The sequence below is a fragment of the Ceratotherium simum genome, chromosome 31 (genome assembly GCF_057802395.1).
Source record: "Ceratotherium simum simum isolate JZ-2026a chromosome 31, ASM5780239v1, whole genome shotgun sequence".
Lineage (NCBI taxonomy): Eukaryota > Metazoa > Chordata > Mammalia > Perissodactyla > Rhinocerotidae > Ceratotherium > Ceratotherium simum.
This window is the reverse complement of record NC_141930.1, coordinates 3,522,156-3,592,043: the sequence shown is the minus strand read 5'-3', so window position 1 is coordinate 3,592,043 and position 69,888 is coordinate 3,522,156. Positions and strand designations below refer to the sequence as shown.

The 69,888-nt window shown below is 41.1% G+C and overlaps 1 protein-coding gene across 1 annotated transcript; it reads left to right on the top strand.

The window, feature by feature from the left end:
* Positions 1-19,939: 19,939 nt before the first annotated feature.
* CA13 (carbonic anhydrase 13) lies at positions 19,940-48,791 on the top strand. The gene is made up of 7 exons (XM_087420375.1): positions 19,940-20,107; positions 23,813-24,010; positions 28,177-28,295; positions 34,236-34,331; positions 35,931-35,993; positions 36,526-36,681; positions 46,526-48,791. Exons 1-7 carry the CDS (start codon positions 20,071-20,073, stop codon positions 46,643-46,645), a joined length of 789 nt encoding a protein of 262 aa, XP_087276501.1. The 5' UTR covers positions 19,940-20,070; the 3' UTR covers positions 46,646-48,791.
* Positions 48,792-69,888: the final 21,097 nt, after the last annotated feature.

Below are 69,888 nucleotides of genomic sequence, written 5' to 3'. Positions count from 1 at the left end.
TGACCCTCTCCTAAGTAAGGTGGAATTCCTCCTGCCTGACTGCCTTTGAACAAGGACATTGGCTTTTTCCTGCGCTCAGACTCAAACTGAAACATTGGCTCTTCCTGGATGTTGAGCCTGCCAGCCTGCAGATTGGCCCTACACCGTTGGCTCTCTTGAGTCTCCAGCTTGCTGACTCATCCTGCAGATCTTGGAACTCCTCAATTTCCATAATTGTGTGAGTCAATTCCTTATAATATATCTCTTTTTTTTTAAATTTTTTAATTTTATTTTTTTCCCCCAGAGCCCCAGTAGATAGTTGTATGCACATCCTTCTAGTTGCTGTATGTGGGACGCAGCCTCAGCATGGCCGGACAAGTGGTGCGTCGTTGCATGCCCGGGATCTGAACCCGTGCCGCCAGCAGCGGAGCGCGTGCACTTAACCGCCACGCCATGGGGCCGGCCCTATAATATATCTCTTTTATATATATGTAGAATATATAAATATATGTATAAAATTTATAAATACACACACACACACACACAGTGTGTGGTTCTGTTCCTCTGGAGAAACCTTACTAATACAATTGGGCATAGAAAGAAGAACCCAAGGAGGTTCTTCAGAGGATGGGTGGGTAGCAAATGGGAGCTGTCTGCATGCTCAGGAACGGATTTTCCCTCTGACAGAAGGAAATTCTAGAACATGTTGGCATGCTGATGGCCACGATGAGGAGGGAGTGGAGCTGGTGACATGGGTTATGAAGGATACAATGGTACGTGTTAGAGAGAGTGGGTGGTTTTGCTAGGTGTGTAGGACTAGGGCATCAAGCCCTCAGTGGTGAAATGGTGGTTATTGGGTAGGGAACTTCTTGGAGTGAGGGTCTATCAGGCCTCGCTGGGTAGTGAGACGGGGATATGGATATTGCTCTTGATAGAACAGACTGTCCTTTCCTAGAGGACAGAAGAGGGCAGATAAATCGTATAAGTGTTGGTGACAGAATGCCTGTTAGCACCCCTAATTGCTCTCTGTCATTATATTTCAAAGAGTTGACAGCAATAAAGTGACATTGACTTAGTCATTCCAAGCCAATGAACAATTAACTAAATTCTTTGACAACTGAATTATTTTGGCCTGATCTAGTGTCTATACAACTTCATTTTGTTTTAAATAATCTTAGCTCTCTCCTTTTCTCTTTCACACTTCATCTACTTTTATAATATACTCAGATAAGATACAAAACAGTATAAAATAGGGTGTGGATAAATTTTTATTAGAAAACGGTATGAGATTAAACAAAAGAACAACAATGGAGAAGGTAGGGTTTTAGCAATGTGTTCTTGTCTGACAATACAAGACAAAACGTTTGGCTCTAGTTTACGAAAGTTATAATCTGAGAAATGACTTGAGAGGTGATTCACCAAGGTTACCCTTTCAATTATGGTCTGCACAGTCTTGTCCTAGGTCACTTGAACAAGTCCTTTAGCCCCTTTGGGGCTCGAAGCAATCTCCTTGGGAGACTGCGTTATGTGATTCTAATCTTGAGATAACCTTAGGAATGGGAAATCAAAGAAATGAAAACCCCATATAGTATCAGCTCCATAAAAATCAACACTCTCCACAAGATATCAAAAGATAAGATAGTCCCGTGGTTAATAAGTCCCAACTGCGCAAACCACAAGACTTGATGAATGAAAGCAGGAGGCACAAACTGGAGAGGACCTTGGACTTGGGACTCTGCAGCCTGGGGCTCTGTCCCCCACTGTGTGGCTTGCCTCTGTAGGTAACTGAAGAACCTTGCTCATCTCAGTTCCCTGCTCAGTAAAAGTCAGATGATAACAGTCACTTGGGTTCACATTTGGAGTTTCTAAAAAGGATCCTTGAATAAATGTTATCTCAGAGAAAGAGTGTGTGTATATGCCCTACTAAAATAATATTAATCCCTACTTTGATATTTCCTGAATAGGTTACTATCCTTCATTCAATATTTTTATGGCTGGAGTTATAACTTACAAGTGCTGCTCGTAACATCCAGTGTCTGAGTCACTGAGGAGAAGACCCGACGTAAGCATGCTTTTGGCAAAGGAAACTTGACCTGGGTCTAATTGGTTCAAGAGTGAAGCGCAAATGATGACCAGGCCTCGGTCAGCATCCGGGGTTCTCTGGTCAGTATTAACCTTCCTCTACTTGTTTACACCTGATGGTTGTGAACCCAGAGGCAGAGGCTCTTTGTTAAGGAGAAAACCCACACATGGTTATAAAAGGTTAATTAGCGAGTGATGGGGTTCATTGATTTGAGGAAGTAGAAAGTTTTTGTCTCCTGAAATTTTTTTGAAAAAATTTAAAACCTACAAAAACATTGTGAGAATAGTATGATGAGCACCCAAACATCCTCAGCTAGATTCACCAATCATTGTCTAAGACATCTGAGAACATCAGCTGCAGACATTGAGGTACTTCAGCCCAGTTGCCTTATCATTCATCTCCTAAAGTATTCCCAGTACCATCGTCACACCCATGAAAATGAACATCAACTCAATAATATCACCCATATGCTGTCTGTATTGACATTTCTCCAATGGCCCCCCAAGCATCTCCTACAGCTTTTTCTTTCTTCCCAATCTAGGATCTAATCGAGGGTCCCACATTGCATTTGGTTGTTACGTATCTTTTGTCTCAACCGTAGACTGTGTGAATAGCTTATTCCCCAATAACCTTTCATCTAGAAGTTTAGCACCCATTAGTGATCCTCGCCGGAACCAGATATTATATTGGCCATGAAAAAATGGTTGTTTTAAAATTCTATCATTTCATCTGTATTTAGCAGCTGGCATTCTCTCATAAGGAAGCATTCTCTCTCTTTCTCTCTCTCTCTGTATCATGGTGGACTCATGGATATTTTGGGGGGAGGAGGTTATAATCTATTACTATCATTATTCTTTTTGGCAGACAAATTGTCCCAAATTTGACAGTGGGTCCTCCTACCTGCCAAATCCTGTGTGGAGTGTGTGTGTGTGTGTGTGTGTGTGTGTGTATTTTACATGACCCCATTAGTTTTTTGTGGGTTTATTTTGTTCTTTTTTTAACACAAAAAATCTTTATTTTTTTAGAGTAATTTTAGATTCACAGCAAAATTGAGAGGAAGGTACAGAGAGTTCCCATATATCCTTCTCTCGCACATAGGCATAGCTTCCGCTATTATCAACATACTCCACCAGAGAGTACATTTGTTACAAGTGATGAACCTACATTGACACATCATCATCAGCCAAAGTCCATGGTTTATTTCAGGGTTCACTCTTGGTATTTTCCATTCTATGGGTTTGAACAAACGTATAATGGCATGTACCCATCATTACAGTATCATACAGAGTATTTTTACTGCACTAGAAATCCTCTCTGCTCTGCCTATCCAGCTGCCTGCCCAACCCCTCGGCAACTATGGATCTTTTTACTGTCTCTATAGTTTTGCCATTTCCAGAATGTCATACAGGTGGAATCATGCAGTGTGTAGTCTTTTCAGATGGGCTTCTTTCACTTACCAATATGCATTTAAGGTTCCTCCATGTCTTTTCATGCCTTGATAGCTCACTTCTCTTTTTAGTACTGAATAATATTCAGTTGTCTGGATGTACCATAGTTTAATTATCCATTCACCTACTGGAGGACATTTTGGTTGCTTCCAAGTTTAGGCAATTATGAAGAATGCTGCTATAAACACCCATGTGCAGGTTTTTGTGTGGACATAAGTTTTCAACTCATTAGGGTAAATACTGTGGAAATTAATAAAAGAAACCTTAACTAAATTGGAGTCAGGAAGACCTGTAAAGGCAGCTTTCATGCCCTATCATAAGTCATCAATTACTCCGAACAGGAAGAGAGGAACTTGCATCTCTGAGAGGAAGTACAACAATTTTACTACCGAAGGAAGATTTCTCTTCCCCCCTGGCAACAGCCCAGCCAATGAGAAAGGCTGTAGCTCAGCCAATGAGAAACACTGCACTGCAGCCCAGCCAATGAGAAATGCCACAGCTCAGCCAATGAGAAATGCCACAGCTCAGCCAATGAGAAGTGTTGCCACACTGAACTGTTACTTTCTGCCAATGGACTTTCCTTTAGAACAGCCCATCCCTTCTCCCCCTTTTTGTCTATAAATGCAGCTCCCCTTCTTTGTTGGTTGGATTTGCCTATGGTTTCCCATAGCATTTGCACATCCCAAATGGCAATTCTTTTGGCTATCACCAAATAAACTCGTTTTGAGGATAAAAATCACTGGTGAACTTGCTTTTTAAGTGGAACTTGCTTTTTAAGTGTTACGAAAGTGGGATCCAAAGGAGGTAACCCCTGAGAAACAGTGACCCCTGGAATCAAGTGAGGTACTCGCACCAAGCCTCTTGTGCTCATCACTTCTGTGAGTTGCTGCCTGCTTTCAGTTTGGTAAGTCTCCTCTCGGATTCCAAGCTTCACTCTCCTTGCCTTTTGAGCTCTCTAAATTTATTTGGGATCAGGAGAGGATTTGTCCTCTTGGGGAGGGACTTTGTCTTCTCGGATGAAGGCTCTATCCTTGGGTTCAAGATTTCATCCTTGGTGAGTACTCAAGTTACCGAGCAATGGGCTCACTCTGCTCACCATGATCAGAGTCAATTAATCACAACAAGTTAGGGATTGAGAAGGAAGTTTTAATTTGATTAGCCGGCATAACCAGGAAGATGGTAGACAAATGTCTCAAAAAACCATCTTCAAGGATTACAGAATCTTGAGGCAGTTATATAGGGAAAATGGGCAGTAAGGAGGGGGGTCCAGGGATGTTGGTCTCCAGGCATGATGGGCTCCAGGCATCACCTTGTTCCATTCTTCTGTCAGCTGTGATGGATACCTTGCAGGTGTGTTTCCAGCCTGTAGTCAGCCTGTTCCTAGAAAGAAACTCATAGAACAAAGTTTTTAATTTATCAAACTATTGGGGAGTACATGCATAAGTGGAGGCCATAAATCAGGAGAGCATGTAAATTTTTAGAGTATGTGCAGAGCAGTGAGTAGTCACACAGAAGAGAGGCTGGGGCCATTGGGTTTAACAAGATGGCCTCACTTATGCTCACTTACAATTTTCCCCCCATCAGTAGCAACCCATAATCTCCCCCCAAAAGGGGGAGACAGGGTGTCATACTTCCTCTAGCTACTTCGTATTGAATCAGGATGTCGCAGGGGGACCATAGCATGGAAAAGAGCTACTTTTCTTTTGACCCCAATAAATAGAACTATGAGAAGAAGGGCTAGATAGAAGAAATTAAAGTTTTCTTTAAAGACATATTTTAGCTCTCCAGGGGGTTCTGCCACCCACTTTCCCCTTGATACAGGTGGGATACTTTCCTGTGATTTTGGGGCTGCCTTCATCCAGGAGTGATGTATCCAGGGTTTCACACCTGCAAGTTTTACAGATGAATGAGTGGTGAGAAGAATCTTAAGGGGGCCCGTCCATTTGGGTGACAACTGGTTTTCGGGTCCCTGGTCTCTCCAAGTTTTCAGCAAAACATGATCACCAGGTCAGAAGGCATGTGGAGGGACGTCAGATGGATATGCAGACCTATGAGAAACAAACTCACGGACAGAAGTTAATACAGAGCTTAATGATTTAACATGATTAGTAATCATAACATTCCTTAAAATGTCCAGAGATTCAGTCTCGGGGTATGATGCCTGAAAGAGTCTCCCATGTAGAATTTCAAAAGGACTCAATTTAAGTCCACTTCGGGGAGATACTCTAACCCGTAGCAGGGCAAGAGGCAGTGTCTTATCCCAAGTTAGTTGTGTTTCCTGACAGATTTTGGCAATGGTTTTCTTTAAGGTGTGATTCATTTTTTTTTTCCATCTTTCCAGTTGATTGATGTCTCCAAGCTGAATACAGTATTCATCAGATGTCTAAGCTCCTGGACACTTGTTGGGTTATTTGGGAGACAAAAGCTGGTCTGTTATCACTCTGTAAGGTATGAGGCAGACCAAACCTAGGGATGATTTTTTTTAGCAACATGTGAGTGACATCTGATGCTTTCTCAGTCCAAGTGGGAAAGGCTTCTACCCACCCGGTGAGGGTGTCCACAAACACTAACAAAAACCTGAAATTCTCAGTTGCCTGGAGCATCTGGGTAAAGTCTATTTGTCTGTCTTCAGTAGGCCAATTTTCTTTATGTTGGGTGCCCATATGTGGGGGACCAGAAGTAGTCTTGGAGTTGTTCTTTGCACATATTATGTAATTTTGGTCACCTGTTGTATAGTCTTTTGTAGGTGGGGCCCTATGATGTACTTCTGGACCCACTGAATTCTCCCTCTGGTGGCCAAGGCAATGCAATGATAGTTACCTGGGCAGGCTCATTAATAGCACCAAGCAGTTTTAAGATTTTAGGGCCATGTCTGATTTCCTTTTCTCCTGCTCTTAAGAGTCCCCTTTCCTTCCAGATTGTCCCATTAGCATGAACTACAGCAAAGGCATAAGGGGAATCTGTGTATATATTTACTCTTTTCCCTCGAGTTAGACATAGAGCCCGAGTGAAGGCAATGATTTTTGCCTTTTGAGCCAATGTCCCTGTGGGTAGGCCTTTAGCCTCTAAAGTCTCTTTTAAAGTTATGACTGTGTACCCCACGCATCTTACCTTGATCCATGAAGCTGTTCCCATCTGTGAGAGTTCCAAGTCTGGTTCTTCCAGTGGACAGTCCCACAAATCAGGTTGGCTAGAACACACTGTCTCCATAATTGTAAGCCATCATGTTCTAAGGCTTCTGATGTCTTATTAGGGAGCAAGGTCGCTGGGTTTAGGGAGGATGATATTTGCATCCATACCTTTGGTTTGTCCAAAAGGATGGCCTGGTATTTGTCCATCCATCCTGAAGTGAGCCAGTATCCCCCTTTTTGTTCCAATAATGTTAGTACTTGATGTGGTACATATACCGTGCTGGGTTGGCCCAGGGTGAATTTTTCAGCTTCCTGCAGGATGTCACAGGCAGCAGCTATTGCCCTGAGGCAGGAGGCCCAGCTCTTTGACAGTCTGATCCAATTGTTTGGAAAAATAAGCCACTGGCTTGGGGGTCATGCCCAGTTTTTGAGTTAAAACCCCCAAGCTTATTCCCTGCCTTTCATATAGGCTGAAGGGCTTGGCCACATTAGGAAGCCCCAAGGCTGATTGGCTGAAGTTAACTTTGTCTTAATGGTGTCAAAGGCTAGCTGACACTCCTTTGTCCATTCTGGTGGCTCCCGGTCTAGCCTTGTTAGAGCCTCATAGTGGGGTTTTACTATGAGACCACAGTTAGGAATCCAGATCCGACAGAAACCAGCCATGTCCAAGAACCCTTGTAGCTGTTGCAGGGTGATGGCAGGGCTCAGGTGTGCTCTAGCCCTTTTGTTATTCTGGCAGCAGTTCCCTCTGGCCTTTTGATAATGTAAACCCTAAGTATGTAACTTTTTGTTTGCAGCTCTGTGCTTTCTTTTGTGAGACCTTTACCCAAGTGGCGCCAAATGATTTAAGGTCTTTATTGTGTTGGCCAGACACTGCTCATAAGTGGGGCTCACCATCAGCGAGTCATCCACATACTGTAACAGCGATCCTTCCTGTAATTGTAAGTGGCTCAAGTCTTTAGCTAGGGCCTCCTCAAATAGCATAGGGGCGTTTTTGAAGCCCTGGGGGAGCACTGTCCAACAATATTGTTGAGTGGCCTGAGTAAAGGCAAAGAGTTGCTGTGATTCTTCAGCGAGCGATATGCAGAAGAATGCATCCTCTAAGTCCAAAACTGAAAAACAGCCGTATTCACCAGGAATGTTGGTGAGCAAGGTGTAAGGGCTGGGCACCGCAGGGGTGCAGGTCCTGAACCACCTCATTCATGGCAGGAAGGTCCTGAACAAACCAGTATTCCTCTGAATTGGGTTTTTTTTTTGACCGGGAGAATAGGAGTATTATATGGCGACTGGCCAGGTCTGATTAATTCTGCCACCATGAATTTCTGCAGCACTGGCTGAATGCCCTTCTGAGCCTCCTGTTTTAGTAGATATTGTTTCAGGGTGGCTTTATCTTTTGGGTTTTCAAGGGTATACGTATTCACTGGACATTCCTTGCTTTCCTAGGCTTCCTGTCTACCCACACGTTCAGTCTTACCTCCTTGAGAATCTCCGGTGGCAGTGGGTCCAGCGGTGGTGTTTGAACACCCCACAGGGCCATCTGGAACTGTAAGATTTGTTCCAGCAGCACTTGCACCTCTAGCTGGCCTGGAGCAAAAGTCACTTGAGCATTCAGTTTACATAGAAAGTTTCATCCCAGGAGGAGAACAGGGCATTCAGGCATATAAAATTTTTCCAATTAAAAAGATATGAGGTGGAGAAAGGACAGTGCATCCAAATGAAGCCAGCAAGTTGCCCTTGTCCATTTATGCTTCTGGGATATTGTCGCAGTGGAAATTGCCCTGCTCCGGGAAGGGCCCCCTGACAGAATTATGTCCCTTGCCGGGTCCGAGAAGGAGAGAGTCCCTTCTCTCTTAGGCCTGGCAGTCCTTCAGGCATTTTCCCCTGGACCAGCAGTGGGCCTGGGAAAAAAGGGAGGTAGAGGAGGAGGGACTCCTCAGTCCATTGTCCTCCCTCCCTGATCTAGATACCGCAGCATAAAGGCTTAAACACGGGGAATTTTATTTTCCTTTCCTTCCTTCTTGTAGGACGATTCTAGCTGCAATGTCATATCATAATCGAGTGACCTGTTTGGGGACCACTTTTCTCCTGAGCCCAGTGTATACTGGGGCCAGGCTACATTACAGTAAAAGATCATCCTTTTCTTTGCCATAGGCTCATGATTGAAATCAGCCCAATTGGCCAGCATACATCCTAGTGGCCCTTTTTTTGGAATGGATGGACACATACTGTAACAGCCATGGTGCCCATGGCGATAAAGTTTGTGTCTGACAATTAATGGACCGGGGAGAGGGTGCAGGGCTTGACTCCAGGCATCGAGATAACTTTGGGACTTATCCAAATCCCACTCCGCCCAAGTGTACAGTTCTCACACCAGTGCTAAACAAGCCAAAGAGGCAAGAGGGAAGATCTAATTTCCCAATGCCGGTGTAGGAGGTCTGGTGCCTGGCAGAAAGTTTCTATTTTGCAGGAAGTCCAAGTCCAACTTACTTTAAGCCCAAACCTAACTTCCACACAATGACAGCAAAGAAGGTGCCAGACCAGACAGACAAAGAGGGGGAAAAGATGGTCGGGCTGTGCTCTCACGGCGTCCTCCCAAGGGTTAACACGCAAACAGCAGTGCCTGCATTGAGTCATACAATTCCAGCTTGACACTTGACAGAGAAGGTCACAAACTTCATGGTCCCACAGATGATGTAACAGACACTGGGAGTACGCTGTGGGATTCTGACACAAAGAAAAACTGGCACACAGACTAGTGGAACATATACACACTCAGGAGAACAGACTATACAGGTATGTACACCACAGAAAAACCAGAGACTAGTCTTCCAGATAATATACTAGGCAGTCTGCACTTTCCTTTATCCCTAAACCTTGGCACCTAAACCAGATGGACTTTGGCCTACCCAAAGCCCCCAGACAAGGAAAAAGGAATATAGTACCGGGGAGGTGTACTCTGGATGACTCACCTAGCCGCAGACGCAAGCTTATTAGCATATGATATAGTCCTTTGTTTCCCAATCACTAAAGCGTTGGAGGCAATCAGCAAGTGAAGAAGCCACAAGGGGAATTTTCTGGGTAGAAAAAGCCAGGGAAGCTGGGAAGCTGGGAAGCTGCAGGGAAAATCCCCAAACAGCTTCCTCCAAGTTGACTAGCCATGGGCAGAGGCTATGGTCCCATCTGGGTCCCCAGAATTTGTTACTGAGCAGTGGGCTCACTGTGCTCGCCAGGATCAGAGCCAATTAATCACAATGAGTTAGGGATAGAGAAAGGAAGTTTTAATTTGATTAGCCAGCATAACCAGGAAGATGGCAGACTAAAATCTCCAAAAACCATCTTCAAAGATTACAGAATCTTGATGCAGTTATATAGGGAAAATGGGCAGTGAGGAGAGGGCCCAGGGATGTTGGTCTCCAGGCATGATGGGCTCCGGGCATCACATTGTTCATTCTTCTGTCAGCTGTGATGGATACCTTGTAGATGTGTTTCCCACCTGTGGTCAGCCTGTTCCTGGAGAGAAACTCACAGAACAAAGTTTTTAATTTATCAAGCTATCAGGGAGTACATACGTAAGTGGAGGCCATAAATCAGGAGAGCGTGTGAATTTTTTAGAGTATGTGCAGAGCAGTGAGTAGTCACACAGAGGATGGGCTGGGACCATTTGGTGTAACAAGATGGCCTCACTTATGCTCACTTACACTCAGTTATTTTCTAAAAGTAGCACAGTTCCTTTTGGGGGTTGGGCTTGCTGAGAATCCAGGAGTTTTTCTTTGGTTTTCAGATTCCTTTGGGAATCAGGCTGGGAATCTGGCAACTTTGTTTTGTTTTTAGATTCCATTGGTTATCAGGGCTAGGACTCTAGCAACTTTCTTGGGTTTTCAGAGTAAATTTCAGAAGTAGGATTCCAGTCATCTAAATGTTCTAAGGGAAACTTTCCTTCCGGGACCCTGGCTGGGTTTATGTTTGAGAACTTTGGGCCCCCCACATGCGTATTTTTAACTAAGTGAGCCAAAGAGACCAAAAGTAGTCTGGAATTGCAATGGCCATTATGGGCAACTTTCCATCTCCCCAAACTAGCTTTACTTAAAACCAAATTAGAAGACCATGGCTCTAAAATTAAGTAAAACAAATGGTACGTTTATTTTAATTGGTACCTAGAGGCTTCTAAACTAGCACAAAACTCTAAAATTGCCTCACTGCAAGATACTATGTCTAAATTAACCAAAACAATGAAAAAACAGGGAGAACAAAATGGCTTCTGAAGCTTCATGTTCCCTCTACTTCCTCTCTGTCTCAGCTGCCATCTTGCTTGTCTTTCCTGACTCATTTATCTCAGACTCCACCCCGGCAGCCGTCTTGTCCTCAGGCTCCGCCCCCAACGCCATCTTCCTCTTTCCCTTCTGCACCATCCCCACCTTCTCTGTACCCTCCCCCTCCCCACTCTAATCCTCTTGTCAAACGTCCTTTCTCCTCTGAACCCACCCTCGCCCCTCCTTCTTTTGAACCTGTTAGAACCTGGTCTTTTTAAATTAAACCCTCTGAGGATCCAAACAAATCTCAGATCTCTTATGTTCAATGGACTAAAGCTGAATTGTGAGCCATTGATAAGGATTTTCCAAAGGCAACTGAGGACTCCCATAGATTAGCTGATGAGTTTAATATATTCAGACCTACTGGCTGGGGTTTTCAGACTTATAGAAGCTAGTTCACATGCTTGATGGGGAAGGCCAGGCCCAGCATTGGATGAAACTTGCCTGATGGGAACATCTTGAAAAGGATTTAGAAAAAAAATGCTAACTTTTGGCAAGAATCTAGAACACTTGCTGGAAAACTCCACCAAGCCATCCCAGTAGCCTTTCCCAAGCCTGTTTTTGGAACAAAATTCAGGCTTGTGTGCAAAAGCCTGATGAACCTGTTCATAACTATTTTAATTGACTTCAGCTCACTTCCAAAGATAACTCTGCCCTCCCATGAAAGCTAAATCCACTCGGGTAGCTTTTAATTTTATGTTTAATGGGCTGAACCAGGATCTTTCCCTCTTAGTGAAGAGCAGCTGGATGGAAGGGGAGATCATGTCCACTCCAGATTTGGTCAGTTTGGCAAATTAGCTCACTCACTCTCTAGAGGATTTACCTAGAAAAAAGACCACAAAAATCCTAAATTTTCAACTCCAACAAATGGAGGCCTCTGGATGGAACCAGAAACTTCCCAGTCTCTGTCATTTCTGTAAAAAGCCAGGGTATTGTAAAAGTGAGTGCTGCAAGCTAAAAAACTCCAGGGGTCTCATTCCCCCAGCCGGTCCTTCCAATGTCCTTCCAGTCCCCAGTGATGGGGTTCCGCAGAACAACAGGGGCTTTTCCCAACCCTTTCCCTTAATCAGCTCTGGGAAATCACTCTCCAGATTGAGGATGAATCTTTCCCTGGACTTACTGATACCAGTGCTATGCTCTCAGTGCTCAACCCCACTGTTATTAACTAGCCCCCTCCTCGGAGTACTGAAACAGCTCAGACAGTGGAGTCTCAGACAAACCCCAACAGGCCCCTGTCTCTACACCTATTCCTTTCTGTTTAGGCCTCTGGTGGACACTCACTCTTCCCCTGAGTTTCTCCCCTCTCATTCCTCTATTAAGACAAGATTTCCCAGAGAAAGGGGGAAATGATTCTAGAATTTCATAGCAGCAGCAATAGTAGCAACCAAAATGGTCAACTAGGTGAATTAAAAGACCCTTCAACATCTTTTATTTGCTCCATCACTGATGACATTAAAGCTATTTTAAGAACGTTAGCTATTTGTCCCTATTTGATCAGCTGCCACCCTCCTTATGGGCACAGTATGCAACCGACATTGGCAGAATCCACAGCACATCTACCAAAATTCAAATAGGTCCTTCAAAACATTTCCCTCAAATTTATCAATGCCCTATAAATAAAAAAACCCTCCAGGGTATTGGCCAGTAATAGAAGATTATAAGGCCCAAGGCCTCATTATTCCCTGTACTAGTTCCTGTAATACTCTCATTTTACCTGTAAGAAAACCCAATGATCAGGCCGGCCCTGTGGCCTAGTGGTTAAGTTTGGCACTCTTTGCTTTGGTGGCCCGGGTTTGCAGGTTCACATCCCAGGCGTGGACCTACACCATTTGTCAGCCACGCTGCGGCAGTGACTCACACACAAAATAGAGAAAGATTGGCACAGATGTTAGCTCAGGGCTAATCTTCCTCAGCAAAAAAAGAGATAAAAAGAAAACCCAATGACCAAGGATGAAGATTCATCCAGGACCTCCAAGCGATAAATAACATTGTCATCCCTCAGCACCCAGTTGTTCCTAACCCTCATGTGCTGCTGGCGTGTATCCCAACTGAAAGTAAATTCTTTACTGTGATTGACCTGTGCAGCATGTTCTTCAGTGTCACAGGTGATGAGGACAGCCAGTTCCTCTTCATTTTCACTGGGGAAGGAAAAAAAATCCACACAGACAGTGATGCCTCAGGGCTTTACTGAAAGTCCTTACTTTTCACAGGTCTTGAACGCTGATCAGGATGATGTACAGTCTCCTAGAGGTTCTGCTTTGCTGCAGTGTGGAGACGATTGGCTTCTTTGTTCCCTGTCTCAGGCCTCCTCACAGGGAGACAGCATCCACTTAGATTTATAGTTCTAAAGGGACACAAGGTCACCAAGGAGAAACTTCAGTTTGTCCAAACCCAAGTTTGGTATTTGGGGCACTTATTATCTGAACAAAGGCTACATCCAGATCCAGACAGGCCTCCTGGTGTCCTGAGCTTCCCAAAACCCCAAACTAAGTGTCAGCTATGAGGTTTTCTCAGGCTGGCTGGCTACTGCTGAAATTGAATTCCAAATTTTTCTCTTATGGCCAAATCCTTGTATGTGTTACTAAAAGACAATAGCCCTGACCTGATCTTGCGGGGAGAACAGGACAACATAGCCTTTAAAACTTTAAAGAAGGGCTTAATAAACCCCTCTGCCCTTGGGCATCCAAACGACCAGCTTCCCTTTTTCCTTTTTGTGTATGAGAAGGAAGGGAGTGCCCTTGGGGTACTCACTCAGAAACTTGAGGACCACTGTCAACCCATAGCGTACTATAGCCAGCAACTGGACCCTGTAGTGCAAGGAGACCCTCCCTACCTTAGAGCCATACCCGCCTCCACTTTTTTGGTTAAAGCCATCAAGGAAACAGGTGTGGGATCCCCTTTAACCATTTTTGGACCCCATGCAGTGGAAGCCCTCCTAAATTCTCACCACACACCATGTCGTTCAGCCAGCCGTCTCACCTCTGATGAGATCCTCTGACTGCTCCTCAAATAACTCTTTCTCACTGCAATAACCTTAACCCTGCCACCTTTCTCCCCTCTGCTACCAATGAAGTTCTTCATGACTGCTTAACACCGACAGACCACTTCCTGACCCGTTGTGACTACCTACAAGAAACTCCTCTGATGAACACCAGTGTCTCACAGTTTACTGATGGGTCTTATTTAAAGGATGACATTGGTAAATATTGTGCTGGATATGCAGTATCAATGCCTTTTGATGTAATTGAAGTGACACCTTTGCCCTTGGTTACTATGGCCCAACAAGGTGAATTGTGTGCACTTACACAAGCCTGTACCCCAACCAAGGGCAAGCCCGCCACGTTTATACTGGTCAGAGGTACGCTTCTGGAGCAGCCCATGACTTTGGGATGTTGTGAAAGCAACATGGGTTCCTTACCTCCAGTGGAGATAAAATCAAAAACAGTCCTTATGTTCAGGAACTATTGCATGTGGTCCTCTCACCTGCTACTTTAGCTATTGTTATGATTTTAGGGCATTCTAAACTTGACTCTCTGGATGTTAGAGGCAATCACCTTCCTGACACTTCTGCAAAGACTGCTGCTCTTAAAGGAGCAAATAGTAGTCAAACCTCTGTCGTGGTCCACAGGGATGCTTCTCCTAATGATAGCTTGGAAAAACTGGCTAGAGAAGGCCAACAATTGGCCTCAGAAAAGGAAAAACAAGATTTGAAGTTCAACAATTGCTGGTTTGACAAAAAGAGGAAGCTCTGGTTTGCGCCATATAAGAACATAGTTCTACCAGAGACTCTAAAATTCCTCTTAGTAACCACTGTACATGCCTTGAACCATTCGTCTTCAGATAAAATGGTAACCTTTATGCACCAATACTGGTGGGGAAATATTAATAAAGCTGCAAAAAGTGCCTATTTCACTTGCCCTACCTGGCCAAAATATGATTCAGAGAAACCTGTTCACACAGCTCCTGGACACTTTAAATTGCCCAATGGACCGTTCAAACTTTGGCAAGTGGATTTTATATAACTCCTCCCATCTCATGGATGTAAATATGTGTTGGTCATGGTCTATATATTTTCTTACTGGACTAAAGCTTGCCTTTGTAGACAGGCTACTGCTTCTTCTGTGGCTAAAATTCTGTTAGAAAAGACTATCCCTTGAACTTCATATTGAGCAGGGAACTCACTTCACAGATTGAATACTTCAACAGGAGCCTGTGCTCTCTGGCTGATTTTGCTGCACTTTCACTGTGCTTATCATCCTCAATCCTCTGGGCTAGTTGAATGTCCTAATGGCATTACTAAGCCTCAATTAGCAAAGTCCATGGAAACCCTCCAGATACCCTGGCCAGAAGAGCTGCTGTTAGTCCTCCTAAATCTCCCATCTACCCCTTTTGGAACTCATAAACTTTCACCCTTTGAAATAATCACAGGTCACCCAATGTACTTGGCACCTGCTTCTCTTGACCCTCATTTGGTAAAGGGAGGCATACTTCAATATCTTAAAGGCCTAATTGCTTCTGTTAAAAATAACCACACTTTGGTAGAGCAACTTTTTCACAATGAGCTCTCAGGAGACGAAGACCTCAAACACCACACTTTACAACCTAGAGATTTTATTTACTGGAAAAGACACCTCCAAATGGACACTCTCCAGCCTCTCTAGAAGGGCCCCTATCAGGTACTGCTAACTAACCCTTGTGCCACCCAACTCCAGGGAGTGGACTCTTGGATCCACGTGTCACACCCAAAGAAGGCACCAAACCCCATGGACCTGCATTCTGTCAGGGGATCTGAAGATAAAACTCACCAGGATTTGAAGGAACCAATGTCTGAGGCAGACAGCTTTCCCAAGATGACTGGACGAGGCCTGTATACCCTCTTCCCACTGTTGTTTTTTAGGTTATTTTCTCCCTGTCTTTCCTGAAAGGACAACGCCCTTGTCCGCATTTCCCAATCTCTTGCTAAATAAGATGGAAACTTCTCTGATTGCTGGATTGGCCATCAGAAACTTCTGTCTGTTCAAGACAGTAATGAGCCCTTAGTTCATCCTATAAGTAATTTCACTAGGATTCTGGATGCTGTTGTTTGTCTAAATTGCTCTGCTGGCCCATTTTATGGAGCCAGGGTGCTAAGCCCACCTGACTCATTCCTTGCTTTAATTTAACCCAGCCTTGGGAGGGGAAAACAAGATCTTTTGAATATTTGTATGAAGAACTTTCTGGGACCATCAATGTAAGTTGAATCATTTGTATATTTCTTAACATGTATTTAGGGAACCTCTGGGTATGTAACAACATAGTGTCTGAGCCTTGGTTATTTAATGCTAGAGCCCCATGCAGATGAACAAGTCTAGAGATGATATCCCTTATGCAGGAGCCTTATGTACACCCCAGGTTATGTCGTCATCTGTGGAGGTTTCAATAATGACATTTATGGTTGGGCAACTCACGGCCTTGACCGCTGGAGAATCCAAGGACAGTGTGCCCTTGCCATATTCACTATCCTGTTCTCTCTGCATAACCAGAGACCTCTCATTGGTTTCTTCCATTGCATCTCCATAGTTGCTCTAAACGAGAACTTCCAGGAGGTATACATGACTCTGGGTTTGCCTCTGTGGGAAGAACTTTCTTCCCACGAATCAGAGTGTGTGCCAATGAACAAATGATCAGAAATCTCTCCCTGACTCTGGAAGAGTTGGCCAACTCCACAGCCAAAGCAATTTCAGCTCAGCAATGGTCGCTTAACTCATTGGTCAAGGTAGTTTTGGATAATCATGTAGCCATAGGTTATCTACTCACCAAGCAAGAAGGTGTCTATGCAGTGGTGAAGACCTCCTATTGCACATGCATAAATGCCTCTGAGGAAATAGAAACCCAATTACATAAGATGAGAGAGCAAGCACATTGGCTACAACAAATTACACCTAACAATCCACTGTCTTTCGATTTGTTCAGCTGGTACCTTCAGGTCTGCTCTCCTGGTTTAGAACCATCCTGCAAACTGGTTTATAGTATTGCTCTTAGTCTTACTCTGTATGCTTATTGTAGAATTTTGTACCTATTGCCTGTCAAACCTCTATAGAAAGGACATGCCCAATAAGGTGATGCTGGCTCAGCACTTTGAGATGATCTCCAATGTCTACAACCTTAGAGAAATATAGACTTTACATGGGAAGTGCCTCAGAGTTCTCCCTCCTAACCTTCCTCATTACTCAAGTGTGGCCTAAATGGTTTCCAACTGCTATGCACTTTCCCTCCAACATGAGACAACAGCCACCAGGAAAGGTCCTTCCTGGCATTGAGGGAAGAAACACCGTGCACAGAAAATCAGACTGTTGATCAGCGATGCTTTCAGAGAAAGATCTTGATCAAAAGGGAAAAATGTAGGGGCTGGCCTGGTGGTGTAGTGGTTAAGTTCGCATGCTCCACATCAGTGGCCCAGGGTTCATGGGTTTAGATCCTGGGTGAGGACTGATGCACTCCTTATCAAGCCATGCTGTGATGGCATCCCATATAAAGTAGAGGAAGATGGGCACCGATGTTAGCTCAGGGACAATCTTCCTGAAGCAAAAAGAGGAAGATTGGCAACAGATGTTAGCTCAGGGCCAATCTTCCTCACCAAAAAAAAAAAAAAAGGTGGGGGGCATAAGAAAATTAATCAAAGAAACCTTAACTAAATTGGAGTTGGGAAGGCCTGCAGGGGGAGCTCTCACACCCTATCACACATCATCAATTACTCAGAACAGGAAGAGATCTATCCTTGCATCTCTGACAGGAAGTTCAACTACTTTACTACTGAAGGAAGATTTCTCACCCCACCCAGCAACAGCCCAGCCAATGAGAAACACCACAGCTCAGCCCGTGAGAAGCCACTGTGGCCCCAAACTGTTGCTTTCCCGGAATGGACTTTCATTTAGAACAGCCCCTTCCCACTCCCCCCATTTTTTCTATAAAAGCAACTCCCTTTCTTCTCGTGATTTGCCTATGGTTTGCCATACCATGCACATCCTGAGTTGCAATTCTTTTGGCTATTCCCAAATAAACTCATTTTGAGGGTAAAATAACTGATGAATTTGCTTTTCAAGTTGACGATACCAAGTAGTGTATCATAGCTGGATCATATGGTAAGAGTAGGTTTAGTTTGGTAAGACACTGCCAAACTGTCTTCTAAAGTGGCTGCACCATTTTGCATTCCTACCAGCAATGATGAGAATCCCTGTTGCTCCACAGCCTCGCCAGCATTTGGTGTTGTCAGTATTCTGGATTTTCACCAGGTCTAATAGGTGTGTAGTGGTATCTCATTGTTGCCTTAATTTGCATTTCCCTGAGGACATTTGATGTGGAGCATGTTTTATACACTTATTTGCAATCTGTATATCTTCTTTAGTGAGGTGTCTGGTAAGATCTTTGGCTCATTTTTTAATCAGGTTGTTTTCTACTTGTTGAGTTTTAAGAGTTTTTTGTATATTTTGGATAATTATTGTCTTTTGTGATGAAAGTGAATATAGATCAGACCTTACTCTTAAAAGTTTGGCTCCTATTATATTGCCATAAATGAACCCTATTGTGCCAGAGAATATGGCATCTTGCATCTTTCTCCTAGATGCAAGAGGAGCATGATTTTTACTGTATTTAATGCTGTATGAAAACCTTTTTCTCCTGTTGTATTCCAACCTCATTAAGAACTACAGGTACAGGGTGAACTATGGGGTATTTAGTTCAGGTCTAAAGAAGAATAGTTCAAATTGATCTTTATTTAGCAGTCCCTAAACAATGCAGTGGTTACGAAAAGAGGTACCTCCTGGGACTTGCAATTACCACATTCTGCAGCTGCCGTGTGGATGGCAAGAGAAAATGAAAGATGATATTTAAACAGCTACACTTACGTCTTTTACGGAAGGCTCATGCCCATTAAGAAGGTCTTTGCATTACTTTGTTATTACACAGCTCAATTGGAAATTTCAAATTGACCCAACTCACACCCTTAGGCAGCTGGGACAGTAATTATAATCCTGGGGAGTCAAACAGTTCTATTTCTCACTTGGAGCCCAGAACACCTACTACTCCAAGACAGAAATTCAAGTCAGTTCAGCCTTCAGTCCTAGGGAGCCCAGAACACCTACTACTCCAAGACGGAAATTCAAGGTTCTGCGGTCAGTTCAGCCTTCAGTCCTAGGGCAGCAAGCCTTCCACGCGGCCAGGAAAAGGGCCTGAACACCCTCCTCCCTGCCGGGTCAAAAAGACAGCAGAACCTCGGGACCAAGTATCAATAACCGAGTTTGGTTCCCTCAGTCCCCAGGCCACAGGCCTGCAGAGGGTGAGAGGCAGAGGAAGTGACCAGGATGAACAGGCCATGGAGTTGGCCTCTGGCAGAGATCTCTGAGATCTGCATTCCTCTTGGAGAGGGACCTCCTGCCCCTCTTAGCTGGGTGACCTGGGGCGGTTACTTAGCTTCTCTTAAGCCTCATTTCCTCTCCTCCCAACACTGGGGCACTTATAGTATCTTCTTCAAAGGAACGTTGTGAGGATCTAATGGAAAAATGTGGGTAAACCTCTTAGCTAAGACCCTGGTCCTTGGTAAGCCCTTAATAAATACCAGCGAAATGATTTTGTGTGGCTATTTCCATCGTCATCATTGGTCTGTATTTGTAATCACCACCACCGCTGGCAGCACAGGCCTCTCCACATTTCCACCAGCATCCCCACTCCCAGCCAGGCGGCTGCAGCCCCGGTGACTCATTTACTCCCGGGACAGCCCTCTAGGCGACACTCTCCTCTCCAGGGTGACTGCTTCTCAGAAGGCAGGAAACCCCCCTGGAAACTTCTCTCTCTCGTTCCCTCCTCCCTTCCTGCCTCTGGGTCAAGCCCAAGCTCTCTCCCTGAGTTCAAACCGGGCGCGCGAGGGCCGGGCGCGCCGGGACTCAGCTCCGCCCGCCCCGCGCCCTCCTCGCGCGCCCCCCGCCCGCCGCCGCCCCCTGGCGGACGAGGCCAGAGCGCCCCGGCCGGGCTGCCGGGGCTGCCACTTCTGTCCCCGCCCTGGGCGCCACCGCCGCCCGCGCTCGGGCTCCCTCGCTCCTCTGGCTGCCCGGCCACGTCCTCCTCTGCCTGCCACCCGAGGGACCATGTCCGCGCTCAGCTGGGGATACGGCGAGCACAACGGTGAGCGCCTGCTGGGTGGAGGGGGCTCCGGCGCGAGGCGGGGATGGGGGCGTACGGGGTGGAGCCGGGTGGGGTGGGCGTTGGGGGGGGCCCGATGCCCGGTCGGCCGACCACACCGCTGGTCCCGCGCCTGGAGAAGCTTTCCGGTTCCTCTTTAAACCAGCGCGCTCCCGGAGCCCGGTGCAGGAAGCGGAGGGACGGCTCAGTGCAGTGTAGACAGGGAAAGCGGGTTTGGGAGGGTTCAGCTGATAGTGGGGTGAGAGCTGGCGTGGGCTAGCCCTGCAAAGATGCCCCAGACCCCGAAATCTTCACCTGTGTCCGTTCGCTTTCATTTGAAAAGCCCAGGACCTTTCCTAGTAATCACTGCTTATCAATGAAGGGCACCGAGATTAGAAGTCCGATGACACAGTTTAAGGAATTGAGGACAAGTTCAGTCTTTTAAGCTCATTATTCACTTAGGGGCAACAAATCATGGAAAATATTTGAAAACATATTTAAGAAACTTGAGTACCTTGAATTGCAACAATGAAGATTGACGTTGTCTTCTTGGCAGCCAGAGTACTGCCAATTTCTTCATAGCTGTTACTGTAAAATTCCCGCAGCGATTTGCAGCTGGTTCACTGGGGCTCCTGCTTTAGTGAGACTTCAGGTTCTTCCTGGGAAATGAAGTTATATTTCGGGCCACTTCACTCTTTCTCCCTGTCCTTCCACACTCATCCTTGCAGAGGTTGAGGGTTAGCAAAGGATTATTGAAATTTTAACACATTGGTAAAAATGTATTCAGGAATGATAGTAATAATAAGATGTATACTTTTATTCTTGCATATGCTAAACTATCAAAAGTAAACCATTTTTCTGATTTTTGCATTAAACTGAACTGATTATTTAAAATAACTGCAAAGGGACACGAAGAAAGCCTTACAGTGAATCACTGTCAAAATCAAAATAATAATAGTAATATTTTCCTTGGATTAACATGCCTATTATTGAACAGTACTACATGGTCGAATTTTATAGAAAGTTTACTTTTACAAAGAGACAGAAAAGTTTCATTTCTCATTGTAGCCTTTTTGAGGTTATGATTAACCTGCCAGTTTAAAAATCGCAGTTGGTAAAATTTAGAACTTTAATAATGAAAGGTATAATTTAGGTGGATTTCTTTTTGACTGAGACTATAATTATAATCTTACATTTTGCTAATTTCCAATTTATGTTTGGGGAAAAAAAATTCCACGAACAAATTTCTTTTAATTTCCCTCTCTCCTGGAATAATTTTTGGTAGTTATTTGATAGTTACTGGGTGTCAGCAGTGCCTTCACTATGGTTAGGAAGAAGGGTATTTTCAATCAATGAGTATTGATTACCCTTTAATGTGTTAGAAAGTATTGGCTTCAATGAAGCTTATCTTCAGAAATTTTAAAAATCCATCTTAGAAAAGCAATTAACAAGGAGCGATTTTGTATTTCTGCTGAGAATTGTAGGGACATTCCCTTCTTTTAGACGCAATAGCTTTCTGAGGACCACATCTTTAAGTAGATAAACCTTGGCAAAATCCTATTGGAAATGTTTTGTAACCTGACTGGACAAGTTTTATTACTTGTTTTCTATTTAGACTGGCAAAAGCAGTGAATGAGCAGATAAAAGGAATCTTAAACTGGGAATAGTAGCAATGCTAAAATGGAACATCAAGAGACGAGGTATTGGAAGGGGGTACCATCTTCACAAACAACTTATTACTTCTTCCACTAAACTTTGATAGTTTTATTGGTTTAATTTAGGAAATATGACAGTCTTTGAAAACTACATATTACTATGGATATCCAAAAGTTCCTGAATCAATGGAAGAACCACCATCTATCTCTACTTAAGAACTACGTTTAAATGGGTTTAAAGTTGGATGTTTTGGAAAATTTTAAAAAGAGGCAGGGAAATGAACCTACCATACTGGTTAATAGATAATGTTGAGTAATTGATGCAAAGTGGTATTATTTCTATTTTATTTTGGTTTGCCTCTGCTTTTACAAATAGTTCTGGTTATAAAGGACTGGACACAGGAGAGTAAAGGAATTAGGAGGAGAAAGAAACTCTTTTCCCATTGGAAAAAAGTCAACAACATGTCGTAACACTTGCATTGCATATTTGAAATGGAATTCTCTTTAGGTTAAGTCATACTTGGTGGCAGTGAAATAGAAAACATTTTTCACGTAAAAAAAAAACGACTAGATTGTATATAGAAAGAGAAAGGCAAATGAGAGTAGTTAATGAATAAGGAAATGTAATGCCTTTGCTGTAATAGTTTGTAAGCAAGCCTTTTGATGTTCAAGTTGCTTTGAAGTCGATTCAAGGCAGAACAGCTTTTAAGTTATGTGTACGATTATGTATTCACGCTGTGACTTTTTGTACCTGAAGCCTATGGGGAGGAAAGAATTTATGCCTTCCCCTTTGCCAAAATCAAGAGTAATGAGCAGCATTAGATTCAGAGATTGAAGCTGTTGATTATTGTGGTATATTTGCATTTCTTAAAATTTCGTTCTAAATCTTACCTTTTAAAAATATTTGCTGTTGTCAGTAACAAATGCTTAATTCATTGTCATACCGTATCCCTTTAATAAATACTTGAGTTTTGGAGAAATCTAGTTAGTTGGTTAGTGAAGTAGGGAAAAGCTTAGTCAGTAGCCCCAGGCTCTGTTTACCTGGTGGCAGCTGTGTAAATGGCCAGCAGGGGAGAGGAGATAATAAGAGCCTCCAACCTATGAAGGGACTCATGTCTGTAGAGTGGCTTGGGGCTTACTTGAAGTTGCAACCCTGCTGTGGATTTTGAGAGGCAGAACTTGAATAGAGCCTCCCAGAGAAATGAAGAGAGTAGACAAGGGAATCGCCAGCTTTTTGGCTCACATCAGTTTACCAAACATGCGTCTGGTTTGGGAACTTGATGCGATTTTAGCTTTTTGAATAGAGGATCAGGATGACAATTGTCCCTTGTGTTGGAATTCAAATGTAGCAGTGGCAAAATAAACACAGAGGACCTTCTGAAATGCGGAAAGAAAGAAATTGTTACCTGACTGCATTGCAGATAATCAACAATATTACATTTCCTGACATGGTGCAGCCATTTTATTTGGATTACCCTATGTGAAAAATTTATATATTTCTTTAGTATGCTTGTTGCACATCACAGGGAATTGAATTGAGGACTGGATGACACCTGAAGATACCAGAGGGTGATCGAAGAAAGAAGTAGGGATAGCGTCTTTAAGAAATACAGCCTTTCTTCTCTACATAGCTTTCTCAGGTCCATTAATTCTGTCAGCCCTTAGACTTGTTAACCTCTGGAGCCAGCATGGCTCGTTCTTGGAGCTGAGACTGAATCTCACTGTTTTCAATCATGAATTGTGCTGTTGTTTTTAGTTTGGTAGAAGGATACCTTTGGAAAGTACTTTATGAAACTTACATGCTCTTTTGTTTACAAGGATTAGTTTAATTCTGAAAATGAATTAAGGCAAACCGGGAGGTTTCCATACCTATAATAAAAGTAACTAGTCTTGTAAAAAAAAATGATTAGATGCTAGGGTCCCGAGGATGAAGACCTTATTTTATTAATCTTTGTTTTTCCATCAATCTCAAGCACAGTGCATTGCACTCAACAAATATTTGTTGAATGAAATAACTTATTTAGTCCTTTTCTTTTGGTCCTGTATGTTTAAGGTCCTATTCATTGGAATGAACTTTTCCCTATTGCTGATGGGGATCAGCAATCTCCGATTGAGATTAAAACCAAAGAAGTGAAATACGACTCTGCTCTCCGACCCCTTACTATCAAGTATGACCCGAGCTCAGCTAAAATCATCAGTAATAGTGGCCATTCCTTCAGCGTTGGCTTTGATGACACAGAGGACAAATCAGGTTGGCTACTTCTTTTTTTGGTGGGAGGTGAGGGGCTTGGATGATTGGACTGCACTTTCTTGTCTGTCATATTGGAAACACCTGTGCATTGTATGTTCCTTATTAGGACTTTGCTAGAACCTGTAGTAAAAGTTTTGTTTGATTAGAGAGTACCTTGGTGTGCACATGCTCGGGGCAAAAGAAGCCAGACTTGGTGAAGGCTGTCTTGGCTTCATAAAGAATTCAGGCCCCAGTGACTGGGAACGTCCATGTCTTTGGTCTCTGGCTCATTTATAATCCTGGTAGATGTGTGCTCTTTGGTTCCTGTTTTCCTAGATTTCAGGCAACACACAGATGTGCTGTTCATTTAGCTCTCCTTCAGAGAGCAGTTCACCATACAGTGACTAGGCTGACTTTCGTTACATTCGCTAGTCCTAAGAATGTGCTCTTTAGCGATTCCCAGGTCACTTCAGTAGCAGCCTCACAAACTGAAGCTTGTGGAGGAGGGCTTCTACAGGCGAGGTCTCTTTCTTATTTTATATTAGTAACATTTACTGGTCCAGGCACTGTCCTAGGCACTGGATGTACAGCGGAACAAGACAGTTTCTGCCTTAAAGGAGCTCGTATCCTACTGGGATAGACAGTAAATGCATGGACAAAGGTGTTGATTTTTAAATTAATTTTTTTTCTGATTTTGTTGCCAGCTTTGCTTATCATTCAAGGCAGCCGACTACATTATAGTTTCAGAAAATGAGTAGGATTAGCAAATTACTAACAATTTTAAAAAGTCCAATTCAATAGAGGAACACATACATTTCTAGTTTCACAGCTTTGTTGGTCTTTGAGTATATAACAAATGACAAAGACCCTTTTACTAAGATAGTAAATTTTTCCTAAACTTTTATGGCATTTTACTCTGGTTTCTTAATCTCTAAAGACCTCTTATATGAGTGTATTATTTGGAATAGGTTTTTAAGAAAATTCTTAGTGAAAGGATAAATGGATTATATATATGTATGACAAGTGGGATTTTGGAGGAATGATTACTCGCTTTCAGACATAGGATGGAGATTATAATATTTCTTTACTCATCTAGGTAGAAAGTAAGATGAACAATTTCACACTTGAAAACACTGAATCATTCTCATTACAAATAATTTTTGTTTGCTCTTTTTCATGTTACACCATAGTTTGGCTGTTTTATTGTGTACTATATCAAGGTCAGTGATAATTAGCCTTGATACTTGACTCACTTTTTCCCACCCTGTGTTTCTGTGGAAGAGTGCTGCTCCAAGAGAATGGTCTCCACAATTAGACATTCGCTGTTCGTAGTCCCAGTTTGGATATTTCAGTTCAAACACTCACATGTGGAGTCCGGATGTGCAGAGCTGTGCTAATCTGGCTTTAAATCCTGGGTTCAGAGCAGGCTTTCTAGAGCTCTACCCTTATTCTGGGACGTTTCCCTAACGATGTGTGCTTTTGGTGTCACTTTCTTTCTCCTGAGCCGGCTTGGTTGCAACTTCTCCCAAAGTCAGTTCCACATTGATTACTCAAGCTCTCTAATCTGCTTTGTATCTCTGAAGGAATGACTTTATGGTTCTGTTTATGGCTGTTATGCAACAGCAAGAAAAACAGGACAGTGGAGTTACTGGTTTCTTTTCATTTGGAATACCACTGCATCCAATCTGGATGGAGTCACCTAGGGAAATGTGTCTCTTTTTTTTATTTTATTTTATTTTTTTTTATTTTATTTTATTTTATTTATTTTTTTTTTTAAAGATTTTATTTATTCAGTTTTTTCCCCCCAAAGCCCCAGTAGATAGTTGTATGTCATAGGTTCACATCCTTCTAGTTGCTGTACGTGGGACTCGGCCTCACGTTGGACGGAGAAGTGGTGCCTCGGGGCGCTCCCGGGATCCGAACCCGGGCCGCCAACATCAGAGCGCACGCACTTAACCGCTAAGCCACGGAGCCGGCCCTATGTCTCTTTTTTTTAAATTTATTTTTAATGATATAGGGTTTTTTTTTTTGAGAAAGAGTGGCCCTGTGCTAATGTCTGTTGCCAATCTTCCTCTTTTTTTCTTTTTTCTCCCCAAAGCCCCAGTACATAGTTGTGTATCACAGTTGTAGAGTTGTAGCTCTTCCATGTGGGACACCACCTCAGCAAGGCTTGGTGAGCGGTGAGTAGGTGTTGGCATGGGATCCCAACCAGCGAACCCTGGGCCGCTGAAGTGGAACTTGCAAACCCACCGCCGGCCCATGGGAAATGTGTCTTTTGAATTAATTTATCTGTGAGTCATCTTTGAAACTGTTTGTTTCAAGACAAATCAAATATTTTATTCATTCATTCATCAAATATTTATCTATCGTGCATCTCTTCTGTGATGGGTACCATGCTAAGTTATGGGTACAGCAGGGACCCAAACAGACACAGTCTCTGCCCTCACGAACGTTGTCTGCTGGGAGAAGAAACAGTAAAATTATTCTGTTTGTAACAGAAGAGTGAGCCCTAGAGTCTGAAGTAAGTGGTTCTCTCTTCTCTTTTACTTTTCATGGGCTTTGAAAATAGCTATCGTAAAGAAATCTGGATCGACATGAATCTAAAGGAAGCCCCAACCATTCAGCCTTCCAAAAAAATTTTATTACATACGTTTACAATTTTTTTCTGTTGGCAGTTTTGAGAATTTTACAAGATAAGGAGCACCTAGTCCAATCTCCTAATTAAAAATAGACAAACAAACACAAATATAACAAGCTGAAGCACATGGAGGCTTAAGGCAGTTTTGAAAGATCATGCAATTTAGTAGCTGAGCCAGAACTGTTCCCAGGTCTGCTGATTCCAGCCACTACCCCAGCTCTTTATCATGGATGTTCAACTTCAGCTGAGTCAAACTCAGTAGGTGAGAAATGAGTTCGGATGTACTGGTCAATACAGACAGCAGTCTGGATCGTTCCTTCTACAGTGTAGCTCAAAGAGGGGTGTGCCTTAGGCAAATGTATTATCTTTTCCTTTTATTTCTCGCTGTTTCTAGAAAACTGCATTGATACCTCTGAACATCTTTTGCTTCTTATGTAAGTCGTATCATTCTTGACAAATTTCAAGACATATATATAGCATATACATGCATGTATATTTACATATAATCTCTGAAGAGGTGGGTAATTTAAATGAAACTATTGTTAAGGCTGCACCTCGCCAATCTAACACTTAATCTTATTGGATGTTGATGGGAGTTTAGTAATGTGTTTGGTGTATTCACCATCCAACACTTCCTTATCCTCCCATATCTTCTATGCATGCCCAATAAAGATTAATTGGGACGAGACAGTTTAGGACTATGTTTTCTATTAAGAAGCTTTTCTGTATGCTTTAGACTCTATTGCCATCTTTTCAGCAATCATATTTGAGGCAAAGTACTAAAACATTCTCTGCCAAGGTGACCAAGATATGACGGATTTTTTAAAAAGAGTTAATTTTGTCCTGTATTTCACATTTCCCCAGATAGAACTGAAGTACAGAAGATGGGCTTACTTTGCCAATATTTGTAGTAATAATAACAACAATGAAGTAGTAATAATAATAGCTAACACGTCCAGCATGCTGACTGTATGCCAGGCAATGATAAGTGTTTTGTGTTCAATTCTTCTTCTGTTTTCACAACAGTGTTAGGAATTTACTATCTTGAGGGCATAGACATGAAAGGTGAAGTTTCCAAGTTAAAGAGATTGTGCAAGATCGTACAGTTTGTAAAGAGAGCGTGAGCCCGGGTCTTCTAAATGCTGAAGCCTATTTTCTAACCATAATGCTAGACTGCTCGACCAAGTTCAAGATGGACCTCTTGCATATTAATTCCTTATTGACAGAGGCTGACATCCTCCATTAAACAGAGCAATTCCTAACCTTTAAGAACTCCTAATTTCTTTGACTTTCTAACCAGTGTGTCTGGTGTGATTTCCCAGATGTTCCATAAAAATGGGTACTGTGGACTCTCTAACCTTCTAAAATGTTTTTTTTCACTCCTCATATACCTAAAAGTTGTGTTCCTGTTAGCAAACTGAGTGAAACATTTGCAAAAAATTTCTTGGAAGACCTGGATATGTTTAGTAATTAGGGAGATGTTGTGGGGTGTGGCAGCATGTGTAAATATTCATTTCTTGCTAATAATTTAAAATGTATTGATGTTTAGTTCTGCGTGGGGGTCCTCTCACTGGAAGCTACAGGTTACGACAGTTTCATCTTCACTGGGGGTCCGCTGATGATCATGGCTCTGAACACGTGGTGGACGGAGTGAGGTATGCCGCAGAGGTAAGCCATCAGACATATGTGCATGATTCGGAGTTTTCCTATGTGGTGGGATTTAAGGGGCACAGAGCACAACTTCCTTGACCCCAAACAGATCCAAAGCCAGTTAGGTGTCTCAGTGTCTGAATTTGCTTTATTCCATCAGGATGAGAGTTTATCAATATGAGAGCTGCAAATGTAGCCCTTCTGAGCCCTAAACTGACTCTGAGAGCTTAGAGCTTAATTATCATTAAGCTCTTATTAGAGCTATCTATCTATCTATTATTAGAGCTTAATAATAGGGTTATTGTGCCTATTTTAGAAATGAGTAAACTGGAGACTTGAAGAGAATGAATAACTTATCCAGCTGGGAAGCAGTTGATATGGGTTGAAACCCAAGTCTGTCTGATACCGAATTACAAACTCTTTCTACGTTATCTGTTGTGTTTTCTGAAAGGCTGGTGAGAAGGGAGAGAAAGAAACATTTGTTTTAGGTCCAACTGTGTTCATATTTGGTCCAGACACAGATATATACGTACTGTACTAATATCATCTAAAGCCCATATTATAGAGGTGATGGTAAATGGCAAAGTTCCTCTTAGGAAAAAAATAAATAAATAAAGACACAAACTCTCCTAAACTCTAGATTACCTCTACAACCACAGGTATGGAATGGAATCTCGGTTGATCATTCAGGGCATTGGTAAAGCATAACACAATAAAGCATTCACTGACTTGTTTCTTTTTGATTGGGAAGTTACGCCTTTCCTTATAATTATATTCATTAATAATACTCTACTTTTTCTAATCCACTGGTTAAAGGACATACTTCAAGTTTTAATACAATTGAATATTGCTAACACCCAACTTTACCATGAGAAGAAAGTGAATTATTGTGTGACTCAACCAAAACTATTTAAGTGAAAATAATTTGGCTTGTAGGTCGTCTAGGCAAGACAGAGCAATGTTACCAGACAAGTAGTTTTTCTTTGTTTTCTCGTGGTTACTGAGCTGTGGAGCTCAGACACTCCTTTGTAGCCCTGTTGTTGAGAGAAATCCAGCAAAGGGGACTTCTTTCCAGTTTTAGTCTTCCATTAACACATACATCTGCTCTTTGAGGCTATCAGCCAAAATGTCCATTTTCCCTACTAAAGCACTTTTGTTGGAGGCCAAGTGCTTAGAGCACGGGACCCACTCTGTCCTGAGGGTGGAGGAAGAAAATGTACATCCAAAGTGTCCCATGGCAGTGGACGAAAGATGCCGAGCTGTAGAAAGTGGAACTCCTAAATCTGTATGGTGTCTCAGTTTATATAATCTGAATAGTCCTCAAGTTTGCTTTCTAAAGTTTTGTGTTCTAAACTTAACATGTTCTCAATCTCGAAAGCTTTGTGGGGATTAAGAGCTGGCTTTGGATCACTGCAGTAATTTTCCTAAGCAACTGAGGAAAATTGGTCACATTGCTTTGTGGTTACACCTTCTACTCTCATAAACTTGAGAGTGTACTCTTGTGCTCTCAGAGGGCTTTACTCTGAGTTGGCAAGTGGTTTCCTGAAAAGGGCTCTCACATCCTGAAATTCATCAGAGGCTCTGAGTCCTACTTGCAGAGCAAGGGCCATCTTTGTAGACTTTCCTTCTTGAAGTGGATAAAGCTTTGATTGGAATTTCATACTATTCTGTAATAGATATTTAAGGCTGTTTCTTATTTCATTTGTTCATACATTCATTCATTCACTCTAAGAATTCATTGAGATCCTGCCATGTCCCCAGTCTTTACCCAGCTTACTTATGCTCATCCTGAAGGAAGTGATGGGAAGAAGGAGGGATGGGTCGGGGGATGCTTCCCTGTAGAAGAGACCTTTAACCCGAAACCTGAAGGATGAGCAGGAGTGAGCCAGGCAAAGGGGAGAGACACCTGCATGGAATTATGTGCGAGGACTTGGGACAGGAAAGTGCATCACATATTTGCAGAACAGAATGGCCAGTGTGGTCGGAGCATGGAGAACAAAGGGGAGGGTCGTCAGAGGGAAAGTTGGAGAGGCTGGAGGGGCCTGATCTCACTAGGGTAAGTCATGGTGAGGATTGTGAACTTTGCACTAAATGCCATGGAACATCACTGACTGGCTTTGAGAGGGAAGTGATCATATTTGCATTTTTAGAATATTATAGATGTATGCTATTTTAAAATCTGTTAAGAGAAATAGATGATAGTGCAATTGGAGGACTGGCTGGAAGTGCGGCTGCTGTGGGGTTTGTTGATTGACTGAGTTTGAGGGTGAGGAGAGGTGAAGTTAGTGTTTGTGGTTTGAGATAGGAAATGCTGATGGAGAAAGAGGAAGTCTGGGTCAGAGCTCAGATTAGTGGGGGTTAGAGGTAAACAAACGCGTAAATAAATGGAATGTGGTGGGTTCTCTGATAGGAACGATACCATGGGATCTGGTCGAGTGAGGGGTTAGGAAAGACCTCTTTGACATGATACGTGAATTGAGACTGAATGACCAGAAGAAGCACTGTGAGAGAATCTGGAGAGAGCTTTCCAGTAAGTGGGAACAGCAAGTACAAATGGTCTCAGGCAGCATGGAGGTTGGCATGTTCAAGAAGAGGAAGATGTTGGCTTCTAGGATTGGAATTAATGGTAGAGGAGAAGTTATAGGCCGTGCCCTAGAGAGGCAGGCAGGGGCCACACCACTTTGTCAGGCTTTGTGGTGCTTGGTGAGCAGTGTGGAGTTTATCCTTGACGTAACGGGACAAGACAATGGAAGGTTTTCAACAGGACAATGACCTGTTCTGCTTTATATTTTGTAAAATATAACTAGCTGCTTTGTGGAGAAGAGGTTGGCAAATGTTGAAGCAGGGAGACAAATTAGAAGGTCATGGAGCAGTTCACATGAGCGATGATGGTAATTTGGACTATGCGGGTGGTGGAGGTGAAGAGAGCTAGGCAGATCCATGATATGTTTGGGTGGTGAAATCAGTGGGACTTGCCAATCAAAAGGACGTCAAGATTTAAGGAAGGAAAAAGAGAAACTAGAGACACTCCTAAGATTTTGTCTTGAGCAACCGCGAAGATGGTTCTGCCATTTACTGAGAGGGGCAAGTCCAGGGAAGAGCAGGTTGCAGAGAGGAATTAACTTTCTGTTTTGGATGTGTTAAATTTGAGATGCCTGTTAGATCTTCTAGGCTCATATTCAAGGAAGCCGCTGGATACAAACCTGGATTTGAAGAAGAGGTCGGGGCTGGAGATGAGGTATTTGGGAGCCACTTGTATTTGGCTTCAGGTTCAAAAGAATCCCTTTGTGCTCAGCCGTAGAAACGATTCTAAAGTGTTAATTAGTTTTTCCAGCCACTTTTGTACCTAACTTCGTGACCATCATCAAGTTGTATCCTCTTAAAAAATAAAAAGAAAAGAAAGGAAAAAGAGCATTTAAAGCTGTAACACATGAAAACTTAATTTGGGGCCTAATCTGATGATTTGTGGCATTACAGAGACAGATTAAAGTGATCTAAATCATGAAAAACTTTATCCCAAGAGTTATGCATCTGCAAAAAGCAGGCTAATCGTCCACTCGTATTTGGGACTTTATCTGATTACAGTTTATGAAGAATATACAATAAGCATATTAAATATGTAGTTGGTAGTAAACTATGATGTCAACATTAATGGTGATTTTTGGCATACTGAGCTTATTTTACCAATAGTATGCAGTTTAAAAATACTAAAATGGAGGGGCCGGCCCGGTGGCGCAAGCGGTTGGGTGCGCGCGCTCCGCTGCGGCGGCCCGGGGTTCGCCGGTTCGCATCCCGGGCGCGCACCGACGCACCGCTTGGCAAGCCATGCTGTGGTGGCGTCCCATATAAAGTGGAGGAAGATGGGCACGGATGTTAGCCCAGGGCCAGTCTTCCTCAGCAAAGAAAGAGGAGGATTGGCAGATGTTAGCACAGGGCCGATCTCCTCACACACACACACGCAAAAACAACTAAAATTGAATACTACTACTATTTAGAAATCATTTTCCAATAGAGAAGAGTCTCATCATTCCCATTTCTGCAGTGGCTGCAAAGACTTCTTGTCATTCAGCTCAAGTCACTGTAGCTGATGTTGTTGGTCAGGAAATGTGAGTTTGCTATGTGTTCGTTTGAGTTTTAATTCAAATACAAATGCTAATAAGATGATATCATTTCCTCTGAAGGTTTTGCCGCCAGTTAAGCAGGGTGTGTGGGAGAGAGAAGGACTTCTTTAGAAAACAGGATTTTTCTTGCTCTAGTTTCCCATAATATTTCAAATAGTTGTTGTTTTTTAACCAGCAGAAGATACAGATTCATGTCTCTTTAATCACAAATTCATTTTCTAGTCAGTTGTGGTTGTGAACCTAAAGAAGTCATTCCACGTCTTTCTATCTTTCTGGTGTCATCTCTTACCAAGTGCATTCACGTAGAACCATTGGAAATAACTGTAATGTTCTTTTCAGCCCCTCCCTTACAGTGGAGTGTCATCTATCTCTAACTCAAATGAATTTTGTTTAATCATCCAATGTTTTCAGGTTTTGTTCCTCCCCCACTATCTCACACCAACTTAGAACATGGCACCATGAGAAGCCACTTTTATACTTTCTGTCTGGATATCCCACAATCTTCTTTGATTGTTTGTGGGTGGTGCACTAGTTTATAGTTTTATAGTTCACTGTTTATGATAATTCTTGTTTATCCAGAAATCCCCCCATATTAGTTGCCTGTAAGATGTGAAGTTATATTTAAAGGCTCGATAAAATCGTGTATTTGAATATACTAAATTTTCTCTGTAACAGTCAGCTAGAAAGGTGATTTATGCATGAAACCTTTCATAAGAATTTCCTCCCTGAGGTGCCAAAAGGATTCGTCTGAAGGAGGTCTTATCTGAAGTCCATCTCTCATATAGAGTCCTTGGACAACATGGTGTCTTCATCATCTTGGCCATATCATTTGAGTGTGTCCCATTGCTTTTGGCTTCCATCTCACTTTGTCCTTTCCTTAGCTAGGAATGAAGTCCCTCCAAGAGTGGTTTTCTGCCTTATTGCTGTTCCACACTCTTCCACACGTGTTGCTGTGTTTGGGGTTCTGCGCTGTTTACAATGGTGGAACATTTAGGCCACGTTTGGATTTGCAGAAGGCCACTTGCTGAGGGTAGAGTTGTGAAGTAGGTGGAGCCTGTTTTCTAGAGTTTCAGGTCCTCCAACTCCTTCCCTCTCTCCTTCTGTCCTTCCCTCCACCCCCTCGGTAGCACCGGCTGCCTCTCATTTTCTTCCTCAGACATCCCTGGTTCCTAGTCCCTGAAGCCTCTTTTTCCATATTAAGACTTGCTCTCAGAGAAGGATCTGAACATATTTACAGACGGTAGTAAATGTGTGAAAACTGCTTAAAAGAGTTACTCTTAAGGAGAATTTGCCTTTTCAAGCCATAAAAAGTCTTAAACGACAGTGATGAACATCTGACCGGGCAGTTTCCGGAACAACTGGTGCTGTCCTCAGCAGCAGGATTGTCCCTGAAAACCTACCACGTAGGCTGTTGATTCTCCCCCCACCTGTGAGCCTCAGTTCCTTCGCTGGCCTCTGCCGCCAGCTGGGGTCTGATCTCAGGCTGATCTCAGGCAGTCCCACCTGTGGAAGACACGAGGGAGCCCCAAGCCCCTTGGGAGCAGCGGTTGGAGATTGTTCGGGCTAGGGAGTGCTCCAGAGCGTTCTAAATGGGGGTGTAAACCTTAATACGTAGTACACCGCAGACCAGCTAAGCGACCGTGGTCCTTCACCTCTTGTGCTTTAACGTTTGGACAAAAGTAGACAGAAGCGTTCTGTCCAAGTTTCCTGTGAAGAAAATATTATACATATGAGTACACAGCACCAGAACATCTATATAAATGTTTTATTTGCATTTATGTTCTTAAGAATGTTTTAAAAAATAATATTTGAATGGTGTTGTGTCCCTGCCTTTCAGCTCCATGTTGTCCATTGGAATTCAGACAAATACCCCAGCTTTGTGGAGGCAGCTCATGAGCCAGATGGACTAGCTGTCTTGGCGGTGTTTCTACAGGTGAGAATCCCCTAATTTCATTTTAAATCATTAATCAGCCTTGTTGGATAAAGAGTTTCACTCACGGAGTAGACAGTCTACCCTTTTTTTTTTCTGTGAGGAAGATCAGCCCTGAGCTAACATCTGTGCTAATCCTCCTCTTTTTGCTGAGGAAGACTGGCTCTGAACTAACATCTATTGCCAATCCTCCTCCTTTTTTTTTTCCCCCAAAGCCCCAGTAGATAGTTGTATGTCATAGCTGCACATCCTTCTAGTTGCTGTATGTGGGACGCGTCTCAGCATGGCCGGAGAAGCGGTGTGTTGGTGCGCGCCCAGATCCGAACCCGGGCCGCCAGTAGCAGAGCGCGCACACTTAACCGCTAAGCCACGGGGCCGGCCCCCGACAGTCTACCATTTTTTAACAGTAAACTAGTTCTAGGTTTAATGTTCTCCTTTTGAAATTAACATTATATATTAGTTCATGGTTTATGTAAAGGCCCAGAACTACCGTAGGAGCATTGTCTCATGGTTCCTCTTACTGTCCATCGATCGTTTTTAGGTGAATAGCAACAGCTGCAGAAACAACAGCCACAGTAGCAGCAGAAGTAACAATAGTGAGATCCTGAGAAGAAAATCTTTATTCTAGGCTCTTCCTGATTACACAATATTTAGAGTTACAAGACAGAGGGAAGTTCAAATTCCTGATTCTTGAAGTGCTAGTTTTACCACAATGGTTTGTTCTCCTAAATGCACTGACCATTTTTTTTTTTAATTTCGTTGTGTTGTCCTTTGTCTGATATTCACATGTGCTCAGACAAGCATCACTGTCGTAATACCTGTGGGTGGGTTGGCCGCTCAACTCCCACTGTGCCCATATTCCTGTAGGGTGTGCACTCCTCTTATGCCACCGACTCTGTGGGTGATGCCGTAAGTCGTAGGAGCTGGGACTGGGGGAGCGTGGGACAGAGCAGAGAGTGGCAAGGATGGCAGCAACTCCTTTCCTTTAGCCACCAAGTCTGGTGGTGGCAGTGGGTTCCAAGTGGGGCAAGAAATTAAACTTCAATCCTGAAGAAGGTAAAAGCTTCAGGTGGAGTCAGGACACTTCTTGTCATGAAATGAGGTACATATGTTTTTCTGAAGAATTCTACTCGTGATGGTGTATTGCCTTGATTCAGGACCTCAAATCATTTTAGGCTGAAAGTCAGAGATGTTTTCCTCTAATGTTTTGATGTCGCACTACTCAATTTGGATCTGGGTTTGAAAGTCACATCTGATTTAATAATGCACGTATTATGTAACATTTACCTAAGCGAGACTTCTCTTAAGTTAACCTGTATCTTAAGCATTCCTAAAGCTGAAGAAATAGGAAGTTGTTGCTACTAGTTTGGGAATCAGACTTATAGTTCACCCAAGCAGCCCTGTAATATTATCTTGTTGTTCGGATTCTTTGGGCTTGATAAGGCCAGCGGGTAAAAGAGAGCTTCATTGTAGAACAGTCACTGTTTGTTCTGGGCTGGCTCAGGTTTTTCAAAAAAAGAATTTAAAAATAGTGACTGAAATGGGGTGGTTCAGACCTGATCTGCTCCAGTGACCATTGTTTTTGAAATTTCATGTTTTCAGATTGGTGAACACAATTCCCAACTGCAAAAGATTACTGACAGTTTGGATTCCATTAAAGAAAAGGTAAAATTACTATTTACTAATGACCAATATATTCCTGGTTTTCTCCTAAATTCTCTTCTTTTCTTTTGACAACATAGACATTAGACATTGCATATTTTCCTGCTTTGAAACAAGTTTGAAACATACTTGACCAGCAGAGCAGAAGTAACCTCTTACCTCTTTTCTCTTGATTTATGAAGGGGTCTTAAATTATCTAAAATCATCACTAATAAATCTATTTATGCATAATTAGTTTCTGGTATTGGAACTTTGCAGAATAGGCCTTTAGTTGTGACACATTTTAAAGACCACTTATATTAAAATAAATCTCGTGCTTCTTAAACAAATCTAGGTGATGTACTACTTTATCTAAAATTTTTAGATTAAGGCAGATACTTTGTTTTTTAAGATACAAAAGGCAGTTACTAAATAATTCCATGAATTAAAGAATTCCAGTGAAATAATATTTCATTGGATATAGTTTTTTTTTTTTTTTGAGGTCTGTGTGTAGCTTTCCCATTGTCATTTGTGGGAATTCTCTTTTCTTCCCCAGGGTAAACAAACTCGATTCACGAATTTTGACCCATTATCTCTGCTTCCTCCCTCCTGGGACTACTGGACATATCCGGGTTCCCTGACGGTCCCACCTCTTCTTGAGAGCGTCACGTGGATCATTTTAAAACAACCTATAAGCATCAGCTCTCAGCAGGTACGTCGTTTCCTCCAGGTTGGTCCTGATTCACCAAAGGAAATTGGGCTGAATCTTTTCATTTGTTTATTTATTTATTAAAACAACCCCGCCCTTAATTTATGCTGCATTGTGAAGCTTGGGTTTTTCCTTCATTAAGCAGTTGGGTGATTGAACCAGACGGGATTTATGTCCCTCTCTTATTTGACCTTCATAATGAGATGATTTCTTTCCCACTTCTTGGAAATGTAATGTGCATGCAGACACTGATGGAAATGAAGAGCCACTTTGAAGGCTGTAATTGTTTGTGTTTACTTCTGTTTGGTCTGAGATACTAACAGGCTGGGATACAAATGGGAAAATCAAGAAAGGGGCTACTCTTAAAAGGCGACTTTCTCCTTTTTTATTTATTTATTTATTTATTTATTTATTTATTTATTTATTTATTTATTTATTTTTATTGATGTTTTAATGGTTTCTAACATTGTGAAATTTTGGGTTGTACATTTTTGTTTGTCCATCACCACATATATGACTCCCTTCACCCCTTGTGCCCACCCCCCACCCCCACTGCCCTGGTAACCACAGTCCAGTTTTCTCTGTCCATATGTTGGTTTATATTCCACATATGAGTGAGATCATACAGTGTTTGTCTTTCTCTTCCTGGCTTATTTCAGTTAACATAATATGCTCCAGGCCCATCCATGTTGTTGCAAATGGGACGATTTTGTCTTTTTTTTATGGCTGAGTAGTATTCCATTGTATATATACACCACATTTTCTTAATCCAATCGTCAGTCGAGGGATACTTAGGTTGCTTCCACTTCTTGGCTATGGTGAATAATGCTGCAATGAACATAGGGGTGCATAAGCCTCTTTGGATTGTTGATTTCAGGTGCGTTGGATAGATTCCCAGTAGTGGGATGGCTGGATCATAGGGCATCTCTATTTTTAATTCTTTGAGGAATCTCCATACCGTTTTCCATAGAGGCTGCACCAATTTGCATTCCCACCAGCTGTGTATGAGGGTTCCTGTTTCTCCACATCCTCTCCAACATTTGTTGTTTTTTGTCTTGGTGATTATAGCCATTCTAACAGGCGTGAGGTGGTATCTTAGTGTTGTTTTGATTTGCGTTTCCCTGATGATTAGTGATGTTGAGCATCTTTTCACGTGCCTATTGGCCATCTGTATATCTTCCTTGGAGAAGTGTCTGTTCATTTCCTCTGCCCATTTTTTGATCGGGTTGTTTGTTTTTTTGTTGTTCAATTGTGTGAGTTCTTTATATATTATGGAGATCAACCCCTTGTCAGATGTATGTTTTGCAAATATTCTCTCCCAGCTGGTTGGTTGTCTGTTCATCTTGATTCTGGTTTCATTTGTCTTATAAAAGCTCTTTAATCTGATAAAGTCCCACTTGTTTATTTTTTCTTTAGTTTCCCTAGTCTGGGTAGGCATGCAACTTTCTCCTTTTTGACCTCAGTCCCTAGACCTGCTCCTACACAGATTTCACATTCAGAGAGTGCACAGTGAGAAGAGCGATAGGCATAGCGTCCTAGGAAATGCGTGTGCCCACTAAGTTTAAGGAGTAGATCTGATCTTTTGGCTTTTGTTGACAAAACTTTTGCGGGGCTGCGTGAGGGGCTTTAAGCTTTTACTGAGACGCCATGGGGTGGCCACCTCTGCTGTTCTCGTGAAGACATATCCTCACTCATTTTTCTGATGAATGCTTATTGAGCGTCCACAGCAGGCCCCGAAGTCTGCAGGCTCAGGGTGTCTTGGGTGCCCAGAAACTCTGCTCTGAGCAGTGAACCATGCAGAGACCAGCCTGACAGCTGGATGCTCTGTGTTCTGGGGTGCTGTGCTTGGTGGTTTGGTTTGGTTTTTGTTTTCCTTGTTGAATTAGGTGCTGCAAAATCTCAGCAAGAACACAGTCTAGTAATTTTTGCAGCTAATAGACTCCTTCTGTTCTGGGCTGGCCCACTTGCCTGGCTGTTTGTTTTTTTCCCTGATCAAAGACTAATGCTGGTTCACCTTCACCAAGGTCACGTCAGGTAGCGTTTTCCTGTGGTGTTGATCACGTCCAACTTACGCTGACCTTGTCTTTCGGACAAGAGCCAAATAGTAACCTGGGGCATACTTATTAAAACGTTTTACAAAAGTCTGGGTAGACATCCGGAGCTTGACTGACATAGAAATTCCTGTGAATTTTTTCCATCATAAATAAGGTGAGTTGCATCCTGAGAATAATGACCTGTCACTGATTCAGTGGGCTTATTAATGGAGTTCGTTTTTCTCCCCTTCATGTGCTAAACTATTTACTTTTACACTCCTTTGTTAAATTTGAACAGGTTAATAGTAAGAGTCAATAAATTATAACATCAAGGTAGTTAATACTAGGGGATCATGTTTTCCCTCATATTTCAGGGATATCTTTATTCCTTAAAGCCACTTAGAAAATAACGTTTTTTTAATCCACCTGTGATGTGGAAGAGAATATATCAAAATATATAATTTAGTAATGTAAACTGCATAAAGTTAATCTAATCAAAAATAACTCCCTGCAAGTTTAGGAATTATGACTGCCTAGCTGTGCATTTGCTACTGAATCTTATTTGAGGCTCAATGAACTAATAATAATTATTAATGTTTTTTATACAGTAGAGTATATAAAATAATAGCTACAATTTAGAGCTTTTGTGTGATTGGTAATTCACTTTGAAGCACTGACTTAAATCTACTGTAGCCGGACCACTTGCAGACATTTTCATTTTTAAACAGATTGAGATGATTATCTGAGTAATAATCCAAATTATATAGTATGATGTTATGGTGATTTTAAGGGTTAAAGAATGAAGCAAAAGATATTTTAAAAATCCAATTTCAGTCTAACCTTGAGAAAAACATCAGACAAAGCCCAGTTGAGGTACATTCCAGAAAATACCTGATCAGTACTCCTCAAAATTGTCAAGGTTGTCAAAAAGTACTCCTCAAAATTGTCAAGGTTGTCAAAAACAAAGTAAGTTTGAGAAACTGTCACAATCAAAAAATGGCTGGGGAGACAAGGTTACTAAGTGTAATGCCATTTCCTGGGTGGGATCCTGGAACAGAAAAAGACATTAGGTAAAAACAAAGGAAATCTGCATAAAGGATGGACTTTAGTTAATGATAATGTGTTAATATTGGTTCATTAATTGTGAAAAATGTACCATACTAATGCAAGATGTTAATAATAGGGGAAACTGAGCGTGGGGTATACAGAACCATTTGTACTACCTTTGCAATAATTCTGTAAATCCAAAACTGTTATAAAATAAAAAATTTATTTAAAAAATTCAAAACATGAAATTTTAAAAATATGAATAAAATTATTCAGTGTTTTGGCTCTTTTATGTAAAATAAAATGAAACTGTGTTTTGTGTATACCACTGACTTAAGAGTTACTTTCCAAAGGAAAATTTTTAATCTCAATTTCGACAGCTCTTTATTTTTGAAGTAACTAGGAAACATTGTTTTTATTCATTTTTCAATTCCACCATATAATGTCACTAGCTGTGAAGATTAAATCCTCTTTTTAGTAAGTTGGTGCCAAATTTTTTTCTAGGTTTTTCTGCTGCTATTTCTTGCCAAGTCAGTGTTTGACCTAAAGGGCAAATCAGATGGTTTTCGTTTCCTTTTTCTTGATTCAAGTCCATTTTTTCTCCCTCAGAGTCACTTACTGAAATGCTTGATTTAACTGCCAGGCCAGTAAATAGACTGTTTTCTGATACTTTTGATAACAGATCTGTCATTTTCTTTGGAAGGCTGACTTTTCTTGCCAAGTCTTTTTGGGTTATCCTAAATTATCTAAATTGGCTTACTCATCTGCTGAAATTCAATGTGCATAATACTTGGCTTTAATTCTACTCTTCTTTTTAAAATCTCTTTTTCATTTGTTATAATATTTGCATACAGTAAAGTTCATGAATTTTAGGGTGCAGTTGATGATTTGGGTTGTCATATATTACCATGCAACAACCACTACAATCAAGATATAGAATAGATCCGCTGGCCAGAAAAGCTTCCTTGTGCCCCTTTGCACTTTATCCCTTTCCTCACCCATGGCCCCAGGAAGCCACTGAGATGCTGTCGCTAGAATTTTGTCTTTTCTAGAATTTTATTTAAATAGAATCATACAGTACATAGACTTTTGTGTTTGACTTTTATTTAACATAATGTTTTCAAGATTCACCCATTTTACTTATTTTCATTACTGAATAATATTCTGTGGTATGGATATACCACATTATTTTTAATCTGTTCCCCAGTTGATGGACACTTGAGTTGCTTCCAGTTTTTGGCTATTATGAATAATAGCTATCCATATTTGGATGTTAGGAATAATTGGCATACACGTTTTGTTGTGGACACATATTTTCATGTCTTGTGGTGATACCTAGTGCTGGCTTTACTAGGCCATGTGGTAAATTCACGTTTACTTTTATAAGGTGCTGCCATATTGTTTTCTCGTATAGCTGTTCCATCTTCCATCCTCACCAGCAACGTCTGAGATATCTAGTTGCTCCACATCCTTGTCAGCACTTGGTGTTGTCAGTCTTTTTGACTTCAGCCATTCTAGTGGGTATGTGTGATTTTTAATTTGCCTTTTTCCGATGGCTAGTGATTTTGAGCATTTTTTCACATGCTTATTGGCTATGCATATATCTTCTTTTGTGAGGTGTATGTTCAAATAATTTGTGCATTTTTTAAATTGGCTTGTTTCTCTTCTCCTCATTATTGAGTTGCAAGAGTTCTTCCTACAATCTGAATGAAAGCCCTTTTTCCAATATATGTTTTGCAAAAGTTTTCTCCTAGTCTGCGGTTTGCCTTTTTTTTTTCACTATATCTTTTGAAGAGCAAAAGTCTTAATCTTGATGAAGTCCATCTTATCAATTTACCTTTTGTTGTTTGTGCTTTTGTTGTCCTGTTTAAGAAATCTTTGCTTGACTGTGTGCCACAAAGTATTTTTTCCTCTTTTAAGAGAGAGTTTTAGCTCTTACATTTAAGTCTTTGATTACTTATGAATTAACTTTTGCATATGCTCTGCCTTATTCTCACTTTCCTTTCCTTCTAATATTTCAATTACACATACATTTGACTTTTTAATATTATCTAATAGGTCCCTCTGGCTCTATTATTTTTAAATCTTTTTTTAATCTCTAATCTACACCATGGATAATTTCTATTGATCCACATTCAAGTTCATTTGCTCTTTCCTCTGTCATGTCAATTTGTTAAGTCTAGCCACTGAATTTTTTGTTTTAGAAATTGTATTTTTTAGTTCTAAAATTTCTATTTGGTTCTCTTTTATTATTTCCACTTCTCTGCTGAGATTTCCTATTACTCTGCTGAGATTTCTCATGCATTATAAAAGATGCTTTAACATCATATAACCCTCAGATAGTGAGAGTAGCCACTTTAAAATCCTTGTGAGTTCCAAATTTGTCATCTTGCGCCTGACTTCGTTGATTTCTCTTTCTTTGAGAATGTGTTCCATTTTCTTGATTCTTCATATATTGAGTAACTTTTTATTGTATTCTAGATATTATGAACATTAAGTTGTGGAGATTCTAGATTCTGTTATTTTTTTTTTCTGATGAGTATTGTTTTTTGTGTTAGCAGGTAATTTTCTTTGCTGGACTTGAACTGCAAACTTTCTATCTTGAACAGCAGCTCTGGTTTCGGTATAGCCATGCGTGGTTCTTGGATATAGAGTTTGGGGATCCTCCCTCTGGCTCTTTCCTTGCAAGACAGGTGTACCCCATTATAACCAAGTGCACCTTGCAGACTCCACTCAGCTCCAGGTGAAAAACTGGGGAGACAGGAACCCAGTGGGAGAGCTTCCATCCCTCCTTCCAGTGAGCGTGAACTCCCCACCTGCATCCCTTTGCTTCTGTTCACTCTCCAGCACCTGCAACTAGTTGTTTTTTGTGTTATATCTGGGTTTTAGAGTTGTTTTCTACAGGGGAGTTGTCTGCAGGGTCTTAGTCCAACATATCTGGAAGGAAACCAGATGTTCTTTTTTAATAGTAAAATTCTGTATTTTTTAATTAATGATAATTAATGATCTAGGAATATTTTCTTTAACTTTTGCATCTTTAGACTATATGTGAAGTGAGGAAAGAATTCATTCGCTTGAACATTAATTTTGACTTAATATATAAAACTCTATGTCATTAGCTTTGAAGTTAAAGTTCTAAATTGTAGGAGACAGTACAAGTCAATTCTGGAATTGTTTAATAATTGCCAGTTCTTGCAAGGCGGGATGCAAGAGATACAAAGAAGTGTTAAAAATGGCCCTCGTCCTCGAGTAGTTTATAATCTAATGGGGGAGATAAAATAAATGCATAAAAAACTGTGTGTTACAGTGCTTGGTATTGCAAGAGAATGTAAGATGCAAGGGAAATTCAAAAGAGGAGAGACTATTTTTCATTGGAGAAATCAGGAAAAGATTTCATGAAAGAGCTGATGTTGGGGCTAGTTAAAAGGTGGCAACTGGTTGGGAATAGTAAAAGAAAGGGAGGAATTTCAAGAAGAAACAGCATAAATAAAGGCAAGAAAGGGACGTGCAGAAAATATGTGGGCAACTTTGTACCTCTGGTTCTCCAACCTCAGTGTATACCAGAATCACCTGGGGAGGCTTATCAACATGTGGGTCTTTGGGCTGTATCAGAAATTCTGATTCAGAAGGTCTGGGGTAGGGTCCAGGACATGAACTTTTAGACCCACCTCAAAGTCTGTTCATTCAGAGGCTCTGGGACCACCCTTCACAAAACTGGCTTAGAATGGGTCCTGTAGGTGGAAGCAATGGGAGATCATCTAGAAAGAGTAGCTGGGACTGAGTGGTCAAGAGGCTTGGGGGCTATGCTAACAAGTTTGTTTTGTTTAAATAGGATTAGAAATGTTGTATATTTTAGAGATATACCCTGAAATGATTATACCTGAAATGATGTGATATTTGGAATTTGCTTCAAAATAGTCCAGTTTGGGCAGGAGCGTGAGAATGGGTGAGAGCATGGATGAAACGAAATTGGCCATGTGTTGATGGTCGTTGAAGCTGGGTGATGGGTTCATGGTGGTTTATGATGCAGCTCTTTCTCCCTTTGTGTATATGTGAAAGTTTCCATGGTAAAAAGAGGTTAGGGGAAAATGGCAAATAAAAATGTTAGAGTTGCCATGTAATGCTGTGGTTAGTGCATGGCTTATTTGCCAGATGGCTTATTTAATGAAACTTCCTAGCTATCTGTCAAGTCCCTCATCTTTAAAATGGGGATAATAGTATATCATTGATAGGGTTGTTTGGGGGTTAAATGAGATAATGGAAGGTCAAGCACTTAGCATGTACCTGGCCACCAGGTTCCATAAGAGACAGCTTATTTTTATGATTACTCAACTTTGGCAGGCAACGGGGTGCTACTAAAGACATTTGAGCATTAGAGTGACATAACCAAAGCAGTTTACAAAACGTAAAAGAGTATTTCTGCTCACTGAAGTTACTAGACAAGGAAATTAAAATTTCAGTGTTAGAGCCAAAGAAAACAGCAAAAGAGGTCAGACCCACCTCAGCCTCCAGGCCGACCTGGGGAGACTCCTGCCAGGAGTGAGGTAGATGCTGAGTCAGCCTTAGTGAGAGAGGGACAGATTGTCCACCTGAAGGAAGCTGGGGGCTCAGTGAGGGGATGAGACTGATAGGAAGCCAGGGGTGTTCATATTGAGGCCCATGCAGTGATGGAAGACACCAGAGGCAAGAGAAGCAAATCTGAGCAGGGGCGGTAGGTAGATGCAGCATCTCCCCAGCTGGGCTAAGTGACTGGGAGGAGATCCAGGGCCAATAAGGGAAGGGGTTTGATGAGACATCAGAACAAGTCCAGGGACTCTTACCAACGTGGGCAGGCAGGTCAGAGAAAGATCTAGAGTAAGTTCCAGTTCTAGACTGATGAGGCTAAGGTGATGAGAGGGAGGGAGCCATGATCAGCTTGCAGAGGAGTCAAAAGGGGGTAGGGGGATAAATAAAGCCAAGATCTTCAGAGGAATTGGGATTCTCGCACAGCCACCGAGTGGCCACTCCAGACAGACCCGGATTACCAAGATCTGCAGAAGGCTGGGCGTCTTCCTCGTGGCTACAGAGGTTAGATTTTATTGGCCTCTGCTGCTTGCCTTTCCCAGAGAGTTACTGAAGTGTCTTCTGGCTTTAGCTAGTGATCTGGTGTGCTGAAACATGAGAAATAGCAGGATGTAAGTATTAGTCTTATCTTTCCCATGTTTATACCCTTTTAAAAGACACCTCAAAACATCACTTGTGGAAATACATGGCTGCTTGCACGTGATGCCTGAACTCATCTGCATAAAGGCTGGTTATAAACTGTTGCCTGTTTATTATGAAGGACCCCCATCACCTCCTATCCTGGCAGCTGACTCATGATGACAGAAACATAATTGATGTGTCCTAGTCTGAACTGGCTTGACTCTGTGATGAGGTGACTAGCAAGGCTTAGCAAATGGAAGCTCTCATTCTCAATAATTTAATAATTTGTCCTCCCTCAAACAAAAGAGCTAAACAAACACCAAAAACTTATTTGTGTTAATTGGCAATGTATTTTCGGTGAACATTTTTGAGACAGTAGATTTATTCAGATAAGTTATTCAATCTTCATTTTATGACTGTAGACCTGTGCTAAATCTTAATAAATAATATTAAATCACCAAAGAATTGAGTAATTTATAAAACATTTTTATAATAGAAAACTTTTCAGCAATTAAAAATAGTGACATATAGTGACATTATATTTATTGACATGCAAAGAAATCTAGGATATATATTAAGTGACTATATATATATAAAAAGCATGAGCTCATTTTTTAATAAAACATGTCTGTGTGTGTGTGTTTGGGTGTGCACCAGTGCACACGTGTGTGTGTTTATACATAGAAAAACACCTGGAAGGATATACTCCATAATGTTAGCAGTAGGTTACATCTTGTGATGTGATTACTAGTAATTTTTATTTTTTTCTTGATGCTTTGTGTATTATATGAAGTTTGTAGGATAAGTAAGCATTTTTTTAATAATAAGAAAAATTAAGCCCTTTTAGTGAGGAATATGCCTATGCTACTAAAATTGTGTTTAAACATTATCAGAGGTGGAAGGGCCCTAGGATTTTTCCATAGTTAGTTGTTTACAAGGCACAAGTATGGTGAACACAAGCAAAATGATCTAGTTAAAGGAAAACAATGCTTATAAGATCGGAATTCCACAGGACGAGAAAATGAAAATGGGGACATTGGGGCCATGTTATATTGCAGTGCTTGTAAGTGTTCGGGGTAATTCCGAGAGCTGGAAGACACCTGTTGAGGTCTTCAAATCCAGTGCTTTACTTTATAGCTGAGGAAATGAAGACTAGAGACAGTAAGTGATTTGGCCAAGGTCGCAGAGCTAGTCAGTGGCAGAAACAGGCCTGGGACCCAGTTCTGAAAGCCAATGCAGTGCCCTTTCCACTGTCCCATTCTGCCTTTGTAGGTGACACGCTCTGATTTCCAGATATGTACTCTTTAAACCACATTCTAAATATTTGCTCTATTACTTTGATCTTCAAATAAAGAATTCCTGTCTACTTAATTTTTGAACGCATACGTATTTGCGTGGTGGTGAGAATTTAGCGAAAGAGTTCCTTTATTATGTATGACCCATAACTTAGAAAATTTTCATTGCAGTATTGTTAGTTCCTGGTAGAGGGAAGGTTATGTGTTTCCTAACTTTCTATTTGGGCAATTCGTAAGCATTGATGTGACTTTCTACGCTGAAACTAACTTCCCTCTTTTCTTCAACAGCTGGCCAAATTCCGCACCCTCCTGTGTACGGCCGAGGGGGAAACAGCAGCTTTTCTGTTGAGCAATCACCGTCCACCACAGCCTCTGAAGGGCCGAAAAGTGAGAGCCTCTTTCCATTAAAAGTTGTCACTGGTGGACCACCCAAACACGTCTGCAGAGAGAAAACGAATCAAAACAAAACACAAATCCCTAACGATTCTTTCCTAAGATTCTAATTTACGGGTACCATTTGCTGTCAGCTTCAGCAACACGAAGAAAATCAGATCTCTTGAATCAAACTAACTTAATTTACCTGTCTCAGATTTGCTCTTGTGGGTATTCAAGCAGTAAACATTGTTTGATGTGTATTCAAACCCATGAAATACGTCTACTTGAACCTGCGTGAAAACACGGCCAGCATTACAAACCTCAGACTGTATTAAAAATTTTCCCTTGCCATAGAGACTGAATCAGTCACGTCTTTCTGTGAGAGTTGGTGAAAAACTTAAATTCATTTCCAGAATGATAGGATTGTAATGCCTTTTTCTGAACAAGTGATTCTGCTTAATGACTTGATATTATTCCAATTCATAGAATATTTTTATAGATGATATTTGATTATCTATAGATAATATATTTCCTTTTAGAGTGAATTTTTGTTTTGATTGTGTTGCAGATTCTCATTGCATGATACCTTTAATAAAATGAACAATGTGAGAGTTATGGGGGATGTGATATAGGTACTTAAAGTGTCTACTCCCTAACTCAAAAATAACCCATACAGTTTTGGTGAGGAATTCCTCAGGGTATAAACAGCTATTTAAACTTTAATGAATTATGCTATATATCACATTTACTCGGTAATGTTAACGATAAACTGGCTAATAACTGATCAGATGCAGTGCTTGCCAATGTATGGCATTGACATGGTTTGAAACTAACAGATTACGAGATACCAGAGGATGCAAAGCTGCCCAAGGGCATGAACGGGTTGCCTACTTTTGTCCTGTGTTTTGACAACAGAGCAGGAGCAATTTTGTGCTGTTCATTGCTCTGTCAGCTGATGGGAAAAAGTTACCTAAGTCTTATAGAAATATACAATCAGTCCACAAACTCTTCAACCTATTTTCATGGCAAAGCCCATCTACCCCTTTACACACATCCCTCAGTCTCTCAAGTAATTTTGAAAGTTGGCTCTTTATATTCATTTTAACCTATTATCTCTCATATATTTTTGTTTGTTTGTTTTTGGTGAAGGAGGATGGGATAGGTCCTTTTGTTGTTTCTGGTACAAATGGAATGACACTAAGCATTGACTTCATAACCACATTTAAGACTTGAACACATGCTGCACTTCTGTCATCTTCTGAGAGAAGTTTAACTGAGTTTCTTTGATTTTGATGATTTGCTTCAGACACATCGCTTCCTCTGGTTGTAGATTTTAATAATTGAAATTGATCTGTAACAGTCTTCTTGATAGGATAACTGAGTATCAGTAAATTGTGTAATAATGGTGTGTATGTTTGCACAAGATGGGCTCTTGAAGGCTGAGGCTGACACCTTGGTCATTTTTGTTTTCCCCTCACAATATCTAGCTTGAGGCCTTGCAAGAGATTGACACGTAGTTAATATTTAGTGAATTGAATATTTTTAAAAAAATTTTATTTGATAGCTTTGTAATTATCTTGCTGTTTGTGATCAAATGTACTATAAGTTAATGTAACAAGTAAGATATAAGTTATCCCTTGAAAATTGTTTCTTCTTAAAGGAATACTTATTAAATCTACCTGTGTAACTGGAAGTTCTAATGGTTTTAAAAATACCAGTGTTGAATGGGAAGGTGTTTCTTTTTTTTGGAAAGATATGTTGTGAAGTATCATAGTCAGAGGAAGAAGTCTGTTTTCTTGGAGAAAGTAAGTTACTGTATCTGGAGGGGAGCATAGGTGGGGATTCTCATTACTGTGTGTGAGAGTTACCATGTCGTAATTTACAGTTTCTGCTACAGTATTGCATCAGATCTATGCTCCACGTTGGACTTTAGTAGACTAAAAAAGGCCACACAGCACTGATTTCCTTAAAGATTGTCTGCACGTTTATTTATCTCTTAGAGGTGAAAGGTCTAAATGTGTTAAAGTTGTTATCTTTGGACAAGATTAAAGAGCGATAAATCCTAGAATGGATTTCTCTTGTGTCGCTCAATATGTATTGGGTTTATGTTTGTTAAACATTTTGTATTTTAATTTAAATTGGATTCAACCACAATAAAGAAAATGAGACGAGCATTGAACTTTATCAGGTACTTGTATCTGTAAGACACAGAATGAGATCACAGTTTTACATCTTTTATTTAGAAATAATCTCAAATTCACAGGAAAATTGCCAACACAGTACCAAAACCATTTTTTTTCCTGAATTATTTGAGAGTCAGATGCAATCTGCTACAGCATCATCCCACAAACTTTAGTGTGTACTTCCTACCAGCTAGGACATTGTCCCACACAACCACAATACAGCTAAAATAACTGCGAGATTAACATTGCTTTATCATTACCACCTAGTCCATTTGAGAATAACTTGTTTATTCAGCTGTCCTGTTTCCTTCAGTTGGGAACCGTTCCTCAGTCTTTCTTTGGTTTTCATGATCTTGACACTTTTGAAGATTATAGGTCAGTTATTTTACAGAATGTCTCTCAGTTTGGGTTTGCTCGATGTTTCCTTGTGATCAAATTCAGATTATGCATTGCTGGCAGGAGTATCACCAAAACAATGCCGGGTGCTGTGCTCATCTCATTGTGCCCTATCACCATAGAATCCTATCAGACAACCAATTTGGATTTGTCCTCTTATGGATAGTGTTCACTTTCATCCTTTGATTAAGAGGGGGTCTGCTAGGCTTCTCTGTTGCAAAGTTACTCTTTTATCCTTTGTAATTAACAAATATTTGTGTGGGGATGTGCTTTGAGACCACATAAATATCGTGTTCCTCATTAACCTCTAATTTATTCATTTATTTCTAGTTTGACTTAGTGATTATTTTATTCAGTGGGCTATAATCTGTTGTTATCATCATCATCTCATTTATCTATTCTCACGTGCAAATTTTTGTTGGTTTGGCCACTAGGAGCACCTTCAAGCTGGCCTCTGTGTCTTTTTGACATGTCCCCACTTCCTTACTTTCTGACAGCAATATGGTGTTCCTGACTCATCTCATTCTTTCCCTTCCCCAGCCCTGGAATCTGCCGTTTCTCCAAGAAGCCTTGGTTTCTTTTAGTGGAGAATATATTGAGGAAACCAAGATCTGGGTACTCAATGATCTCATTGCTGTTGGAGTGTTGCTCTGCCTAGATCCTCTCCGTGGACAGAGGTTGGGAATGTGCACACACACACGCACACACACGTGCACACACATGCACACACACACATATACAATGTGTATGCACATGTTCAACATCTATATTTCTATGTTTATATATTACAAATCATGATTACACACTCACATCTCCTATTTCAATCCAACGCTACAAGGTTCATTCTAGTTCTCCATTCTCGTATTTGTAATGTCCTTCTCCAACAGTGAGAAACCTGGTTCCCATTATCCTCAGCATATTTACTTATTCGGCCAGTTCTTCTGTATGTAACCAGTGTCCCGTCTCCACCTCTAGCCTCTCACCATGTTGCGCGGATGCCCTTCTCCCTCAGCTTGGGCTGTGATGTCCTGCTCTGGGCCACTTTGTCCCCCCAAGGGAAGGGAAGGCAAGGGATGGGAAGGGAAGCAGAAGAGCAAGGTTACATTTTGAAATACTCCCTGGGCTATTCACAGGGAAGTCCTTTATTTCTGACACGAGGTTATTGAAAATATAGCTTTACCTATACACATTTTATCATAGATGGCAATGGAATGGAATATCTTGTAAAAGGCTTTTAATACCTTCTGAGAGGGGCTGCAGAAAATGTAGGCCAAGGAATAGTGGTCTCATTTCAGAGGCTGGGAAGGCATCCTGGCCCTTGGATAACTACCCCAACCTGCTCTTGTTTCAAATTCTACTGAAGAAGATTAAATTTTTTATGTTAAGTTTTCAGTACCCATTGAAATGCAAACTCCTCTCACAGGATAATTTTTTAAGTCACCACCAATCATTTACACTTTAATATAACTGATCTTTATATGACAGGTTTTGGTGGGAATAAAGACTGTGACAGAAGGAATGTTAACATGATACAAAAGAGTCAGTGATCTGAGTGTTAGGATAATCGAGATGAACTTGAACTACTTCACAATTTTGCCTGCACTCTTCATTCTTACCTGTACCCTAACACCTTGCACCTTGACTGATGTATAGTGAACAGAACACATCAGTTCATGTGTAATTGCATTAGTTCATGTAGATGGGCATGTCTATGAATTAGACAGATAGAAACCACTTCCAGTAAACCATGGGGAAACTAGTAATGAAACTTTATTAGAGGATGCCACAGAGGTTTGCAAGAAGTTTATGGAACGTGACTCTGATGAATTAAGATTCAATGTGATCCCTCTTTCTTAAGCACAGCTTGTCAATAATGGAAACACCAAATACTGTATTATTTGCAACAGAAATTAAATTTACGCTGCCATACGCTAACTCAAAAATTTTGATATTTTCATTAACTTGACTGATTAAACATTATGTGAATTAAACCTTGATTTTAAAAAAGTTTGTTGAACTGAATTACTTGGAGATTTCTCTGGTGTGGCTAGAAACTCACTTTTACCTTCCTAGAGAGGAATTATAACAAGCAGAGATTCCCCCCCACCCCTGTCATGGGCTGAGAAAAGTCTTCCTGCCTGAAGATCTTCAACAAGTCCTTGCATCACCACTCCCACCAGTATAAGTCACATGGTGGAAGAAAGTAGGTACTTTAAACTTCTTTGTTTCAGATGAATTTGTTTTCAATAAAGGCTCCTCTGGGTGGAGACAGTGGTCATGGAGTGGGAATTCAGAAACTCTGAGTTTGTGTTTCACAGAGATCAGATGAATCACAACTTAGCCGCAAGTTCCTTATGGAAGATATGACCTAGAAAAAAAAATATTATGCAAAAGATTTGTGTATTAACAGGGACTTCTGGAAATAACTACCCTTATGGAGGTAATTCTAGATCTATGCTTGGCTGGTGCCAGAGGGAGTTGGAGGTATAGGGAGTCTCTCTGAGGGCCCCAGATGCAAACAATTAAATGCTATTGGCATTAAAAAAATATGGCACAGTATCAGTCAGTTTCCAGGAGGAAAACAGAAACCACTCAGTATTTTAAACAGAGGGCATTACACGCTTGGAATTGATTATACAAGTGATGAAAGATATTGAAAAACCTAACGGGACAATCAGGCCACCAAGAGATTAGCAAGAGCAGGGAGCTCTCACCTCCTTAGGAGGTGAGGAGGAGGCAATGTTCCTTGGAGCCCAGGATCCATGGCCACCCAGATGAAGCTGCGACTAAAGTAGACCTGCCTAGCAGACCTGGTTGTTTTTTAGAGAAATACAGCCACTCCCTGAGATCTGGCTTGAGGTAGAGAGAGGGGGAGAAATACTCTGGGTTGTCCCTTTATCCCATCCTCCAAACTCTCACTGGTACCCATCGGTGGAACCTGGCCAGAAGCCAGACAACATGGAACCATCAGTGGTCATCCCCTCTGTTATACAGAGTGGGTCAGTGGAAAGGCCCAGGGGTGGATCTGAGGAAAAACGGGTTTACAAGCAACCAAGTCACCAATGGCTGGGACCGTCCATTATGCAGATCAAGCAGATGACTCTGATGCCAGGCTGGAAGCTTCCAGAGATGGAAGACTGGCCAAACTTCTCTCCCACTCCAGAAATTTAATTTGACCACAATTAATCAGGCATCTTATATATTTGCTAAATGTTGTGCTAGGTACCAGAGATATAAAGATGATTAAGACGTTGTTCCTTCTCTTAAAGAGCTCAAAATCTAAGACAAGTACAAAAACAAATCACATCATACAAAATGTTATTAAGTATTTTAATTTGAGGTGTCTATAGAATGCTAAGGGAATATGGAGAAGATACAGAGATTAATTCTGGAGAAATTAACAAAGGCATGAAGATTTGCAAGTGTGGTATTTTTGGAAGTTGGGTTCTCTGTGGAGTTTTGTACGTGGTGCTTGGGGGCAGGGAGATGTATCAGTGAGGACTCCTTTGTCTGAGAACAATAGAAGCTCCAACACAAAATGGCTAAAGCAAATAATGGAATTTGTTGATTCACATAATTGAAGAATCCAGGGGTAATCCTGGCTTTCATCATTGTGAAGCCAGGGGCTAAGATCAGGCCTCAGTATCTCCTCCTTCTTGGCTGCCTCCACCTCTGTGGGCTGCATTAACAGTCAGATCTGCCTTCCGTATTGGAAGGAAGGAAGCCTGCACCTCTCTACCTAAACCACCTCCTGTAAGCTGTACCAGGGGCAAAAGCAGAGCTTCTTTCTCCAAAAAGTTAAAAAAATTCTACTTTGCACTCTCATTAGCCTAGATTGAGACACACGCTCACCCTCAATCGAGTCATCATGGCCAGTGGATAGTGGCCGTGGTGGAGTCCCCAGCAGCGGATTGGGGAAGCAGGTGGAGTCAGCTCCTTCCTCAACTGCACAGACTAAGAGTAGAGGAGGGATGGCTGCAGTAAAAAAAACTGGGCACTGAAGAAGAGAGAGAAGATTCTGGGTGGCAAAAACACCAAATGTCTGCTCTGGACTAAAAGAGAGGTTGAAGATAGGCCTGAAAATAATCAAACTCTTGAGATAATTCAAACTTTCCAGGAAATAACTGTCATCCACCTAAAAAGAATGAAGTTTCTCAAGCCAAAGGCAAGGTTAGCATTTGAATGACACAAGATTAAAAAAAGATTTTTCCTACTAATGCTTCGGTACAGCGATAAATTGATACTTTTCCACAGTGATGAAGGATAGGGATTGTTGGAGTGAGGTACACAGCCTGGAATTGCAAATCTCAGCAGGGTAGAGTACTTGTTGATGCAATTCAGTTGGTGTTCCGTGTGGGGCTTACATGTAGATGCTGGATTCTGATCTCTGTGGTCTGTCGCTTGTTGGCTTCTCTCAAATTCCAAGGAGACAGAGATGTCTCTGTTACATCTTGTTCTCCTCTGTTTTAGCCTCCTTTGGACTTGTCTAGCAACCAAAGTGGATTGATCATGCTTACTATTCACAGTGCCTTTTCTTTACAGGTGCTTAAGAAGTATTTGTTGAAAGCATTAATGAATGAACACATGTATGGATACAAGTGCTCTGATTATGTGTAAAATTAGCACATCTTGAAATCCGTTCTTCAATGAACTAACAAGCGCCCACAGGTGATTCACCTAAGAACTCAAGCAATTTGTTCCCTAAGAAAATGTCAGTTTATCATTTGTGAAGTTAATCCAAGATAAATGCAAGGGCAGGCTGTAGATTGTGGTGTCACATTGTGACTAAATGGGTACACCCTCTCTCCAGGATGGTCTCCAAACAAGAGTTGCCATCCTTGTTGAGGCCAACATCCTCATGTCTCCCTTTTGAGTAAAACCTTCTACTGCCATCATCTGGACAACCATGAAATTTTCTTCCACAGCCCATGCCATAAACCAGCAGATCTCAAATTGTGGTCTGCAGACCCCTGGGGTCCCTGAGACACTTTTGGGGGGTCAGTGAAGTGAAAACTATTTTATAATAGTAATAAGATCTATTATTTGCCTTTTTCACTGTTTTGACATTTGCACTGATGGTGCAAAATCAATGATGGATAAAATTGTTGGTTTCTTAGCACAAATCAAGGCTGTGGCAGTAAATGGTACTAGTATTCATTTTTCTCTTTACTATCATGCAATCATAGTTTTAAAATGCCAGTATCTCTTAAGACTGTTCTTGTTCTTAAGTAAAAATTATTAATTTTATTCATGTTATTAAAAATTAATTTTAGATTAATCTCAACTCCTGAGTACACATTCTTTTAATATTTGGTGTAACAGAATGGAAAGTCTTCATGAGAAAGTGCTGCTGTGTATGGAAGGATGAGAGTTTTCTTTAGAGAAGCACTTATGTGATGGTGTTTGAGTTGCAAGCTGAATTAGCCACTTTTCTTGGAATTCATTGATTCGCACAGTTGAAGAACCCAGGAGTAAACCTGGCTTTGACTTGAAACAGCAACTGACAAACTATGGATATTCAGACTTGGATAACCGGCAAGTATTTTCTTGGAAATCAACAAAGTGAGCTTGTCACTTCCACGGAAACAACTAAAAGTATTTTTTGGCAATGAAAACTAGGTTTTTGGAAACCTTGTTTCTGCCCCTGTGAGCGTGCCAGCTTCTCATTGCTTAATGTTTCTGATGAGACTAATGGCAATTTTAACAAATGTGATTTTTTGGTTTGTGTAATGAATTGTGTCAACATTGTGAAGATATGCATAACTCAGCCAATATTTTCTAAGTGAACAGTGCATGATGTTACAAAATCATGCACAGATAAAATATCTATTTAAAATTCAAGATAGACCAATAGATTTTAATGGAACAGAGTATAAAAAGTGTATTCATATGGTTCATTAACACGCAACTTTTAAGAAACTACCACTTGTTCAGTTTTGGTGTAATGCTAAAGAAGAATATCCACAGTTATGTGAAAAGGCTATTAATTTACTCCTCCATTTTCTAGTTGTATATCTGTGTGAGGATGGATTTCCTTCAAGTAGTTCAGACAAAGGACCCTATCACAACGTATGGAATACAGAAACAGATGTAAGACCCTGCTGTCTTACGTTTAACCAGACATTAAACAAATTTACAAAAATGTAAATGCCATTTTTGTTGTTACATTTTTTGTTTTATACAATATTGTTATGTTCATAAAAATTTATGCTAATTTATTATATGAATTGTTATATGAATCTATTGTCCTTAAATTAATAAATACTTAAAAAATTTCTCAGTTTTAATTTCTAATACAGTTAATATCAATAGATGTAACCTATATAAATAACACTTGGGGGTCTTCAGTAACTTTTTTTTAATTGAGGTAACATTGGTTTATAACATTATATAAATTTCAGGTGTACATCATTATATTTCAACTTTTGTATAGATTACATTGTATTCACCACCAAAAGTCTAGCTTCCATCCATCACTGTACAAATGTGCCCCTTCACTTCTTTCACCCTCCCCCAACTCCCTTCCCCTCTGGTAACCGCCAATCTGTTGTCTGTATATACCACATCTTCTTTATCCATTCATCTGTCGATGGGCACTCAGGTTGTTTCCAAGTCTTGGCTATTGTGAATAGTGCTGCAATGAACATAGGGGTGCACATATCTTTTTGAATTACCATTTTTGTGTTCTTTAGATAGATACCCAGAAGTGGAATAGCTGGATCATATGGTAGTTCTATTTTTAATTTTTTTGAGGAATATCCACACTGTTTTCCATACTGGCTGCCCCAATTTACATTCCCATTGGCTGTGTACAAGGGTTCCCTTTTCTCCACATCCTCATCAACACTTGTTATTTCTTGTCTTTTTAATAATAGCCATTCTGACGAGTGCGAGGTGATATTGTAGTTTTGATTTGCATTTCACTAGTAATTAGTAATGTTGAACATCTTTTCATGTGCCTGTGGGTCATCTGTATACCTTCTTTGGAAAAATGTCTGTTTATGTCCTCTTCTCATTTTTTTAATTGGGTTGTTCATTTTGTTGTTGTTGGATTGTATGAGTTCTTTATATATTTTGGATATTAACCCCTTATCGGATATATGGTTTGCAAATATCTTCTCCCAATTGATAGGTTGTCTTTTTGTTTTGTTGATGGCTTTTTTTGCCGTGCCAAAGCTTTTTAGTTTGATGTAGTCCTGTTTATCTTTTCTTTTGTTTCCTTTGCCTGAGGAGATGTATCCAGAAAGATATTGCTAAGACCGATGTCAAAGAGAGTGCTGCCTATGTTTTCTTCTAGGGGTTTCATGGTTTCAGGTCTTATATTTGGGTCTTTAATCCATTTTGAGTTAATTTTCATGTATGATGTAAGATAATGGTCTACTTTCATTTTTTTGCATGTGGCTGTCCAGTTTTCCCAACACCATTTATTGAAGAGACTTTCCTTTCTCCATTGTATGTTCTTGGCTCCTTTGTCAAAAGTTAGCTGCCCACAGATTTGTGGGTTTATTTCTGGGCTCTCAATTCTGTTCCATTGATCTGTGTGTCTGTTTTTGTGCCAGTACCATGCTGTTTTCATTACTATAGCTTTGTAGTATATTTTGAAACCAGGGAGTGTGATACCTCCAGCTTTGTTCTCAGGATTGCTTTGGCTATTTGGGGTCTCTTGTTGTTCCATATAAATTCTAGGATTTTTTGTCGTATTTCCATGAAAAATGTCATTGGGATATCCATAGGGATTACATTGAATCTCTACATTGCTTTAGGTTATATGGACATTTTAACTATGTTAATTCTTGTAATCCATGAGCATGGAACATTTCTTTGTGTCGTCTTTGATTTCTTTCAACAAAGTCTTATAGTTTTCAGTGTACAGGTCTTTCACCTTCTTGATTAAATTTATTCAGATATTTTATTCTTTTTGTTGTGATTGTAAATGGGATTGTATTCTTAATTGCTCTTTCTGCTAGTTTGTTGTTAGTGTATAGAAATGCAACTGATTTTTTTTGTGTTGATTTTGTACCCTTAGCTTAACTATATTTGTTTACTATTTCTAACAGTTTTTGGTGGATTCTTTAGGGTTTTCTACATATAAAATCATGTCATCTGCAAATAGTGGCAGTTTTACTTCTTCTTTTCCAATTTGAATACTTTTATTGCTTTTTATTTCCTAATTTCTCTGCTAGGACTTCCAATACTATGTTGAATAAGAGTGGCAAAGTGGGCATCCTTGTCTGGTTCCTGATCTTAGAGGGATAGCTTTCAGTTTTTCACCACTGAGTATGATGTTAGCTGTGGGTTTGTCATATATGGCTTTTATTATGTTGAGGTACTTTCCTTCTATACCCATTTTATTGAGACTTTTTAACACAAGTGGATGCTAAATCTTGTCAAATGCTTTCTCTTCATCTATTGAGACGATCAAGTGATTTTTATTCTTCATTTTGTTAATGTGTATATTACATTGATTGATTTGTGGATATTGAACCATCCTTCCATCCCTGGAATAAATCCCACTTGATTGTGGTGTATGATCCTTTTAATGTATTGCTTTATTCAATTTGCTAACATTTTGTTGAGGATTTTTGCATCTATGTTCATCAGCAATATTGGCCTGTAATTTTCTTTTTTTGTGTTGTCCTTGTCTGGTTTTGGTATCAGGGTAATATTGGCTTCTTAAAATGAGTTAGGAAGCATCCTCTCCTCTTCAATTTTTTTGGAATACTTTGAGAAGGATAGGTATTCAATCTTGTTTGAATGTTTGGTAGAATTTATCAGAGAAGCCATCTGTTCCTGGCTTTTTGTTTTTTGGGAGGATTTTGATTACTGTTTCAATCTCTTTACTTGTGATTGGTCTATTCTGATTCTCTATTTCTTCTTGATTCAGTTTTGGAAGGTTGTATGATTCTAAGAATTTATCCATTTCTTCTAGGTTACCCAATTTTTTGGTGTATAGCTTTTTATGGTATTCTCTTATAATCCTCTGTATTTCTGTGGTATCCCTTGTCATTTCTCCTCTTTCATTTCTGATTTTATTTATTTGAGCCTTCTCTCTTTTTTGCTTAGTGAGTCTAGCTATAGTTGTCAGTTGTTTCTCTTTTCAAAGAACTGGCTCTTAGTTTCATTGATCTTCATGACACACAATAAGAAAGCATGTGTATTTTTCTTTTTTAATTTCTTTTTCTTATTGTGTATTTCTGAATGGTTCTGACCATGAACTCCAAGTTTCCTCACCATACCCTTTCCCAATCCCATCTTTTACGTTTACTAACCTTCCCTTTGCCCTTATCTCTTCTCTTCTGCCCCAGGGAATTACCTTTCCACGGCCTTACCCCCGGTTCTTACTTCTTCTCTTGGAAAAGAGTAATAATCCATCTTGGCAGATTAGTTACAGTTCAGCTTTCTTGCTAGGTCATAGCAACACGAACAGGTATGTGTGTCCAGGTATAGGCCAGCTGGCTACTTTCCTAAGCAGTCTCACAAGTTGGTATTCCTTGATAAAGTTCTCCAGGTCTAGAGTCCAGCCCTCAGCTCTGCAAGGTCAGAAAGCTCATTTGTCACTGCAATGAATTCCCTTTTCAGGTGCAGACTCACCACAAGTGAGCTCGCAATTCTGATATATAAAAGAAAAAATTCAAGTTATTAATTTATATAGAGTAATATGAGTCTTACATTAGCTGGAATACTTAAATCAGGATGACCATGTTTAGGGAGCATTTATTGAATTCCACTAGGAAGGCCACCATATGCAGGAAACCAAATCAGAAGTTGCTTGTGAGTTTGGAACTCAGAATAAAGAAGGTAAATAGGAGAAGTAAATGTTTTATATCATTAAACCTGGAGTAGTCTGAAACACCCAACTCACTAAAAAGGTGATTTCAAAGTGAGACCATAATAATAGGATTTTATTGGCTGTTCCTCCCAGCATTATCTCCAAAATATGGATAATTTTGCCAAGAGGACTAAAATACTTGGTCTGTTGACTAATGTTATCTCAACAATGGGTCATGTTTGGTTAAATTCTATTAATATGTACTTCTGTGGTTTTCAGTTTTCTATTCTTTTGTGACAAATAAACCTTTCCCCCAGTTGGCACATTCTCTCTCTGGACGTGTCAACACGTTCACTCGAGTAAGAGTTTCAAATCTGAAGGCCACTCTGCCCTTTAAGGAGAATTTTCAACAGTCTGCTCTTATCCATAATGTATAGACTATAAAGGCCAACTCTTAGAGCTATTTAGTGAATATACAGAATTTTAAACTTATTTTTCTTATTCTCAAGTTTTTTGGGGAAAGTCCCAAGGACTGACAACAGTACTGTTTAAATTTACTTATTGAATGGATTAAAAAAAACCCAAAAAACAAAAAACAAAGAAAATGAAACAGCATTCTTAAAAAAATTCAGTATAGCCTGTTTCTTCATTTCACCCTGATTTAATATCATGTGAATTTTCTTCTAGAGAAACTTAGTTTTTGATACAGGTAAATGCAGTGTTTTCCCTGCCAGCTGGGATGAGAAGCAATAGAATAAAATTATGGATACAGATGAGAGGCATTGACTATGATAAATATGAGTCAGACTACTCACAATTCCATGACTCAGTAGAGATTTTGCAGGTATAAAGACTTCTAAGGACAATTTTCAGGGTTGTTATATAATAGAAATCTTTGGATCCACGAAACTCCTGCAGCCTTGATCCCAAGGGGTCTCCTGAATATCATTTACCTAACAGTGCCCTTTTCTCTTGGCATAGGGACTATGCTGTATAGGATTTCTCCGTCTGTCACTCGGACATCCGGAGATCAAGCAGTGAAACAATTCCTAAACTCACATCTCTTTGCTCCTTTTATTTGCTGTGTGGCCAGTTTACTTTCTGTGTTTTTCCCTTTAGAAAGCAGAACCTGGACAAACACAAGCTTGAAGTGCTCCTTCCTTAAACGATGGAAGGTCCTGCTGTGCTTCACAGATACCCGGAAGCACACTTGCAGCTGCGTTTGCTCACTCACTTCAAGAGTTTGAAATTTGAGCCCCAAATATTCTTTTACTTAAAGGATTCTATTAAGAAAAAGCAAAGCTAAATCTGGCTTCCCAACCACTATTAAGGAAGAGAAGAAACAGAGAGCTCTGTTTTCTTGATTATTAGAATACACTTCATTCCTATCCAAGCAAAAATTCCTTGTCATATATAACGAAAATGTACCCTTATTAAAAATTAGCAAGATTGAAAAGGTTATGAGGACATATTCTATTTTAATTTTTTTAATAAAATAAACATCTCACATATATATATTAATTTCTAATGTTCAATAATAGATTAATGCTTGAATTAGTCCTGATTAATGGTTTTTGTAGATGTGTCAATTTATCACCGGGTCAGATAGTATCTTTCGAATCACTTGGTAAAACAATCGCATGCAATTACTCTGTAACAGTTTCATATAGGTAAGCTTACATATGAATATTCTGCAACTAAGTTATCAGTCAAAGCCAAAAATTGTCTATGCTCTTTCGTCCCCACTTTCTTTTATTCTCCTTTAGTCTTGGCACATAATCAGAGAAATAGTGTGTGTCTAATTATGAATTTAATTATTTACTAGACATGGATATGTATATACATACACACATACGTATACGTATATATACACATACCTATACACACACACACGTGTGTATATGTGTGTGTGTGCCTTTCCATCTCTTTACTTTTCTTCTGAGCCACATCTCCTGGTCTCCTCCTTCTTCTCCAGCTGCTTCCTTCCTGTCTGTTCTTCTCTACTTCACTCCCTCTGGGTGATTTTTTCTAGCCCAATGATTTTAAATGACATTTAAATATACTGATGATACTCATATTTATATCTCCAGCCCCAACTTTTCCCTTGAACTTTTTTTTTTTTTTTTTGGTGAGGAAGATTGGCCCTGAGCTAACATCAATTGCCAATCTTCCTCTATTTTGTATGAGGGACACTGCCACAGCATGGCTTGATGAGCAGTGTGTATGTCCACGTCCAGGATCTGAACCCATGAACCTCAGGCCACTGAAGCAGAGTATGTGTACTTAACCACTATGCTGTGGGCCAGCCCCTCCACTGAACTTTTAACTCATGTATCCAACTGTCTGTGAGACAGCTCCATGGCATGTCTGATAGACATCTCACAATTAACACGTCCAAACAACCCTTGATTCCACGCATCACCCCCGTGTCCTTCTCTGCAACCTCCCCCCTCCCAGGAGTCTCATCTCAGTAAACAGCACCACCAGCTACTCGAAACTCAGTCATCTCAATCCTCTCTTTCTCTCAAACCACCTCAATCCATCAGCAAGTCCTACCAACTCCACTCTTAAGCGATGGCTCCCAACTGGTCTCCCTGCTCCACCCTTGTCTTCTACAGTCTTCTGCACACGGCAGCCAAAGTGAATCTTTAAAAAGGGTAGTGCTTCGTTCCATTGAGCTCCACACTTCAGTGGAGCTTTTATTCCTTTCACTCGGAATAAAAGCCAAAGTGCTCACAATGGCTTACTGGGCTCTCTGTGATCTGTGCACCGGCTGCCTCTCTCCCCATTCTCTACTGCTGTCCCACCCTCTGCCTTCCAGCACTGGCGCGCTCCTTGTCCCTCAAACAGGCCTTTTCAAGCCTTTACAGCTGCCCTTCTCTCTGCCTGGAACGCCCTTCCCTGGGTCTTCACCTGGTCACTTCCTCATCTATTCAAATGTCACCTCTTCAGAAAGGCTTTCCCTGACCACGTTCTCTGAAGTAGCGCCCTGTCGCTGTCTTTCTCCTTACCTTGCTTGGCTATGTTTTCATAGCACTCACCCTAATATAATATTATTTATTTCTAACGTCAATCTGTCTATCTCTTCTACTAGAATTTAACCTTAAGAACAGGGGTTTTATTTCATTGACCAGTATTTCTAACATCTGAATAGTGCTTGGCACATGATACACATCAATAAATATTTATTTAATGAACAAATGCATGTTTTTTCATGCACATTTAAAATAACATAGTTTGTCAAAGGGTACAAACTTGCAACTAAAAGACAAATAAGTTCTGGAGATTTAATGTACAGCCTAGTGATTATAGTCAACAACACTGTCTTCATTGTTCAAAGTTGCTAAGAGACTAGATCTTAAATGTTTTCACCAGGAAAAAGAAATGATAATTACGTGACGTGATAGAATTGTAAGCCGACTCTAGGGTAGTAATCATATTGCAACGCATAAATGTATCAAATCAACACATTGTACAACTCAAACTTACACAATGTTATGTGTCAATTATATCTCAATGAAAAAATAAAATAACAGAGATTTACAATATAATCTTTAATTTTCTGGATTCGTTTTGTGCTTCTGTAGAAGACTGGGTGTAGACTTATGATTATATGTCAGCTTTGGTATTTTATAGAGTGCACAGTGTTCCTTGAAACACTTTAAAAAGATATTTCAGTCTTTAAGATGTGAGTTAATGCAACAACCCACATACATATATGTTCTCGATAGTGCTTTAGCATTTTCAAAGTCTCCTAAAACTTTTCATGCAATGTTCAAAATTATTAATCTTACTGTCAAGTAGCTGATTCATTTGAAGACCTTCACTCACAATTTAATGGATGCCATATTTCCATACCCAGTTGGTCACTTTGCCCCAGACACCATATCTTCCAGAACAACATTGCTAAGGTGATGGAAATACTAGAGAAAGGACAATATTGTATTATAATCACCAAACTTGCTAAGAGACCAGAACTTAATTCCAACCACTAAAAGAAAGGACAATTATGTTATATGATAGAGGTACTAAATATTGCTACAATGGCAATCATATTGCAATATATAAGTGTATCAAATTAACATGTTGTACACCTTAAGTTTACACAATGCTCTATGCCAAGCATATTCAATTAAAAAAAAAGAGGAAGGCTACTGCTTTATTATTATTATTATTTATTTATTTTTTTTGAGGAGGATCGGCCCTGAGCTAACATCTGCCAATTCTCCTCTTTTTGCTGAGGAAGACTGGCCCTGAGCTAACATCCATGCCCATCTTCCTCCACTTTATACTGGACGCTGCCACAGCGTGGCTTGCCAAGCGGTGCGTTGGTGTGCGCCCGGGATCCGAACCGGGGCCGCCAGCCGCGGAGCGCGCACACTTAACCACTTGTGCCACGGGGCGGCCCCCTGCTTTATTATTTTAACAAAAGAGTGGAGAATAAAAAAGAAAGGAAGCACAGGAGAGGATGGGGAGAAGGAGGAGAAAGATATTCTAGCAGTAAATGTTCAGTATTTGAAAGGGAGAATGTGCAGTGAAAGAAAAAGAGTATTTTAACAGCAATTAAAGAAACTTGAAGAGGAAAGTTTTCTGTGAGCATCACTTCCTAAAGGGTGCCAAAAGGAGAGCATTAGGCAGTAGTGATTGTTCCTTTTGTCAACCCTTAGGTGGCGCTGTTGGAAAAGAAAAGCTGAATTGCCCTCCCAGGAGAGGCCTGGCGAATGGCAGACTGGACATCACGGGCCTTTAACACATCACCACGCTTTACTCCCACCTGCCACTGCGGGATTCCAGTCCCTTCCAAAGGCTCCCTCTCCTCCTTTACTTCTGTGTCCCGGGGAGTGTCTCATCTGTGCTCGTGAGTAAGTCACGTCAGCTCACACTTGGTGTCCTGTAATTTCTTCTCTGCTCTTATCTCCTTCTCCCTCTTCTACCCCCAGGTGCGTCTCTAGGACACATTCCCTCTGGGCGCATCTCTGCCACCTGCTCTGGGTACGGCTTAATCCTCTGGGCACCACACGGATTCCATGGGGCCCTCTCTCTGCCCCTGCCAGGGGATAGAAGCCTGAGGAACTCTTCATTCACAGTAGACGTTTGATGTCCTACCCCCTGGGGTCTGCCTCCAGGAAGCACAGAGTCAGGGGAAGCGGCTTCAGGCGGAAGCTAGTTTGGATGTAAGTTTCCTGGAGTCGAGGCTGCTTTAATGCTGGGTTGCTCTTCACTTGTACTTCTATGAATATGTCATCCTTTCCCATGTTTTCTGTAAATGGCGTAGATCTCATCTGTGAGTGCTGTTCTCCTTTAGAAGGGGTCTTCAGGCAGATATGAAAGACTGATTTATTAAAAGCTTTCTTATCGGAGGCTTCCTTACATAGGTCTCTGTGTCATTTTGCCACGCTGTCCTTCTCTTGGGCATGCCTCATTCTTGCCGAGATGCACACGGGGTTAGGAGGCCAGCTGGTGTTCTTTCTTCGATCCTCATTCAACTCCAGGTTTTCTGTTGGGTCAAGTCCACATGCCTGCCTTCAAGGCTCAGAGGTTTCATTACAGGCAGTCTGCCACCTTGCCCAGTCTAGCTTTCTTCCCTCAGCCTCCTCTCCATCCATCCACCACACACATACCCCCACTCCTCAGAGTCCATTCCTACAATGAGGGGACGTCAAAAACGTATTTTGTTCACAAAAAGGTTATGAGAGCACGAATAGGATTTTTCTAGCCTTAGGATTCTGGAGAAATCAGGTTACTGCTCTCTCGTAGAAGAGAAAAGCCATTTTTTCTTTATCTTCTCTGAAAAAGACAAAGGCTTTTGGAGAAGCCTTCGGGGTTTCCGGCCCTACCCTCTCACGACTCGATTACCCGAATCTGAGCGCTTCTTTCTGTATGTTTAGATGTGAGGTTAAGGGCAGTGGCCGTGGAGGCAGCACTGATTCCACTCAGGAGGAAGGAGGATAAAAGGGAAGGGCTTGTGAGCACGGGCAAGTTTCTTAACTTTGCCAGGCCTCTAACACACACACACACACACACACACACACACACACAATAATAGTATCAATATAAGTTTGTTGTGCATCTTAGATGAAATGAGGCATTATCACAGTGCCTGAATGCTCAATAAGTGTTACTGTTGGAATGAGCACAGTCTGTCAAGGAGGGAGATGCGGGTAAGAATAGTCCAGTCCTTCCAGGTTCTTTTAGGTTCAGACACTAGATGTCACTGCTGATGTTTGATACTTTCTAAATCAAGTTTTTTTTTTTTTTTTTTTAAAGATTTTATTTATTTATTTTTTCCCCCCAAAGGCCCAGTAGATAGTTGTATGTCATAGCTGCACATCCTTCTAGTTGCTGCATGTGGGACGCGGCCCCAGCATGGCCAGAGAAGCAGCGCGTCGGTGCGAGCCCGGGATCCGAACCCGGGCCGCCAGCAGTGGAGCGCGCGCACTTAACCACCAAGCCACAGGGCCGGCCCTAAATCAAGTTTTAAAAAAGTTCTAAAGAAGAAAAGCAGTCAGGGGAAGATTGCTTTCTTGTGAACATAAGCTTGGAAGTGTCCCTTTAATACCATATTGAAAGTGAGTCAGCCTTAGAAAAATCGTAAGGCTTTCATCAACATATTTAGACATCAGGTAAGCCAGCACGGTTTGCTGATTAACTGATGGAAGTTGATACAAAAATAAATGCTGATACAATATTTAAGAAGCTGCTACTTCTGATGTAAGGCCAAAACCACGGACTCAGCCTCAGAAATTAGAGGCTTGGATGAGGAGATGGAGAGGGGATGTTAGCCAACAGATGGATAACAGGAAAAAGAAGAAAACAGTAAGAGATAAAGCATCCTATTGACCCTGTATTTATATGACAGGTAATGCTGTATAAATATGGATCTTTTTCTTCCCATTAAATATCTAGTCAATGTACTTAAGAACTGAAGCCTTATTTTAAGTACCTTCTCCCATCAGTATGTGTATAGAACATCCGATTAAATGAAAATATTCTAGGATTTGGTATGTATGCAAGAAAAATGGGGCTCATGTTGCTGTACTGATTTTGTCAATTGCATTAGAGGTTTGAGAAAGGAAATAGTATTTTTATAAAGTATTTAGAAAGGAGGGCATGGGGGTCTAGAAGCACTCCTCACTGCTGTTTTCTGGGGTTGCTCTCCAGATTCCGAGGGTCTTGGGTGCGGAGGAGCCCTCTATAGCCGTGGGGGTAGCATTTCCCGTGCTGAGCGAGAGAGCGAGGAGGTGGGAAGCGGGCTAAATCAGAATTTTTCCCTTTTGCTATCACATTTTAGGTCAAAAATTTCACAGCTGGGCATAATGGCGTCATAATATTACTAACGACAGCTAAGATCTATCGAGGGGCTGTTCTGAGGACTGTACACAAATCCACTCACCTGAGGGGCTCACGGTACCCCATGGCACAGGTACTGTAATTACTCCCATTTTACAGATGAGGACACTGAGGAAGACCGGGTTAATTGCCTAAGCATTACCATCAGTCATTACTTTGATATAACATGTTTCCATTAAGGAGAGGTATATGTTCCTAAAACAACTTTGTAAAATAAGACGATTATGTTTGTCTACCCACCATATTTCCAATCTTCTTAATTATACACATTTTATACAGTCGTGTGTATGTATAGTGTGCATGTGTTCCCCTCTTCTCCTTTAACATCACTTTATAAACATCATCACAGAAACACTTTTTATATGCCGCTATTCACTTATTTTTTTTGTTGTTTTTTTTGGTGAGGGAGATCATCCCTGAGCTGACATCTGTTGCCAATCTTCCTCTTTTTGCTTGAGGAGCATTGTCCCTGAGCTAACATCCTTGCCAATCCTCCTCCATTTTGTATGTGGGACACCGCCACAGCATGGCTTGATGAGCGGTGTGTGGGTCTGCACCCAGGATCTGAACCCCGGGCTGCCAAAGCAAAGTGCGCGAACTTAACCACTATGTCACCGGGTCGGCCTCACTATTCACTTATTTTTAGTGACAACAGAAATGATGCAATAGTAGTTCCACGCTGAGCTCCACGGTGCCCTGCGAATTTCTCAGAGGTGGTCTGGGGCCACGGTGCAGAGTGGAGCATGAGGGGGAGCACAAACAGGCAGGTCCGACCCCTGCTCCCTACTTCACCTACAGCAGTTAGTTGTTCCTTAAAATAAAATATCCTAGATCAATTTACATATTTAGCTTATGCATAATGTTTCATCAAAGAAAGGATCCCAAAGCCAAATCAAAGTTTAAATATTTCTAATTATATCATAATTTGTAATTCTTGTAGTGTTGAACATTTTGGTTAGTTCCTTGTTTTTGGTGAGGAAGATTGGCCCTGAGCTAACACCTGTTGCCGACCTTCCTCTTCTTGCCTGAGAAAGACTGGCCCTGAGCTAACATCTGTGCCCATCTTCCTCTGTTTTGTATATTGGACACAGCATGGCTTGACGAGTTGTGTAGGTCTGCGCCCAGGATCTGAACCTGCGAACCCCGGGCCGCTGAAGCAGAGTGTGCAAGTTTGACCACTGCACCACCGGGCTGGCCCGTTTAGATTAGTTCCATTTCTTATTGCTATAATATTCATATGAACATCTTTGTACATAGATTATTCTTTCCCCCTTTAATTATTTCCTTACTTTAAATTCCCCGGAGGTGATTTAGGGCCAAAGGGCATGGACATTTGTAAGCATTTTAAGCAGCATTGCAAGCTGCCCTGATTCAGGCAATCTATAATGCCAAAGGCTGTGTGAGCACAGTGGCCGTTTGCCCAAAATCTGAAAGTAACAGCTTTGAAAAAACAAAACAACAATGAAAGCCAAACAACACTCAAAACAGCACAAAAACTAGCAACATAAATGAGTGGATTTAAATCAACCTAATTTAAAAGATAGGCTGTATACTATGCCTCAAACTGGAGGTTAACTGTGGCTGAGCCAGATCTGAGGTGCAGAACTTCAGCTCACTGAGATGCTGTGGTGGGCGGCTGGAGCCTTGATGAGGAAACGGTGTCTCTGAATAGCAAATCTGTTGAAGGAGAAGACCAGCAGGAGCCATTTACAAGGTTTATTCAGGGACCACTGGAAAGGTAAGTGACCCTGGTCCTCCAGGAATTGTGAGGGGCCATCCTAGGGGGACCCCGACTTGAGGAACTGGACTCGCCCAGAAGATCTCTTGCCTCTGAAAGTCAGGCAGGGCAGAATTTAATTGGTGCTGCCCATGCACAAGGCTCCATTGGGAAATATTAATGTGTTTTAACACAAGAAGATGGTAGTTTTAAAATATCACTTATCAAAGACAAGAATAAAAGAAAAGAGAAAAAATCACTCATATTCTCACTTCCACACCACTAACAACTCTGACCATTTTGCCTTTTAGGGATTTAAAAAATGAATCTCTAATGCATGTTGCTTTTATAAAATTTTGGTAGTTTGTTACACTTTCTATAGATTGGATAATACAGTGGAAAATTGGGGGAACCAGATACACTAGGTATAACCGTGTGCTTGTCAGTCCCAGCTTTGCAGGAATTTACAATGTAGTTTATTGTATGAAGCTCAGGGGCTGCTTTCTATCCATAAAAGCACGACTTTATTTTCCTCTGTCAAACATATAAACCTTCCACCTGGCATTTCTGCCTGCCAACTCAGCACAGAGGACGAGGAGCATTTGTACCATTTCCTCATGTCCACGTGCCGTCACCCGTGGCAGGGTGGTGGCAAGTGGCTGAAGAATGTCACACACGGCCTGTGGTGCTAATCCCTTCTCTCATAGAGCAGAGACGTTCAGTCTATGGTGTCACTCAGACGCCAATATTAAGGATGGAGCAAACAAAGAAAGGTTATGTCTTTCTTTATTTAATATGTGTTCAAGGAGATGCCAAGATTTTAACTTCCAAAAGTCATATGCTTGGTTTTTGCACAGAAAAATTTAAGTTTGGCTCTGTGGGATGCAGTAGGGATCGGACTAACGAGTCCATAAAATACTGGAACATCACACATTCACACTCAGATCTCATGAACACAGCTGGAGGTTGTGTGTGCAGCGTGAGGGTCTCTTTGAAAGAGGCAGCTCTTCTCCACAGCCCTAGCTCAGGCCCTAACCTCCCAACTCTCTCGCCTTCAGTCCAACTGCCTCACCACTAGACTAACCATCTCTCTAAGACAGAGCCAGTGGTGTTCTTCTCTGGCTACACACCTCCAATGAGGTTTACGCTGACAACAGAGCAGAGTCCAAACAGTCAAAGGTTCCTGCACTCAAGAGCTCACTCCTTCTGCCTCCATCACCTTTTCCAGCCTCATTTCCTGCCTCTCCCTGGCCAGCCCCTGTGGTGCTGGTCTCCCCAGACAACCTTGCTGTTCTCTAAGCAAGCCCTGTTCTTTTGCCTTGGCTCTTGCTCACACTTTCTTCTTTTCCATTAAATTCCCTTCCTCTGTTTCTCTGTCCTCTAAGGACCAGCCCAGATGTAGCCGTCTCTCTGAATCTTCCTTGACTTCTCTCTCCTCCAGGCAGAACTAAGAACTTTTCAACTCTGCTCCCATGTATTTTGCTCACAGCACTGCCCACCTTAGAAAGCAGCTCTTTGTGTTTGTCTCACCCGTTGCTGACACACTGCAGCTCTCCCGGGAGGGGCTATGTCTATTTCATGTTTCCATCCCCAGAACTAACACAGGGTCAGACACATAGTAGGTGCTTCTTTAATATTTTCGAACAGACTCACTCATTTATAAATAGGTTACAGTCACTGGCAAATTAATAGAAAGTAAGTAATGGTTGTTTACTAAAATTTGTTATTTGATTATTCAGTCACCCTTCACTGAGTCTCTACTGTGTGCCAGGCATTGTGATGGGCACCAGGATTCAAAGATGAATAGAGACTGTTCCTGACCTGAAGAGGTCCACAGTCTTGTCAGGGAGATAGACGTATA

Bases quoted from the DNA above. Each gene is read 5' to 3' on its own strand.
- CA13 (XM_087420375.1), top strand. From the start codon at position 20,071: ATGTCCGCGCTCAGCTGGGGATACGGCGAGCACAACG. The intron at 20,108-23,812 runs GTGAGCGCCTGC...TGTATGTTTAAG, and splicing joins GGGATACGGCGAGCACAACG to GTCCTATTCATTGGAATGAA. The intron at 36,682-46,525 runs GTACGTCGTTTC...TTTCTTCAACAG, and splicing joins TAAGCATCAGCTCTCAGCAG to CTGGCCAAATTCCGCACCCT.